This window comes from Cornus florida, unplaced genomic scaffold, assembly GCF_030987335.1.
Source record: "Cornus florida cultivar Cherokee Brave unplaced genomic scaffold, ASM3098733v1 CherokeeBrave_3.0.0_Hap2_Chr06, whole genome shotgun sequence".
Classification (NCBI taxonomy): domain Eukaryota; kingdom Viridiplantae; phylum Streptophyta; class Magnoliopsida; order Cornales; family Cornaceae; genus Cornus; species Cornus florida.
Window position 1 is genome coordinate 18,177,685 of NW_026775576.1, and position 72,089 is coordinate 18,249,773.

The 72,089-nt window shown below is 35.5% G+C and overlaps 1 protein-coding gene across 2 annotated transcripts; it reads right to left on the minus strand.

Moving 5' to 3' along the window:
- Nucleotides 1-1,755: 1,755 nt before the first annotated feature.
- Nucleotides 1,756-20,602, minus strand: LOC132311148 (DEAD-box ATP-dependent RNA helicase 53, mitochondrial-like). 2 transcript variants are annotated; one of them, XM_059808908.1, is made up of 8 exons: nucleotides 19,949-20,602; nucleotides 16,903-17,030; nucleotides 16,330-16,741; nucleotides 15,494-15,592; nucleotides 15,085-15,309; nucleotides 5,518-5,679; nucleotides 4,477-4,902; nucleotides 1,756-2,140 (listed from the first exon to the last, which is right to left on the minus strand). In XM_059808908.1, the coding sequence occupies exons 1-7, from the start codon at nucleotides 20,405-20,407 to the stop codon at nucleotides 4,489-4,491; spliced, it is 1,899 nt and encodes a 632-aa protein (XP_059664891.1). In that variant the 5' UTR covers nucleotides 20,408-20,602; the 3' UTR covers nucleotides 1,756-2,140; nucleotides 4,477-4,488. The 2 variants fall into 2 exon arrangements, with proteins under 2 accessions (XP_059664891.1, XP_059664890.1); XM_059808907.1 differs by having other exon boundaries at nucleotides 1,756-2,143; nucleotides 19,949-20,601.
- Nucleotides 20,603-72,089: the final 51,487 nt, after the last annotated feature.

Sequence of the window (72,089 nt, forward strand, 5' to 3'; positions counted from 1 at the left end):
TCCCCAAGTCCTGCTCTGATACCATTTGTCACGGGCCTAGAGATTTGGCGCAGCGGCACGGCCCGTGCGGCACCAAGGCGTTGCTTCAGCTCGCGCAAGCGCCCTGGTCAGCCACCACGACCTGCCCTGGATACATGCTGACTGGTTTCGGCCTGCCATGGCCTCGTCAGGGAAACGGCTCCAGCTCCCGACCAGTTTGTGCAGGGATGGCCAACTCCCTTCTTCATAGTCAAGTCCAAGACTAGCGACAAGCACCTCGAACTGAACCGAGTCGACCTGCCTGAACTCTGAAGAGGTACCATCCTGTGGTCCTGCACGCCCCTTCCCTGGAACCATTCCCAGTCAATGAATGTTCTTAGCCAACCAGCATGCGTATCTTCTATGCTCATGGCGTCGTTAGGAATCGGATCGTGACATTAGGCTTGAGCTCAACCCCACAAACACCCCCCCCCCCCCCCCCCCCGGGTCCGCCATTGGCTGAAACGGGTTTGGAAAAGGGGTTACCATCCCAAACCCGCCTCGAATATCCCTAGAAACTGCCAATCACAATTTGTAAGAAATTATAAATTGCATGCACAAACAAATTGTATTAGCAAATTGTAATTAAATAATACATGAAAAATAAAAAATGATTTAGGCTTGATTATTGGCATAATTTAATTTATTTATATTTACATTATAAAAAATGTAAATAATTTTTTATTTATAAATATAGTAGTGTTTATGATAGTATTCATTCAAACAGACCGAAATTTCCTATTTACATAGAACTCAAATCAAAGAATTTCTTGTTTTAAGATGTGGTTTAATAATTGGCCTAATGGAAGCCAATTATACTCATTATTTTATTTTATTTTTTTATTATTATTTTTAATTTTAAGATAGGAGAGTACAAGATCATTTATTTATTTATTTATTTTTTTTTGAATTTTAGGAACAGAAGAAGAGTATGAAAAAGGAGAGATGGACATTTCTAAGAATAGGAATGTGGAAGATTTTTTTGATTTTTTTGAATTTTAAAAATAAAAATAGAGTAGAAATAATGTAAGAAAAAGGAGTAGAGACCGGGGGAGTTGAAATGTTTCGACCCTAAACCCCTGAAAAATAGAACTGGACTACAATTACAAGAGTTATTTGTCACACATCGAATCCGGATGAAGAAGTGATTGAGTATTGATGGATGGATATGCGGGCCTACAGTTACAAGAGTCATTTGTTACATATCGAATCCGAATGGAAAAATAATTGGATATAAATGAGCAAGTATGCAGGACTACCCAACAGCTTGAGATTTTAAATAATTGGACAAGTGCCCACCCTATAAGTACTTGTGTTGAGTTATTGTTACAAGAGTCATTTGTCACACATCGAATCCGAATGGAAAAGTGAAGTGAATGGTATAAATGAGCAAATATACAGGACTACCCAACAGCTTGAGATTTTAAATAAATGGACAAATACCCCGCTACAACTACTTGTGTTGAGTTACGATACAAGTTGCACTCCAGTGCACTTGCACAACTAGAAAAATATAATTTAAAATTTTCAGGCAATTTAAAAAGGGAAACAATTTTGATTGAAGTTTAATCTACACATGCAATTATGCAAATACAAAACCTCAATGAATAATAATAAATAGGGTACTGAAATTGATGTCGACCACTAGTTCCTTCCAAAGAGGTATATAGTTGGGCTATTTAGTGAAGTATGCAACATTTTCTACTTGAATCAATTTCCAACTAGGAGGAGGAGGAATTAAACAAAAAATTTATATAATTTAATTAGAGAGTCCGACGAAGAAATGTGAATATAAAAAAGCCCTCCAATGGCCAGAAATAGATTACATAAAGAAGCCCTTCTACTCGGTGCTGCTACCTAAATAAGCAAAGATTTTGCTTATTCTTATGATCTCATTCCAATAACAATAATAAAAATATTATAACTATAATAATAATAATAATAATAATAGTGTAGCACTCTTGCAAAATATATCTGCACTTTGTCACAACAGCTGGAATCAGTAGAGAAGCCAGGAAAACACTGCAAAGCCAGTATTCCATTCCTCCATTCCAATTGCTCATTGTTTCTTTCTTCTGATTCATTCACTTCCTCGTCTCTCCTCTACTCTCTTTACCTGCTACTACTGCAAAATACAATCATATCAACACAGTATCATAAAATAAAAAGGCAAACCCTAACCAGACAAATATAAAAGGTGCAGGCAGTATCAAGTCTGCACGAGTGTTCCATTTATCTGTTTATGAATTCAATATCCATCATCAAGTTGAGATAAATCCAACAAGACAATTTCACTATCATCAATTAAAACAATGCCCAAGAGTCTCACTTACAGTCCAAGTATTTATCAGGATCATACGTTTTGTGTTCTCGACTAGTATCTCTTTAACATCTAAACAGCTTCAAAATGTAAAGTCCGAAGTATAACAAGAAGAAGAAATGTTTCCCTATGAAAGAATAAGTTAAGAGGACCAGTAAAAGTCGAGCAGTTTCAAATATAGCTCCTCTTTAGTCATCCCGTGTAATCAAACATAGAATTCTTTCACTGGATATACTTTTATTATTACTAGATATGCGAAAAACAAAAGCTCCCCAAAGAGTTGTGAACATAGCAGATTTGAACCAGAAAATATGTTTTAAGTTAAAAATAGAAAGGAAAAAAAAAAAAAAAAAGAACGAAGACTATACTTAACTAAAGTGAGATTCAAATGAAATATCTAAGTGGAAAAAACCTATCGATACAAAGACTTACAAAATTGTTGCGCATCTCAAAGCTACTAATAACTTTCTCCTCATCTCTGTTCATGGACACGGAAAAGTTTCTATATTCATTTACTTGCATTCTAAGTTCTCAAAAACCAAGACCTGGCTCATTTGAGGTGACAACATTATCTAGAGCACAAGGGAATAATAAGATATCCCCTGAAATGCATTGTATAAACAGAGGAGAGAGGGAACAAATAGTGTAGAATATAAAAATAAAGAAATAAACAAAAAGCAAAGAAACAAAGACAAAAAGATACTAGAAACATTGATACACGTCTGCAAAGAACATTCCAATTTTAAAGCATCATGTGCTAAAAAATTAACTACCAATTTTATCCATAGACTTGAGCCGGTATTTGTGAACTTCCGGTGCTAAAATAAATGTGGAAGAAGGACTGGACTACTGTTTTATCCATTGTATTTCCTTGACAAAAGTCACCAAGCTGTCCTTCGATTTGAATTGTGTAGTTAAGTATACCTAAAATGCCCAGGAAACTAGCGTTTCATCCCTCACTACAGTAGTATTAACGGGCAGCCAGCTGAAATATTTAAATAGTAGATTAGGATAATACGATCAAGAAATAAACTAAAAACTGATGGGCCACTGATGCCCCAGATAGGCAGTAAAACAAGTCGAGTTCGATGAAGCTATAGCAAGGTCTGAACTTCAAACTAATTACACATATTTACATTGGAGGTCAAGTTCAGTCCCAAATTCAAATATTTGACCTCATTTCAAGTCCCCAAAAAAAAATAATAATAATAAATTATTTTATATTTTTAATATAAAATGTATCAATATTCTAATAATATTTTACAAAAGTTGCATAATGCACCCATAACGGCCGATGAACGATATGATACATATTTATGGCATAAGAATCTTAATCAAGCTGGATCTGCATATATGCAAGTTCGGACTGTATCAAACTGAATCAGCAATTATTCAAGTTCGGACTGTACAATTCAATCTGATGCATCATTTAAAGTTAATGAAAGTCATTTGGTCTTATGATGGTTCTTAATTGTTATGAATTGGGATCATAGTCAGCCCCGTCAACACCCTAAAATTAATTACTTACCGTATGGAAATCCAAATTCATGGTGTTGCATCAATGCACTAAAAATTTCAAATGTTGGAAAGGATCCACACCACTGGATTGGTTGGTAAATTCACTCTTCTAGGTAGGGAAATCGTCATATTGTAGAGAAAATAAATAAAATACAAAACCTAAAAAAAATCAACTTCTTCAGCTCACTGTATTGAAGAATGGTCAAAAATCGATAATTATCCACAAAGTTAGCTTTCATAATTTTGCATTGGCATTAGATTTCGCTTAACTCCAGTAGCAGGTAAGATAGATCAAAAAAGTTATTGGCAGTGTTGAACAAAATTTAGTTGTCAGCTCGGACAAAATAATCTTCCCAATGGTTTTAATAAAGTATGCATAAATAATTCTGAAAGGGAAACAGAATTTTAGGGAAGAGCCGACATCTTTGCTTGAGGATGGAACTCTTCTCAGATCACTAACCAACCAACCCAAAACTGACTGAAACAATCATGCCCAAGTCAAGCTTTCACGTACAAAGGTGGAGCATAGACAATTATGGACAAGTGGAAGCATCAACAACAATAGAAAATGCCAAAGAAAATAAGTTGACCAATCCCTATAAAATAATGAAAAATCTTACCATCAAATGAAGTCAGAAAGCTTTCCTGCCAGTGCTCAGATCACCGAAGTCTCCACTTGTTCGCCTTGAACCACTATTGCCAAATCCATTAGAATGACCAGAACCAAAGTCCCCAAAACCACTCTGACGATTTGAAGCACCAAAACCACCCTGACGGCCAGACCCATAACCACCAAAGTTGCCTTGGTGACTTGGTCTAGATCCTCCAAATCCAACACCAAACCGAGCAGAACCAGATCCACCATTGGACCCAAATCGGCTGGAGCTAGATTCACCAAAACTACCCCCCCGACCAGATGATGGACCACCATATCCACCAGAACGACCAAATTTGGAACCACCGTAGCTGCCAGAACGACCTGAATCACCAAATCGGCCACCTCCCCCCATGTCAACAAGTGGACCCTCAACAGCAATCCTAGGGAGCTGATATTAGGCAAATCATATCATGAGGAAATTAGTCTAAAATGGTTAAACTTATTGGTCTAGTATGACAAATTAAAAAGTGTGTGTGCGCGAGAGAGAGAGAGATGCTCCAATCCTAACAGATTAAATTTGGCGGGTGATGTAAATGTACACACATTAAAGGTATGCTTTTCATGAGTACAATACAGTATACACATTCCTGCAGCACTGAATATTATTCCAACATCTTGTTCTCAGAGAAAAAACTAATTCACATCAATAAAATCCTATCCATGATAGGATTATAAAACATTTTCTGCTAATTTCCTGCCAAGCACCCAACCCCTGTCAACTCAAACCAGAGAGAGAGCAGTTAATATTGCCAAAAAAAAAAAAAAAAAAAGTATCAATAAATGATCAGGATGTGTGCTCTCCTATGAACAGTAGTTTTTTAAAATTGTGAAGCTTTCAAACCAAAATTCAGACCCATGACATCCTAACAAACCAAACCAAAATTCAACAACACTAAGCCACATTTGGCTCCATTTAGTGTTACAGTGTGTCGAAATCCAGAGAAATTTACACGCACAAGGTAATGTACAAGCAAATAAACAAAATAAAGAACTGAAATTTTACCTGATTAAATTTGCATCCTACATCCCGTTCAATACCCTTAACATCCCTCATTTGGTGTGACGAATAAATGAGAATTGCCTTTCCTTTCTTCCCAGCACGTCCTGTTCGGCCAGACCGATGAACAAAACCCTCTGAAGTGCTTGGAAGTTCAAAATGTATCACCTGAGCAAGAAAATAAGGTTCCGATGGGACAAGACGACCACAACATAAATTATATAGAAAACTAAAGTTACATAAAAACAAATAAAAAATTCATATATTAATCCACTAATCAAATGGAAAAACATCTTTAAAGAACAGGTAGCCATTCAGACCACGTTAATGCATGTCTATTAACCATGTACTAGGTCAAATCTACACAATGTACATGAGCTCTTCCAAATACAACCCACACGAGGGAAAGAAAAAAAGAGAAAAAAAAGGAAAACCACACACTTGCACAGACAGAGAGAGAGAGAGAGAGAGAGAGAGCACTGGTTCGCAGAATTAGTATGTAATTGTTAGCCAGTGTCTGCCAATTTGGGTGTTTACATTTATTACTATACACATGGTTGGGCAAAAACAACCAGACTGTGTAAAGAACATGATACGAAAACGCAGGAGGAACAAGATGTGCCTAACATATCACAATTCAAACACATGAGAACTCAAGGCTAAGATGACAAATACTTAACACGATACCCCAATCAAAATCTGCAAGTAGCTCCCACAAAACTCTTTGACATAATTAGGCAAATAAAACATTATCTACACAAGAATAGTGAAAATTGGCTCAGCAAATCACAGAAGTACAGGAGATCATTCTAAAAGCTCAAATGAACAACCTCCAGTTCTGACTTACAAGGAGATCATTCTAAAAGCTCAAATGAACAACCTCCAGTTCTGACTTACCCCCAAAAAAAAAAAAAAAAACACTCCAGTTCTGGTCTTTTCCTTGCATAAATACAGAATGAAGCAGAACAAAATTAAACGGCACCAAGGGAACATTCAAAATCTGTTCACAAGAAACACATCTGGTTACCTGCAACTTAAATATTTCCAATCTAGGTTGAGAAGAAACTTGCCTGAGAGTGCATAAAGATGCGGCGCCATGAAGAAAAATAACCAGCCAAGCAAATTATCAACTTCTATACACATTTGAAAATTATTACGCCAGCATGTATTCAAGTTGCAATCTCAGTTGGAGTAACAGTTACAGCTGCAATGTAACAGAATCCGGAGTATGCACAATTCTTATAAAGAACATGACCAAAACTGTTACCTTATTTTCCCCTTGAAAGCTCCCAAAAACATATTCTGATCATTGTTTTCCACTAAAAAGTTTTTTTTTTTACAGTTTCACCAAATTCCATTCTGTGACATTATGAATTTATTAGCCACATCATTATTAAATCTTACAATTTATTAACCTTCTCATTGTTTTTTAATGACTACAGTTGCAAATAATTAAGAAATAAAAAAGATAACCAAATTCAGTGGGATATGTATTATGGTGCAATAGAATCTATTATGGTGTCCAGTCCTACCTCCAACAAAAAGATGCTTTTCGGACTTCCCAACTCTACAGTTTGACTAGAGCAAAAATCTTGCTACATTTCTCTCAAAGTGTATAAAACAAGAGAACATGAGTGTGAAAGAGAAAATGAAGTCTAGATGTGTTTTTAGATTTCCTACAACACTCATATAACCAAACCTGCCCATGATGGCTGTCAAGGATACAATATATGATAACATTTAGATCATAATGCCGAACATGTGATTGCAACTATTACTGTCCACAATATATGGCCGCATAAAGGTAATTGAGCTGAATGCATTGGGCCGTACACATAACTAGGCCCCATCCACACAATTATTTTTGGCATGGGCTCTAGAACCATGGACAACAGTCAGGAACAACAACGATTGCAACCAATCTGAAGCTCATCCATCAATTTTCGAACTGCTAGAGTTGAACTAAATTAGCCATCTTTTTTTATTAAAGAAAAAAAGTGAGCCCTCTACCTCAGTTCCTGCTTAATCCCATTCACCATGGCTTACAATAACATGTACATCAAGAAAATGGGGGACTGATTGAGAAGATATACAGTTCTATTACGTGTTCACACAAAAAGAAGTGTATGCAACGACTTTGACTAGGTTTTCATTCACCATGCCATGCAATTAATATATACATCAAGAAAATGGGGAACTGATTGAGAAGATACAAAGTTCTATTACATGTTCACACAAAAAGAAGTGTATGCGACTTTGACTAGGTTTTCAAAAACGTTACATCATCCATTGCTCCAGAAAAGGTCTGCTAAATCCAATACCCGAGCAATTAAAAGTGGAAGAAGAAGAAAATGGAGGAGGACTGATTGAGAAGATATAAAGTTCTATTACATGTTCACACAAAAAGAAGTGTATGCAATGACTTTGACTAGGTTTTCAAACCACTACATCATCCATTGCACCAGAAAAGGTCTACTAAAGAAGAAGAAGGAGAAGAAGAGACTAGTTATTAAGTGAGCATGCCACAGTCTTAGAAACTTCAAGAAGAGGCATTCCTGAACTGACCAGAAAAGATATTATCACCAGTCTAAATGAAAAGCTGATACATTATCACCTTTGAGAAGCGACTTCCATGTTCCAATGTAAGAATTTTGGGTTAGGATTGTAGGGGCTAAGTGCTACAAGCAGATGCATTCCTAAACTGAATTGGAAAAGAGCTTGCAACCACTCTAAATGAAAAGTTAATACATTATCTCCTTTAAAAAGTCACTTCCATGCCCCAATGCGAGAAATTTGGTTAGGATTGTAGGTGCTAAGTGTTACCTTCTCCATAAACTTGGTTTTTCTTTTATCTTTTGCAAGGATGAATTTCTGAGGTTTTTCTTTTATCTTTTGCAAGGATGAATTTCTGATCAGTCCTCTGTGTATTAACCTTGTCATTCCATTTTATTATTTTAAATATTTTCTAGTTCTTCTGTAAAAATATGTATAAGTACTTATATAACGACTTACAACCTTCAAAACAATAGTACTCAATTCACAGGTCAGATTTAGGTTAGACTATTGTGAAAAAAATGGTAGCAAATGAAGGCACATTATATCCCATTGATGGAGAGGGATAGGCTGATTACAAGACCTAAGCTCTAGCTACTTGAGTCAGCAGCCCAAGCTTTCACAAGGTCAAACCAATAAAATGCGGGGTCTAGGTAAGTAAGGTTAGATGTACACAGCCATACTTCCACATGGAGAGGTGGTTTCTGGTTAGGAACACATGACCTTAAGGTCACAATGGTGCAACCTAATTAGTGGAAATGGAGCTGGAATTATCCAACCCTCCCAACACCTCAGCTCAGTTAGACCAACATTGGATATGTCCTTCTAATTAGCAATTTACCAAAAATTTTTGAGATTATAAAATAAACATAAAACTATAGATAATGCATGGGTATTAAAATCACCTAACTGTATCATAAATTGTTTTAAAAAGTTATCCATTTAATTACCTCAATCACAGTTTTCAGCCAGCTAACCTGACTCAATTTGTCATATTCTTTCAATCTACTACAATATTTTTGGTATGCTGTCCAGCTACTATTACATATTATCATGATATTGAGCAGAACCAAACATATATGGATGAGAAGAAAAACTCCTCTCCATCTTGATATTGCTTGGCATTGTCTTCTTAAATTTAGAAAAAAAAAAAAAAAAAAGTCGCTCAACAGAATCATAGATATAACTTCTCAAAAAAATACAGAATCATAGATATAAAAAAATAAAAAATAATAAAATAATAAAAAAAAAAAGATTAGCACATCATGCTAATCTAACCGAAATTTAGATAAAAAACTATGTTACATGGAGTCTTCATAAGTAGTGAAGTACCCGTGTCGGGGACAAATTGCTCGGACACGGGTATGAGATATGTGTCCGACACTTTTGGCTGGATATGTAATTAAAAAGCATATCCAATCATTCAATTATATTAAATGGATCATTCTAACGTTGATTTAATGGAACCTTTGGCAGTTGTGCACCCTGATTGCTTAGAAACGACTGATGATTGGGCATGAAATGGGTGAATGACAATATTGGTATGGTTAGCACTGCTTTGGGTGTTTCTTCGGAGGGTGATGTTGATCGTACTCAGTCCATTCTTCATGTATTGTGACAGGTAATGAAATTACAGAGACTTATCAAAGTACTAAAGTTGGCAAAAATAAATCACAACGGAAAGGGGAACAGGAGATGAAGAACCTTATTTCCAATGTCAATTATGAGGGGAAGGATGGAATTTCCAAAGAAAGGGGAAGGACTAGAAGTGGGAAATGGGGGGGGGGGGGGGGGGGGGGGGGGGGGGGGGGGGTGTAAGGAGGTGATCATCTTTAGTTCTTAATGAAGCTACGAATTATTATATGTAACGTCTGTGGTCTAAATGACCCGGATAAAACAAGGGTGGTTAAGGTTGCTTTGCGGCAGTGGAACGCTCATGTTATATGCTTGCAAGAAACTAAGATGGCTGCTATGTCTGACGAAGTGGTAAGGCGTATTTGGGGAGGAAGGTTTGTTGAATGGGAAGCTTTAAATGCTTCCGGCACATCACGCGGAATTCTTATTTTGTGGGATCGAAGATGGTTGTCCAGAACGGATATCTGGAAAGGGCACCATTCCTTGTCATGTGTGTTTCAGATGGAGGATGATAATTTCAAATGGGTCTTTTCTGGAGTTTATGGACCTGTTATTGATTGTGATAAACCAGCCTTTTGAGAAGAGCTCATCTTTGTCAAGGAATTGTGGTCGTTGCCTTGGTGTTTAGGCAGAGACTTTACTTCTGTTAGGTCTCCGTTTGAGAGATCTACCGGGGGTAGATGGTCTTCGAAGATGACCCAATTTTCTGACTTAATCGGTGGCCATTTCCTTGTTGATTTGCCAATGGAAGGGGCAACTTTTTCTTGGTCCAATGGTACTACTTTCTCACGGTTGGATCGGTTCCTGATTTCTGGGGATTGGGAAAAAAAGTTCCCAGATGTTACTCAGGCGGCTTTGGTTAGGGACGTCCGATCATGAACCCTTAGTTCTTGATTGTGGAGGGATGAGATCCAGACGTACGCCTTTCTGCTTTGAAAATATGTTGTTAAGATCTGAGGATTTTCAAAGGAAAGTTCAGTCTTGGTGGGAGGAAGCATCTTTTACAGGTTCTCCTAGTTACGTTTTAGCTAGGAAGTTTCAGGTTCTCAAATCTGAACTTAAGAAATGGAACAAAGAGGTGTTTGGAAATCTTGAATGGAAGAAGAACAGAGTTTTGGCTGATATTGCTGAACTTGACCATCTTGATGAGCTGGGGCAAGACGTGGAGTCTTTATGTTCTAGAAGAGCGTCTTGTCAAGCGATTTTTGCAGAGATTGCTGTTATGGAGGAGATTTCGTGACGTCAAAAATCTCGGGCACTGTGGGTCAAAGAAGGTAACCGTAATACAAAATTCTGTCACAGACTTGCTAACGCCCATAGAAGATGTAATCACATCGGGTGTATCCGGGTGAATGGTACAGAGTTGTGGAGAGAAGATGAGGTGCGTGGGGGAATTGTTTCATTTTATCAGCAGCTTTATACTGAGTCTTTGGAATGGAGACCTAAACTTAATGGGTTGTATTTCAAATCTATTTCTTCGCTGGATAGTGATGGGCTTGAGGTTCCTTTTACTGAAGAGGAAGTTCTTAAGGCGTTATCTAGTTGTAACAGGGATAAAGCTCCAGGGGCTTTACTATGCGCTTTCTCAAGGAGAGCTGGGAGGTGGTGCGCAGTGAGGTGATGAACACTTTTCAGGTTTTTCATTCTAATGGCACTTTTGAGAAATCTTTGAACGCTTCTTTTATTGCCCTTATTCCTGAGAAGGGTAATGCCTCTGATATTAAGAATTTTAGACCAATCAGTTTAGTGGGCTGCATGTATAAGCTTATCGCCAAAGTTCTCGTTCTTAGAATGCGGAATGCATTTGGACGAAATTATTTCAGAATCACAAAACGCTTTTGTTGGGGGACGACAGATTTTGGATTCTGTCCTCATTGCTAGGGAATGTGTTGACTCTAAGTTGAAGAGTGGTGTTCCTGGTATTTTATGTACACTTGATATTGAGAAAGCCTATAATCACGTGAACTGGAAGTTTCTTCTTTATTTGGTTCGGAGGATGGCGTTCGGAGATAGGTGGATTAAATGGATAGAAACTTGTATCTCGTCCGTTATGTTCTCGGTGCTTGTGAACGGATCTCCCGCTGGTTTTTTTGCGAGTTCGTGTGGCTTGAGACAAGGTAACCCCCTATCGTCCTTCTTATTTCTCATTGTCATGGAGGGGTTGAGTAGATTAATGAAAAAAGCTGAGGGCTTGGGTTTTATCAGAGGTTTCAGAGTCGGTAGAGAAGCTGCCAATCAGATAGAGATTTCCCATTTGTTGTTCGCGGACGATACATTGGTTTTTTGTGATGCTGACGTCTCTCAGTTGAGATACTTGAGGTGCATTCTTACTTGTTTCCAAGCGGTGTCCGGTCTTAAAATCAATGTAGGAAAGAGAGTGATTGTTCCAGTGGGGGATGTTCCAAATATCTCCTCTTTAGCTGCTGTTCTTAGATGTGGAGTGGGCGCTTTTCCACTTCCTTATTTGGGATTGCCTTTGGGGGTTTCCTCTAGGATAGTGGGGAGTTGGGATCCGGTGATCAATAGGTATGAAAAGAGATTAGCAGGATGGAAAAAACAGTATCTCTCAAAAGGGGGGAAGGTCACTCTTATTAAGAGTACCCTCTCGTTCCTTCCCACTTATTTTTTTATCTTTGTTTCAGATTCCATGCTCTGTCGCTGAACGGATTGAAAAAATTCAGCGTGACTTTCTCTAGGGTGGAAGAGGAGAGGAATTCAAGTATCATCTTGTTAATTGGGATCAAGTTTGCGAACCTTTGAAATTTGGTGGATTAGGCATTCGAAAGTTGGTCTCTTTCAATAGAGCTTTATTGGGTAAATGGTTATGGAGATTTGGCAAAGAGCGTCATCATCAGTGGAGAAGAGTTGTCTCGTGTCGATTTGGGGAGGAGAGTGGGGGCTGGTCCTCTCGTCCTGTTTCTGTCACAGGCGGCGTTGGTGTGTGGAAATTCATTCGGACGGGTTGGGATGTGTTTTCCACCCACATCAGATTCAAAGTTCGCAATGGTAGGCAATTTCGCTTTTGGGAAGATTTGTGGCGTGGTGGTCAGCTGCTGTCTCTTTCTTTTCCTCGCCTCTTTAGTCTTGCTGAAAACAAGCATTCTTACGTAGTTGATTGTTATCATCTTGATAATTGTGGGGTAACGTGGGATGTGCGTTTTAGGCGCTCTTTTCAGGATTGGGATTTGACAGAAGTTTGCGCTTTTTTGGACTTACTATATAGATAGAAGGATGTTGGCAGAGATTGTGATGATATTGTGTGGGTGCCTTCCCCTCATGGTAGATATGGAGTACGATCCATGTTCATGTGTTTGTCCAACTTTACTGGCCATGAATTCCCTTGGAAGTTTATTTGGTGCTCTAAAGCTCCTCTTTGAGTTGCATTTTTTGTTTGAACTGCCACCTGGGGAAAGATTTTGACATTAAATAATATGAGAAAGGGGTAAAACCATCGTGAATTGGTGTTGTTTATGCAAAACAGATGGAAAGTATGTGGATCATATTCTCATGCATTGTCCTGTCGCGTTTGATTGTTGGAATTTAATTTTCAGCATTTTCGATGTTCAGTGGGTGATGCATGAACACTCTCTTCAATTAATCAATGCATGGAGAAGATGTCCTGTTAAAGGTCATGCGCGTGCTTTTTGGAGGATTGTCCCGCATTGTGTTTGGTGGTGTATTTGGCGAGAGAGAAACAACAGAAATTTTGAAGGGAAAGAATCAACTATTGCTCACTTAAAATCTCATATTCTCCGTTCTCTTTTCTATTATGTTAGAGGAAGCACTTGCTCCTCGATTGCTGATCTTTTTGACCTTTTGGATTCTATTGGTCCTTAGGGTTTTCGTTTTTTTGTATTAGGGACACGTTCCCCTCTTGAACGTTTTTCTAATATATTTTACTTAAAAAATAAAAAAATAAAAAATAAAAAAATGAGTTAAATGTCTATAGGGTTGGCAAAATGATTCCTAACCCGCCCATATCCGCCCAATTTTTAATGGACGTGGGTGAACCGTATTAAGATATGGGTTGAAGTATCTTCAACCCATATTTATAAAGGAATAAATAGGTTGAATAAGGGTACCCATATTCAACCCATATTTCACCCATTATATTAGAGACCCAAATTGACCACCTCTCTTTGACTCAAATTCACTTCCTCTATAATTTTGTATCTTGATCTCCTCTCTCTCTAAGATTCACTCCCTAGCTCACCCCCCTCCAAAAAAATCTCTCTAAGATTCTCTCTGCCTCATATCTATCAAACTATATATAGACACATATAATTAGTATGTAATCTGTATATATAACATACTATGTTTTTTGTTTTTGATAGGTTATAACATACTATGTTATAACAACTCCAACAATGCATGTTTGACTATGCACATGTAAGGCCGTCTCTGTATATACGTGTGTGTGCGTGTGTGTGCGCACTTCGTATGCATGTTTGAATAGGCATACTCAATCATCTCAACATGGTATTTAAGAGTTTACTATTGGTACTTCTCAATCTCATTAACTATGGTATCATTGACCTCCACCAAGTAAAAAAGAATATGAAATTTTTTGAAAAACATGATTATTAATTTTCGATACTATCCTTTTTTTTCCCTGTTAAGTATGCCTATTTAATGTTATCTTGATGATGCAGGAATAAGTTATTATGCTGGACTCTCTCTAATTTTTTTATTTTTATTTACACAGTGATTCGTCAATACATTAATCTATGGTCATGTTTTCTAGACTCTTTCGTAGCATTAGAAGTATTTAATTAGAGAGAAAAAAAAAATGACTATCATTTATGAAAAACGAGTTGGGCTTATAAACGTGTCAGGTTGTGAAAAATGGGTCGAGTCTTATAAACAAGTCATTTTATAACTTAATAAAAAATTAAAAAATCCCTAAAATGGGTTGTTGGGTCATTTGGGTTGACCGGGCCCATTTTGACCCATTACAACACATATTTGACCCGTCCACATTTGACAAGGCCCAAATCCAACACAACCCGCCCATTTTCCACCCCAAATGCCTATTAAGAACATTATATTAGATAAAAACACTACTCTAGAAAATAAATAAAATAATTAAATAAAATGAATATTTAGACGTGTCCATGTATCCTGTTTGGAGATTTGACATGTCCAACGCATTGATACATACCCGTATTCAGCACACATACCCGAGTCCATGTAACACAGATAAAGATATATATATATATATATATAAAACCAATATAAGATTATATATATTATTTTGGCAGCATAGAAGGGGAGGAGGCGAAGAGAATCTTGTAGGAATGGGAAAATACAAGCAAGAGTCACCTCATCTGTTCATAAATGTAACACAATACCCGTTAGAGAAAGAAAGTATATCAAATAACTCACCAGATCAACATTTGGTACGTCGAGGCCACGAGCAGCAACATCAGTGGCCACTAAAACATTGAAGTGGCCATCTCGGAAACCAGAAAGAGTTCTTTCCCTCAGATTTTGTGAAATGTCCCCATGCAAAGGTTCACACTTATATTTTCTATTCATAGCTTTAGATAAATTATCAGCATCACGTTTTGTCTGAGTGAAAACAATACATTTTCCTCCTTTTGCATGTTCCTAAATAACACATACACAACACTGTAAAGGGAAGGAAAATTAACAAAGCTAAAAGCAATTCTATGTTCAGCAATTATTCTAGATTTTTTTAACGATGAAAATAGATTGAAGAATCAAAGAAATCAGAAGGTAACCATAAAATCAAGCTGGAAATAGCAGCGAAGATACAGATCAGGATTCATACATCTATTAGAGGTCCAATAATTGATGGTTTCTCATATACTCCCGATTCAATTGCATAGAGCGAAATTCCATCTGCCAACTTCTTATCAGAATCTCCAACCTGCAGTATGCATTTTTGATGTTAATAAGCTAGCAAAGGTGATCATCAAGTCTTTCTAGACATGTATTTTACATCCTCCCGATCAACACTCAAGACACACCGAACATTAATACCACCCAGTAACACAAGAAATCATGTGCAAAGAAGACCACTAAGTGCATAAATTAGGAAGAGTGACGTGATCCACGTTGAGGGTAGTGCTAGGGAAGGGGAAAATAAAAAATAACGTAGTTAGAGTTAGCGAGGAAAGATATGATAACATGTAATTGGACTGAGGCTATGGCCTTACATAGAGCAGAATGGAACAATATGATTCACATTGCCAGCCGCAACTAGTTAGAAGAAAGGCCTTGTTGAGTTGAGTAACACAAAAAAGAAAAACATAGAACGGAAAAAAATTACTCATCTCTACAGAAGAATAAAAATTATATACGGTAGATGTAAGCATTTCTAATAACGAAATAGCCCCTCAACTTGCTGCTGCAAGTATTAATAACAGTCTTCAAAAAATATTCTCCTTCCAGCACCTGCTTTTGACCCTAATCGGAATTGCAAAAAATGTAATGGTACATGAATGGCTACTGCTATACCAACATTCAACAATACAGTGAGAATCTTTTAATGTGATGGTGTTTCAAGAAAGAAATTATGGCAATAACAAGTGAAGGAATTTCATAATGAGAAGAGACGGTTAATAAAATAAATAAGAAATTAACAAAGCAAATCAGCACACTCACAAGATCGATAGTTAATGGATCAATGAGGTATTTCCTGGTAAGCTTCACTATCCAGCTCGGCATTGTTGCTGAGAACATCATGCTCTGACGCCTTACTGGCAACCTTTCTAATATCGTCTCAACATCTTCCGCAAAGCCCACATTAAGCATCTGATCAGCTTCATCCAGAACGACAAACTTCACTTCAGATAAATTCAAATTTCCTTTCTTAAGCAGATCGATAAGCCGTCCAGGTGTGCCAACAACAATATCAACACCACGTCTAAGAATATCTACTTGCCGACCAATGGGTGAACCCCCATAAACACAGAGTGTATCCAAGGTGGGGGCAGACTCATAGAATTCCTTCTCAACTTGGCGAGCAAGTTCTCTAGTTGGAGCCAAAATTAAGGCCAGAGGGTATTTTAGACGTCTGCATGTTTTCACATGTATTATACTTCTATAAATTTGGAAAAATGAGCATAGAGTGTAGCATCAACAATCCATAACCCATAGCCTATTGTAAACAAACTTAAATAAATCTTAAAGCAGCAAAATGTAAATATAGAAGCCAATTAAAAAGGGCAAACAAACCCATTCTGTTCAATCGACTGGATTATTTTATCCATGATGGGAATCCCAAAAGCAAGTGTCTTCCCCGTTCCTGTTCTCGCACGACCTATCATGTCACGCCCCTGCATTGCTGGTTCTAGCACAGCTCTCTGTATAAAGCAAGTACAAAATGGTAAAGAATAATAAAGATGAACTCAACCGAATGGTTTTTTGAAGTTTTGAACAACAGAGAGACATGAACATTCAAGGGAGAAAAACAACAAGAACTAGAAATAATAATGATAATAATTAATAAAGGACAGAACCTCCATCATACGTTTACACGCTTTGACCAATCTCATGCCAACAGCAGCAAAAAGGAATTAAGAGAAGAACATGCTCACTCATTAAATACACAAAGAACATTCTCCCAACATTAATTCCAATCAAGACAACAACATAAAGACATCTCAATATAATTATAAATTATTTTTTGACTCTTGTTGGGTTTGTGCCTCAAATTCTTGAAGGTTGATGCAGTTCGAAGAAGTCTGACCCGTCCAACTTGTTCCTGTCGTAGCACTTCGCTCAGTCTGACTTTAAGTCTGACCGGTTGCGCTTGCGCGATGAGTTGCGGATTTGCTTCCTTAAATAGAAGATGTTATTTCCTAAAGGCTTAGACTTGTGGAGCAAGGCTGTAGGCTAGTGGAGGAAGTTGTTTCTATTTCTAATTTTTAGAGTAGTGATAGATTCGGTAACTTCTTGTTTGACAAGTTTTGGGAACCCTTGTCCAACAAGGAAGGGGTTGAAGACTATATAAATAGAGGTGGAGAAGGCAGAGAGAAGAAAAAGGGTTCAAGTGGGTGAGGAGGAGAGAGCGGGTACACGTGTAGAGAGATGTAGTCTTGTGAGTTTGCTCTTAACCCGAAATCAAGAATGGGTTTGCTCTGAGCCCAAAAAGAGCCGGTGAGGTTGGTTGATAGACTACCGGTGGGTGAATGAAGCGGGTGAATGAATGGATGCGTGAATGAGTAGTGAATGATTGTTTGAGTGAGCGGACATTCTCTACAATTGTATATCTCTTCTTGATTCATTATAGTGGAATTTGTTCTCTCTGTGGACGTAGTGCTAGAGGAAGGGTGAACCACTTAACATATTGTGTTGTGTGTTGTGTGATCTAATCTCCATGCACGATTGTTGTTGATGTGATTTGCTTCCATGGTGTGGAACAAAGAAGGGGATTTAATTCCCAACAATCCTCATGTGTCATTTTAATTTCTATTACGATTCCACTAACAATGAGAAGATTGTCAGACTTTCACGAATTATATTCTTTTCTGTAAGTGACTTCCATAAATTATCATTTCATTATTTATTAGACTTTTCTTATCTGTCACAAGTTACAACCTGCAAGATTTCAAACTGCACACACAAGATCTTCAAAAATTTGTGGATGCTGTACAAGAGCTTTTGACAAGATCGGATGCAGTCACAGGGCATTAAGCATTTACAAGAGCTTTTACCTCAAAGAAAAGATACAATAGAGGAGGGTATGCAGCTCTAAACATAGGCCAGGCGGTTTATAATCTAACACATGGAAAATAAGAGAAGATGAGGTGCAGTTGTAAATATGGGGAAAAGGAGTAGTTGTATAATCTAGCACATGGAAGATGAGAAAGGACGAGCTGCAACATGAGAAATGTAAAAAAGCTATTAACGACACTCTGCAGAAAAAATTCCAATGAAAAAAACACATCATCAACACTCAAACCTGAAGAATTCAGTCTGGAGTGCGGAAAAAAAATCAGTCCAACAGTACCAGTTGCAGTTACAGAACAGTTACAAAAGCTTTTAACATGTGGAGACAAAGCAAGAAACGAGAATAGCAACTTGAAACATATAACACATGGAAATTGTAGGAAGGCAATTAGCATGATGAGACGTGATGCGATTAAGGACACTTGACAGAAGAAGTAATAGGCAGCTCTACATGCAAACACAGCCACCCTAGCATGAGTATCAAAAGAGAAGGACCCCCTCAAATAACAATTTGGATCAATACTCTTAACCCAAGTTCTTTAATTTTGATTCCTGATATATTTTATCTCATTGCAATGTACATCAATTTCAAATAGTTCAATCAATTACTTACAGCAACCAGTTCAATTCAATGGTTTAGCTTGTCCAACTAATTAGTGCACCACCGAAGATTGGTCTGTATCTATTGTCTATAATTTATAAATAAAAAAAAATCCTTCATTCAGGGAAAAAAAAAAAAAGATTGGTCTGCATCCCGTTAAGACTCCATTTGTTTCAAAGTAAAATATTTTACATCAGAAATGTCTTTCATTTAAAATATTTTAAGTGGAAAATAACTTTTTTTGTTCTTATTTTCAGGAGTTTGGTTGAAGTCTTAAGAATATGATACAAAAACTTAGGAAATTCATAAATGTTAAAATTAAGTATATGTATTATAACGTGAATAGAAAAAAATTTATATTGTTTATATATTGGTTAATACATAAGCATGTACTTGAGTACGTCCAAGAAATTACATAAACAAATATGTGCATATATACACATATATACATAAATAAAATATGTATGTCCAAGAAATTACATAAACAAATATGTGCATATATACACATCTGTACATAAATAAAATTTGTATATATGTATGTCCAAGAAATTACATAAACAAATATGTACATATATACACATCTATACATAAATAAAATTTGTATATGTGTATGGGTGTGTAGAGGGATATTATATGTGAATGTATGTGTGACGTTGTAGCCCATTCTACAGTCAACAAAACATAGGAAAATGTTTACAGTCTGAAAATATAAAACAAACAAAGCGCAAATCCGAATACATGAAATGAAATGTTTTTATTTTTTTTTATTTTTTTGTGTGATGGGGTACCCGTTTGTTTATACCATATCTTCCTGAAATACAATTTCATTCATAACTGGTTAGGTATTTAACAAGAGAAATGAAATTCCTCATCATGAACCCATTGGCAATCTCATCCAATCACCCATAAACCTAAAAGAACAATAAGAGCGACAAATCAAATGTATACCTGAATAGGGAAGAGCTTAGTGATACCCTTCTTGGCCAAAGCGGAAACAATCTCATCAGAAATGCCAAGCCTGGCAATCTCAAGACCATCATCGGTGGCGGCTTTCGACGGCGACGATGATTTGTCGTCGTCAGAGAAATCAGCGATGGCGTACTCGGGCTGCGACGATACTGAAGAAGCCCTGAAATTCAAGTGGTTTCCAGATCCATCCACATGAAAGCCCCTTCTCGCCAAACCAAAACCAAAATCACTGAAGCACCCAGAAGAAGAAGCAGTTTTAGCAGTATACGTAGAGAAGTTTGGAGCATTTCTAGCGATAACAGGTGGTTCGGTGATGGTCGAAGAAGAGATTCGACGGTTGTGATGTAGAAATGATTGGACGGAGGTAGTGAAGGCCGCGAGTGTGGCTCGCTTTGACGATGATGAAGCTGACTGCTTCAATATCACGAGGCTACTCATCTTCTTCTTCCTTGTTCTGGTTTGTTTTAGGGGTTTTAGAGAGAGAGAGGGGAAAAACAGTAGAAAGAGAAGGAGAGGGGTAGAGATTGGTTGAGAGGAAAAACCCTAGTTATGATGGGTAGGGTTTAAGAAAGAAATGGAGGGACGGACGAAGGGAAGTGGCAACTGCTAACTTAAAAACCAAAGTCGGTCCACGAAGCGTTAAGGAGTCCCTTTTTAAGGAGACATTTTGTGATTCAGTAAATATAACAGTCAAATCACATTTTTTTTATCCGAAGTTCTTTGGAAACGTACAGAGAAGAAAGACATCCACTGGAGTAGTGTGTGATCTATGTGAACATACACGTGTCGTTTATTTACCTAGCAAATAAAAAACTGCAACATTTCCTGTAAGTGTGAGAAATGAACCAAACGAACCTCGAATTTTTATTTTTTTTTATTTTTTTGTTTTAGCATAACGTACCTCCAATCAAAGAAAGAAAATATAAAATAGCTAGATCAATTTTGTGGAAGTAGGTTGGGTACGATTGAAAGCAGGTCCCGAGGCCTAGCTCACGGACTTGAAGCGGGCCTTAAATGTTCAGCAAAATTAATTGGACTATGTTTTTTTTTTTTTTTTTTTTTTTTGGAGTAAATTTGGTCAATTTTAAAGCTACATTGAAATTAGGGAAAACACTGTACTCCACGTGGCACTTTTACTTTCTATTTAAAAAAGTGTACAAAAAATACACCTAATCTTTTTACATTGTGCAAAAATACCCCTCTTGACATAAATTAATGATGTAATACATGTTTTGCCCTTTTACTCTTCCGAATATACCCAATGGATTATATATGCTACTAATCTCATAATAGGAGTGTTATGTGCACATTACCTTCTTCTTTTTTAAAACTTTATTCTCAATGTATATCTCTAATTTTTTTTATTTTTTATTTATTGAAACATTGAGAATTTGTAGAACAACGATTTGAATTTGTTGAGACTTCAGTTTATTGTTTTCTACTCAAATTTTTTTTCTTTATTTTATTTTTTTTCAAAAAAAAAAAAAGAAAATAAATCCCAATATCAGTGTACACTGGTTTTTGGAGTTTGGAGCATATTTGTTTTCTTTAGTTTGCACTTTATTTTCGTTTTTTTATCTTTTTCTTTATTTTTATACTTTTATTTTCTATTTTTATCTTTACTTGTCCATTATTCGCATCCTATAATAGTGTGTTTTTCGTCATTTTGCAAAATTATTTATTTTTATATATTTTATAAAATAGTTCAATAAGGGTAATTTAGTCAAGAGGGGCCTATTTTCACCAAATTGAAACTTTAGGAGTATTTTTTGCATGTGATAGGCTTCCTCCAATAGTGTCATTTTCGGTCATTTTACAAAATTATTTATTTTTTTATATTTTATAAAATGGTTCAGTAAGGGTAATTTAGTCAACTTAGAGTTTAAATTTGTCAGAGGGATCTATTTACACCAAATTGAAACTTTAGGGGTATTTTTTGCACATAAGAGTTGTAATATGCACTGTAAGCATACTTTAGGGATATTTTCTTCACTTGACCCTTGAAATTAGGACTGATCTTATTGCATATAATCAAATTTATTTTAAAACATATACATTGTTGGTCCAAAGGTATTCCAAATGGTGTTTGCCTATTTAATGTAAAGAAATAGTTATTATAGAGCTTACAAGGGCTTATACCACCTGCATTATGGTGCATAGAGGTTTAAATCATCACAAAGGGGTAGTATTATCTTTTACCATCTTGTGACACAATTACACAAGTGTTTGAGATAGAACATTGCAAATGTTTCACCTGTGCGAGCTATTTTCTGTGTAAACTAAGGTTCAACACGTGAAAATTAGCTACAAGGTTTTGTAAGGGCATTATGGTCTTTTCACAGGTGTATTACATGTGTCTACATATGTTCAGACAACTGCATTGCATTGAACATCCTTGATTTAGATTGCATTATGAATTATATAGTCTCAGGATATATACTGTGCTGTGATTGACAAGTGGTTGTTACAAGGGCCCATTAGTCTTTTTATTTGAAGTTCAGGTGTGTGACATGTAGCTGTGGTCCTAGAGTGATAGTATATACACTACAAATGCATTTCTTAGGGACTACGTTCGGATAAAAATGTTATTACAGCCTTATTACTGTGAGGTGTAATTTCTGGTATACTAGAGGACAAAATAGCTGAGGTGGCAAGGGTACATTGGTCTATTCACAAGAAAAATGCCAGACCATTCTCTGGCCAATGATTGGATGAAGGTGTCATGTGTATATCCTTCTTGGAGTAGGATTTGTATAGTAAGCTCAAGTATATATATGTTGTTACAAAAACTTTTAGGGTTTTAAGCTTTGTTAAAAACCCTAATAGTGACCAGCATTTTTAATATACTCGAGAGATTCAAATGAACAATGATTTTTGAGGTTTATCTTCACTAAATTTTTCCTTATTGCTATACTTATCATGGAGGTTGTTTTGCTGTCAAAGTTGCTGGTGTAAGGGCTGGTTTGAAGGTTGAGTTGAGCTTGAGGTTATTGTCGTGCCAAGTGAAGGTTAAGACAGGTATATTTGAGCTATTTATATTTGCTGAGCACTTTTTCTTGAATTATACTATGTTACAAATGATTTTTGATAAGCGCTGAAATATGCACATTTCAGCCCTAATCTTGGATATTTTAGACCTTTCATCTATCCTTACTTTCTCGTTTTAGTCCCAATTTGTGTTTTCAGGTCAATAAGGTTCAAAAGGGCTAAATTCGGTTCATTAAAGTCATTTTGAAGTCAAGCAAATGCGGGAAAAAAGTTTTAAAAATTGCCAAAAAGGGGCCTACGATCGATCGCAACTTCATCACGATCGATCGCAAGTACACGTCAGCAAATACAACAGCCACGTCATCATCACGATCGATCACAGTGGCCACGTCATTATCACAATCGATTGCAATGCCACATCACCGGATAAGGTCGAATATGCTAGCCAATCACGATTAATCGTACCAATATTGTGATCGATAGCAAAACTGTGCGATCGATCACAACTTACACTGAGAAGATATTTTAAGCTCAGTTTTGGCCCGAACTTCACCTACCAAGGGGCTACGGGATTGCATCATTTTTTGGCATATTTCTGGCTTGTTTTGGCTCTAAGGGTCACATATAAAAGGTGTAATACCCCTAATTTCAAAAGGGATAAAAATGAAATTTAAATTTTATTTTTGTGCATTTTAAATTGATTTTGTATCTATATGCTTATGTGTCCAATTGTTTGTTTATTTTAATTCATTGTGTTATTTTTTTTTAATTGTTTGTTTATTTTAATTAAGGGTGTAATTCTTTATTTGTTTGTCTATTTTAATTAATTGTTTTATTTATTTTATGTGTTTTAAGTGATTCGTTGCTTGCTTATTTGATTTAATTAATGGGTTTTATTAAATTAATTATTTATTAAATATTTAATTTTTGAACAGGGTAATTATGTAATTCCCATTAACTGGGGTTTTAGATACGTTTTAGTTAGGGTTTTTGGAGCCGTCTCATAAGCATCTGATATGTAACTAAACTGGGTTACTTTGTGGGCCGACGAAGTTAGGGCTCTGTGGATTAGGGTTTTAATCTTGCAATTATAAATACCTCAGTATATGTTAAACCTAGGGTTACATATTGTCGTAGCTTTTACACGGAAAAGTCTGCCAAATAGAGAGAGTTACAGAGGGAGTTTTGGTGAGAACAGAGCAGTTTGTGAGAATTTCGATTGGGGTTCCAAGGTTTAACCAAGGAGAAGGAAGGAGCAGAGGTTCTAAGAGGTTAGACAAGTTTCAGTGGATGTCGGAAAAAAACTGAGACCAACGGCAACAAGGGTTTGTTTGCAAACCTATTCAGGTAAGTTCTATCTTCCTCTTTCCCTTTGGGCCGTGTTCTGTGCACCTAGATAATCTCTAGGGTTTAATCAAGCAGAAACTGGAATTGATATGTTTATTATGTGTTATATTGTTGGTCTGTATGTGTTGAAATCAATATCTGTTACAGTGTATGTAAGTGTTGTTTCAGTTTTCTGTACTTTAAGCATATGGTTTCTATCGTAGCCTTAGTTTCTGCATTTGATTGCAACTCTTGTAGACACAATATAGGAACTCTACTGGGGTTATACAAAACTCATAGGGATGTTATTATTCTATTTTAAATACGTGTGCAATCTGTTCCGTTTCTATTTCTGCATATAGTTTCAGTTTTGATACTAAAAGCTTGGTAAGTTCAATAGCAACCTTAAGCTTTGTAATTGATTTAACCTTGGAGATGTTAATAGAGTGATAATAAACCCTTAAGATCGGTTTAAGAAATAAACAGAAGGGTAGGGACTGATCAGAGAACGAGCAGATAGGTAAAAACGGAGCAGAGATGAACTGGAGGCTCTCAAGAGGGAGAGAGCCGGCTCTAGGAAGTCAAGAGCCGGCTCCCCTTCAGCAAGAGCCGGCTCCTAGGGAATTGGAGCCGGCTCCAATAGGAGAAGAGCCGGCTCTTCCATTCCAAGAGCCGGCTCCAATTTGTTTTACGTCCAGAAAGTGTTTTCTAGGGCTCTGTTTGGTGTTTTGAGCACTGTTTGAGCTTCTAAGTGATGCTAATGAACTGTAGGGACTTAACAGAGGATCTACGTAGTTAATTTTAAGTGTTATTAAACTTATTGTTGTATGGTTTAAGTCTCTAAGATAAAGGATGAAGCAGTGTAAAAATATACAACGGTGTATGCTACTAACAGAAGAAAGGAACTAAATGGCTTGATTAAATTTTAGAAATTTAATGAGACTTCACGGAGGGATTAAATAGTTAATTTTTGGGTGTTATTAAGACCCTAAATTGATTTAAGGTTAATTCTAAATTAACGGATCAAACTGTATAACACTTATGTACATTGTATACGGTTAGTGGATAGAAGAAGTTTTAAATACTTAAGCTTATTTTTAGGCATTCCAGTGGGATTTAATATATTTATAAAATGGTTTTAAATATATTATAGGGTCATTGATGTGTTAGATGTGATCTATGCAGGCTCTGGATGTTAGTTATTGATTTATTAAATCATCTCCTGCAACTATATGGTTAATTGTTTGGATTTAAATTGCTGAAACACTTAAAAATCTTCTGTAATTATTTGGATATTGGTTTTGGATTTTAAATTATTGTACTATTATTTATAGCCTGTAATTTACATGGTTTTGGATTTAAGTTATTGGAATACTAAATACTATTCTGCAATGATATGGATGGTTGGTTTTGGACTATAAGTTACGTGCTTATTATTTATGCCTTGTAATTTACCTGGAATTATGTATTGGAACATAATTGCTGAATTCTTATACTTAATTCGGTCAATTATTTGGAATCATATATTGGATTATAATTGCTGAATTCTTATATTAAATTTGACCAATTATTTGGAATTATGTATTGGATTTTAATTGCTGAATTCTCACATTAAAATTCTGTCAATTATCTGGGTTTGGTTTTGCATTGTAAATTACTTGCTTATCATTTGAATGTTGTAATTTACATGGATATGGAGGATGGTATGCACCGGTATGGGACGGTGGCATACTAGGTATGGTTTAGCTCAAAATGTTAATTCCTACCTTATGGATTTTAATTGGTGAACAGCTTTGCCTGTTCTATCAATTATATGAATTTTGTGGATTGTATGTACCGGTATGGGACGGTGACATACTAGGGACAGACTGATTCAAAATACTCAGTCCTACCTATTTTGGGAAGAAGGGTACGAATTATAAAAACATAATTCTCCTTATATTTAAGTTTGTGCAGTTGAATAAACTGAACGACTTACTGGATCTCTTATATAAGTCTGTGCAGCTGAATAAGCTGAACGATTTATTGGAGTTCCTATGGATGGATTTGAATGGACTTTAAATATATGGTTATGGTACCACGAGATGAGCTTGAGTCTCAGACTCGTTGGTTAGGACGCGTATATGCAGTGGATGCGTAGCTAGCTATAGTAGGTTGAGGTGTACCCTGTTAGGTCTAGGTACTCATGCCCATCTTTGGGTGCGTTTTCGCATGTTACCTTCTATTCAGGTTGAGACCCCTATTATAGTTCAGTGAATGTCCCATAGTGTGGATATATATATGTATGGACTAGATAGATATTGTGAGGTATCTATGGTGTATCTGCGTATCGGGTCACTGTATGGATTGCAGTTAGATTAGAACTTGCTCGTGGGCCTGACCCACTCTTCTATTATTCTTTACAGGTGTTCGTTAGTTCCAGGCTACAGAGCTTGATCGTGCTGAGCAGATACAGTTGTTCACTCCACCGATGACATAGGAGTATATTTTGTGTGTAGACTTGGGTTTTGTTTTCCGTCTTTTGAGTTCAGTGGGTTATTTTAGGGGTCCACTAGATGGATTCCCGAGTTGTATTGGAGAACGATATGTGTTCGTGGTGAATCAGTTGTATCTGAAATATCTTATTTATCAATGGAGTTATTTTTATGAGGTTTTCAAATATTGGATTACTCTTTTAGTTTTCATTTCAGCAAATTTTATTTATCTCTTTTGATATAATTATTCTGTGTTCGTTAATTGCTAATTTGTTTGATATCCTCGGGTAATCGGGCGTGGGCCTGGCCAACCCGCATCCGGAAATCCGGAGGTATCACAAAAGGGGAATTGAACCATTTGTAAAAAAGAGCTTTTATTTTGTTACCTAGTTTTATCATTTTGGAAGTTAGAAATCTTTAGATATAAATTAGGGTTTTAAAGTGGAGGCAAAAAATATCTCTAGATACACTCTTTCTAGGGTTTCAAGCAAGAAGAAGAAGAAGAGGAAGATGAAGTAAAACATGGGGATGGATTTTGAAGACTCTTTGATGACGTCTACACCCTCCATGAGTGGCTAGTCTTCTCCTTAGGGCTTGGATGAGCCATAAGCTTGTGTAATCTAAACCCTTGTTCTTCATCATTTTAGGGATTTATATCTTGTAATTTGTGCTATAGTCTTGTGTATATTGAAACTTGGTTGTACCAAGGATTTTTATGGTTAATTCTTCCTATTAATTCTCTATGTTGTTTGCATGTTCTCTTATGTGTAATTAATTGAGAATTGATCTCTATACTAAATACTTTTTGTAATTGGATTTAGTGATGGCTATGCATGGTTTTTATTGGATACAGTTGCTAATTAATTTGTTGGATTATGCTTATGCTTGATGGATTGCATTACACCTTTAGTTTAATTGTAGTTTTAATTGTAGTTAGGTAGACAATTCATGCTTGAATTATTATAGTCCTTGCTTATTATTGCAAATTGTATTATTCTCTAGATTGATGTGTGCTTGTAGCTACATTTTGATTACAACATGATTTTTCCCCAATTAGTTAAAGGCATGTGGTTTAATGCATGAGCCTAATGGTGATTCCTATACCCTAAGACTCCTCCTATTTCTAAATCTCTAGATTATTTTAGCATTTAATTCCATTGCATGTTTTAAATTGAATTTTAAATTAATTACCAAACCAAACCTCTTTTTAATCTCAAGATCACTAAGTCAAATTAGATTCTAGCATGTGTTCAATCCCTGAGGACTATCCCTTCTCACTATACTTAATGTATACATGTTGAGTGACTTTTATAAATTGTAAAAGTTGATGTCCATTTGACATTGCAAATATTACACATTTTTGTGGTACACACCAAAGTTCGCATCAATTTTCCACTCTCAGACATGTGATTTGGCCTATTTGTTGGTTTAGCTTTGAGATTCATATATATTGATTATATCTTGCTATACAATAAATTATCTACATGCTAGCACGTTTGTAATGATGAATCCAAGCTGTTGAAGTTGGCTTTTGGACAGAACTTTGGTTATCTCAGGTTTTGACCTACTAAAACCCTAAGTTCTTGAGTGAACAGTTGATATCAAGGCCTATCTATGATTATAGTGATATATACATACTGTACTTTATCATGTTTATCATCTGAGCATGTTTGTAATTGTGATATAAAGCTGTGGGAGTGATCTAAGAAATTTTAGGACACGAATTCCCAGATTTACCCCTTAAACCCTAGTTTTTACAGAAAGGGTTTTAGAGGCTATATATTGATGTTTTGAGTTGTACAACCAGTCTTATTTTTTGCGTATGCTTGAATATTATTGATATACATACTTTTATATGTATTTAGTGAGCTGTGAGAGCTTGCAAGATCTAAGCAAGGGTGCTTAGGACAGGGGGAGTACAGTGAGCATTTTGTTGAGCTAATGTGTGATACCCCCGGATTTCCAAATGCAGGTTGCCCAGGCCCACACCCGAATACCCAGAGATATCAAAAATGAATCGGCAATAAACGAACATAGAATACAAAAGGATAAATAAGAAAAGATAAAATGCTTAAAAGAAAACTAAAATGATAATCAAATATTTAAAAACTTTAGAATATATTTCCATTAAATAATAAATCTTCTGATACATCCAATCCTCCAAAATACAACTCGGGAATTCATATTGTGTGGACCCCTAGAAAATCCTAAAAATGATAATCAACAGTAATAACTGTTTACATCAAAAAACTGAAACATAAGGTAATATCTAATGTAGAAGATCCGAAAGAATGATGATGACTGGTCTCTGCTCTACACAATCAAAATCTATATAGACCTGAAAAAATAAATAATGGATCAGACCCACAAATAAGTTCTTTCTACTACATCTAACAGAGACCTAAGGAACGAACACATCTTAGTCAACTCATGCAATAGCTACATAGTCTATACATATATAAATACACACTAAAGGACTCTCATTAGACTATAGGGCATGTTCATCCTGATACTAGGTATCACACAAAACACATAAATAGTCATGAATACCGTCATCTATCAAGGTACATCACATACTCTATATCCAACTATGCATCATAGGCAATATATGCACCCTAACCATGATCCTGAGACTCAAGCTCATATCATGACATATAATTATATATATAAAATCCATCATATTCAACTATAATTAATCCCCTATAAGTCATTCAACTTGTTCAGTTAACTTGACTTAAATGTAGGTAGGACTTAACATTCTTTTGGTTAATCCATCGCTTTATACAAAAATAGGTAGGACTTAACTGATAAGTTAATCCGTCCCTAGAATGCCACCATCCTATACTGGTGCATTACATCACACAATCCACAATTGATGCTATAGTTATAATATCACATCAAATAACTCCATACGTAGCATGTTATAAATCATACAGATATTCATTTACATTTAAATGAGCAAAATGTAACAATTCTAAGTAGCATGCATTTAATTTACATTATAAGAAATTAACATGCATCTCAATTAAATTATACACTTTCACATTCTAACTAACTTAATTTAAATCTAAACAATTGATTAAAACAATTTAATTCAACCATGTTTAATTAATATATTATCAATGAGCGTAGCTTATTAATTACCTCCATGATCACGTCCCATATAAATATTTAATCTCATCCACAATATTATTTCAGAGATAGATTAAATACCACAGCCATAGACCATTTTTATAGACATCCGTTTATATAATTAAATCATAAAATAATATAAATTAATTAAATACATATAACATTATCCCAAAAATGATTTACAATTTAATAATTAATAAAATCATTTATTAATCCAATTACGTGTATTAAAATAAATACCACATTATTACCAATTTAAACATTATCTTTAATTTCTACTAAAGTGATTAAACCAACCAAGCACTAACTGGGATCCAAAAGTGGTTATATTAATTAAGCACATAATACGTTTCACGTTGATATTTATACTATTATCCTATTGGTCCACTAACTAGTGTCCAAAAGTGGTTATATTAATTCACCACATAACACGTTACACGTTATTATCATATTAATTATAATAGTTTTAGGATAAAATATGTATCAACAAAATTAATATAATGTACATATATTTGACTACGTAACAATATAACGTTACCCAAATATCCAATTTACCACTTAACCACCACTTAACCAAAAAACCAATTACCACTTATACTATTTAAAACAATTCCAAAAACCATATTAAACTCAGACAACAAAAGATGTTGCCTAAATAGGTTATTTTGATTGACTAATTCCTTAATTCCGTCAGCCGAAACACCTATATCGGTCAACTGATACACCTTCATCGGTAGGCCGAAGCACCCACATCGGTCGACTAAAACACCTACATCGGTCAACCGAAACAGGTCGTCTTCTTCCTTGTGACACTATTCCAGACCTGTAACCCATTGTTCGGGTCCTAAGTTGTTGTATCTAAGTCTAATATGATTATCAATGTTATATAATACATACAATTCCCAACAATTAAAACAACGAATTACACATTAAATTTCATCAAAATCACATAAAATCAAGAACATATATAAACACATAATAGTTCATGTTTTGATCCGATTAAAGTATGCAAATAGATTAATTAATCTTATATAATCATCCTAAAGCAGTCATAGATATGCATTGAACCCCAGATCAAAGAAGAGGAGTATAACATAAAACTTGCATTTAAGAGTTTTGAATTAAAAACCCTATTTCCTTCTTCTCCGATCAACTCTCTGTTTTCCGGCGACCTTTGGTTGCCTTTACAGACCTCTGCTGCTCGAGTCCTAGCTCACGAACAGCCTCCCTTTTCCTCTACTTGGTTTAGCCTTCTTCTTTCTTGGCCGGCTCCTCCTTCCCTCTCTAAACTCTAGGTTATTTCTCTCTTCTTTTTTTTTTTATCTCTTTGTTACTCTCTATATTATGCACCAAATAACCAAGCCTCCATACAGAACATAATACTAGTATATATATATATATATATATATATATATATATATATATGCAATTATATAACCCAACTTCTATTCCTATTCCAACTCCAACCTTTAGAATTAATAAAAAAGAAAAGAATCCGAAGAGGAAAATAAAATTAAAAAGGGTAATGATAATGCTATTATACACGTAAAAACATATATATATATATATATTAATATATATAAATATATATATCTAACAACCCATATTACTATTAATACTAAAAATAATAATAATGGCAAACTACAAATCCTTCCATAAATTATTAATAATAATAATTATTATTACAAATCAAAAAATATATATATAATATTAAATATATATATATATATATATATATATATATATATATAACTGATTATTCATCTATATTATTAATAATAATACTTTCCTTTTATATATGTATATATATATGAATATAACCATACATACATATATAACTATCCATGGGTAATTATCCATACCCATTAAGCCTCCTATCCAAATAGTCCATGTGACCTATTGAATTGGTCCATTACTACTATCCAAATTCATTACTTTTCAACTTAAAATAAAATAAAATAAACAACCAAAATATTTAAATAATACATAATTATAAATAAATACACAGTTAAGCCATATAGATCACATCACACAAATAAAACACATAATACACATTAAACAATTCAAATCAATTAAGCACATAATACAAAAACACATAGCCACATAAGCACATAGTCACATAATTAAATAAAATGTAATAAAATAAATAATTAAATTTCATTTATATCATGTTGAAAATTAGGGATATTACATTCTTCCCACCTAACAAAAGGAATTCCGTCATCGAAATTCACAAAAACTTTGAATTATTTTCTTTTTAAATTCATTTCTGTTCGTATTTGGACTCAGCCTCTTTGTATGAGCTCCACTGAATTCTAATGCATCAAATATTATTTATTATCCATATATTTAAGAAACACAATAAATGATTACACATAGGTTGTATCTACCAACAACTTACTCTACCCAATATTTATATAAGGTTACTCTCCACATTTCTATAAGTTTCATAACATATAGGTGCAAAACTTTTACGTATCCAACACTAACGATTTAGTAACGCAAATCCATAGGTTACTACCTCAAGTGATAATCCACATTCGTGAGAAGTCAAGAAGTAAAAAATTGACTTTCCTCCACAAATCACATTGCTTCCTATATCGAAGACATTCCAAACAACTATTTTATGATAGAAAACTCTAATATACGAGTTCAACTATTTACGAAAATCTGTTATCGCCTCCAAACCGTGCATAAACCAATCCAAAGGAGAGTATTTCTCTCTGATGTGTCGTTAATGAAGTCAAGGTCTTATTGGATAACTCTTGCTTCAATTTTGACGAGCCCCTTTCTAAGTGTTTAGAAAATGAACATTGTAATGCGAGAGATCGCTTTGCAAGGTCAAAGTATGAATGTGGTTTCGGAAACCTTTCTAGTCAAATTTATATTTATAAAAACCACTACTACTACTAATGAAGTATAGCGAGTAGGGAGCGTCCGCAGGGATTATACGTGTTAGAATTTAATTTTGTAATGACCCAGTCATTTTCCCTCTTTTCCTTTTTCTCAAATTTTACAGATAAATTTTTTTCGTTTAATTTTCTTTTTTGAGTTCTGTTTTTTGTCACTAGATGTCGTCTCGAGTGCTTGGAAATGGTTTCTGAGGCTCTTTCGTTTGGATTGACAACTTCTTTTAAGGACCGAGTCATTTCCACATTTTCACTTTTTGGGCACTATTCACTTCTCGTTTTTTTTCCCGTCTGTCACTTTTTAGCACAACCTCACTTTTTGTACTCATAGTTGATTTCTGACTTCACGTACCTTCATCTTAAGTGGTTTCCATGAAATACGTATCTTTACTTTTGTAGAAAAGTACTCTGTTTGCTCTCGGTGTCCATAGGGATATGGATGCATAATTCTTCAGAAATATTTTCTTTTCTTGGGATATTTTTTATAAATATCTTTTGAAGATATTTTCTTTCAGGGGTTTTAAGATATTTTCATTCTGGGCCAGTTATGCAATTAATCCTTTTTGTAGGGGTCATTGTGCAATTAACGAAAATTATTGTAAAATACCTCGTTTCGAGTCTGGATTCTCGAATGGGATTCATTGTCACTTTTCATCGTCGTGTATTCTTACAATTTCCTCCCGGATGTTTTCCCCAATTTTAAGGATTTCTGACCTCGGTTGCCGGTGAACTTGTTCGAGGCATATCTCTCTGCTCAGGACTCAATTTTTGATGCCGTTTCTTCCATTATTCATATTTTCTCATTTTGGTTCTTTTTCATTCATAGAGTTTTCCATTTGAGCCTGTCTGCTTAAATTTCACTTTTTCGGACCCGGCGGGGCCCTTTCGAGGCACTTTTTGGGATTTCTATAAATAGGTTGCCCTAATTTTTAAAGACAACTTTTCAGCCCTTTTTCCTCCTCTTGGCCGGTAGCCATGGCTACCCAAGGGGCTGCCACCACTCTTTCTTCTTCTCCACTTGATTTCCTTTGTATTTTGTCTTCCACCTTAACGTTTATCGTAAGCCTTGACGACGCGCACTTTCCCCCTTATTAGAATTCATTTCTGACCAATTTTGAGTTCGGGTTTCAAGTTTGGGTTTGGATTTTCATGGTACCTCAAAGGTTAAAGTTGTTCCTCTTATTGTCCCCAACATAACCCCGCGGTATCATCGGATTCGGAGCACTTTTCTTTCAGTGGGGAATTGAGATTTTCACCTCAAATTGAGGTAGGGGATGTCTTAGGTTTATATCTTGGTTATATTGAGTGTATTCCATGCCTATACAACTTAATCACATGCCTTTGTATTAAATCTAGAAACTTTATTTATTTATTTTCTTGTATGAGATTTAATTCTCCCAGTTGGTTATAACTTAGTTTAAACTTGTGGCATGCTATTAAATTACACCTTGATATGTTCATTGACATATATTAAATTGAGAGCATTTGGACAAGTATTGAAGTTTTTATTTAATATTTTTCTTGAATGAAAATTTAATTCATGTGGCCTTATCTAGCTTGAAATCAATATGTGATGTCATATTATATTAGGCCCTAGCATACTCTTCAACATATGTGAATTTGAGAGTATTCGAAGATATTTTAAAATCTAGAAATAATTAATTAGTTTGATTAATTAATTTATTCGAAGTGTACTATTTACTCTATTGGATTTCAGACTTGATATTGTTGATGTGTATGCCATATACTTTCACATATATTAAATTGGGAATATTCGGTTAGGTTTTGAAACTTTTCATTTTATTATTTTCTTGTATGAAGATTTAATTATCATGGTTGTAGCTTGCATGAAAATTTCTTGTAATATGCTATTAAATAAAGTCATGACATGTTTCATAACATACTTTAATTTGAGAGCATTTGGATGAGTTTTAAAATCTAAAGATTTTAATTAAAAGAATTAATTAAAACCTATTCAATGGTTCCATGAGCTTGATTAAGTTTCTAACTTGGTATTCATGATTTCTATGACAAGTTCCTTCACGTGTATCAAATTGAGAATAATCGGATAAGTTTTGAAACTTATATTTAATTATTTTCTTTGTATGGAACATAATTCACATGGTTGTAACTTGTATGTATGCCATGCATAAATAGGTTAAAATCAAATGCATGTTTATAAACTGAATGGTGACCATAATGCTCCTAAAGCCCGAGTGGCACACACACAACATAATTTATACATAAACATTACATATCTACAAGGCATAGTGTAAATCTCTAAGTTACAATACAAGTCAACTTATGAAATACATTAATCTAATTATGAAGCATGTTTTAAGTCCTCATTACAAAATATATGATTAAATCATTAGTACAATAAAATGAAAATTAATTAAATAAAATAATTAATTTTTCTAGATTTCAAATCTCATCCAAATAATCCATAATTAATATATGTCAAAGATCATAGCATGGTCATTACATATTCAAGTCAAATATTTATTTAAATGAATGTAAAACTTAAATAAAAATTAATTAAACTAATTAATTAATTTCTCTATAATTTAAATCAACTTCAAATGACTTCAAATAATTATATGTCAAAGATTGTATCATGATTACTACATTTATCAACTCAAAAACTTAATTACATTATTGGAACAATTAAATAGAATTTAATTAAATGAAAATAATTAAATCTCTAGATCTTAAAATAACTCTAAATGATTCCAAATTAATATATACTAAAGAACAAGTCAAGGTCGTTACATATATCAAGTTAAATACATAATCAAATTAATGGAACCATTAAATAGATTTTAATTAATTCATTTAATTAAAATCTCTAGATTCTAAAACTAATCCAAATATTCTCAAATTAATATATGTTAAAGAATAAGTCAAGGCCTAATTTAATATCATGTCAAAACTTGATTTAAATCAAAGGAACATATAAATAAAAATTAATTAAAACAACTCAAAATGACCTCAAATTAACACAAGTTATAGATCAAGTCATGGCCTTTAACAATATCATGCTTTAGCTTAATTTCATACAAGGTACTACTACCAACAATTTTTATAATTAAGTTAAAGACATGCATACAAATTATATTAAGCTACAAAAGCATTTAAAACACTAAGATTATAAACATATATTATCCCCTACCTCGCAAGAGGATTGTTCCTCTTGAATCCAAAAGAAGCAAAGGAATTCCAAGGAATCCTTCAGGGGTTTTGTAGAGGAGAGTGAGGGGAACCTTTTGTATTCTAAGCTTTTAGGTCTAAGGTGAATAAAAGGGGACCAAAACCAAGGTTTAAAGCCTAGGTTAAGCTTTCCTTCAATGGTGGCTAAGAGGTTTTGTGAGGAAAAAGCAAATTTAGTGGAGAAATGTGTATTTCTCCACTAACCAAAGGTTGTTGGTCAAACACACACACACATACACTACCTCTCTTACTTTCTGAAAATTGCAAAAAGGTCCTTTCCCAAAATATCTTCCAACTTAAATTATAAAATAGTCCCCAAGACAAAAAATAATTACTTTATATAATTGCACTAAAACCCCAAAAATTAAGAATGTTTCTGAAGAAACTATGCATTCATGCCCTTTATGAAAAAGTAAGCAACTGACATGATTTTTTACAAAAGTAAAAATACACATATCATGCAAATTAAATATCATGGATGCATGCAAAGCTGAACACAAAAAGTGAGGTTACGCGAAGGGAAACGACAAATAAATAAATAATAATAAAATTTCACGGAAAAAAAAAATAGCCGAAAAATGAGAAAATGACCGAGTCATTATAGCATCCCCATGCACAAATAAAATAACAAGAAAAATGGCCAAAAAATCTGGGTCGTCACAAGAATAAAATTTGATTGTGCTGGGAAAAGGTTCCATAAGGAGTATTTGACTTCGAAGTGCTGCATATTGATCATGAAGGCCCTATAGAAACTCCATCGCCTTATCTTGTAAGAGTAGTTCCGCAACAGCTTTTTCATTCCCACAAGTGCATGGCTGGATGGTGACAAGGGAATTAAGCTCATTCCATAATGATTCGAGCTTTGTGAAATAAGGGGAAATGGACAGTGCTCTTGTTTGAGAGAGTAAATTGACTGTTTCAACTGATAAATTTGTGAAGCGTTGGATTGAGAAAAACGCTTCGAAAGATCCAACCAAATCTCCCTCCCAGTGTCAGCATTTAAGATATTACTGTGAATCTCACATAAAATAAAGTTGAGAATCCACGAACTAACTAAATCATTACATTTATCCCATTGAGAGAGTTCATTGGGTGTAATCAATTTTTTTAAGGTGTCATCCACAAAACAGAGCTTGTTTTTGGCACGTAAAGCCATGGTAATGGCACGAATCCAAGTGTTATAATTATCTCCAGACAAAGGAGGCGCAACAAGCATCATGGTCGAACTATCGGAATGACGAACATGATGAGGACCATCCTTGTAATTCATTTTCAGATGAAGCGCTTAAATCAAATTATGTTTTAGACATGGAAGAAGTGCTGAAGAAAAGAAAGAATAAAAGAGGAACGAATTAAGTAAGATGTTTTGAGGAATTATGCTCTGATACCATGTGAAAGAATATGAACATTTTTAGTGCTTTCTTCCTCAATTGAGGAGTAAATCAATAATCATTGTATCCATTTTTCCTTCCCTCTTTCTTGCCCAATCCGATGCATGGATGTAGCATGTACTTCAATACCATAACAATACATGATTTTTCTATGATTTTCATTCAACCACAACAATATCAATATAGCATGCTTTGGGAAATAAATCACACAATAATTTCACATACTTCATATCATGGTTATAGCACATAAACAACACAAACATGTGACACTTTGACTTTAGCAAGCTCATGCCACTCAATTAAGCATGTATATAAACTCATATTTTCACTATCACATCTAATACATAAAACCTCATAACCATAAACAATTTTATGAAAATTAAAGCATGTTAGGCCTTATTATAGAGAATTAATTCACCAAGCTCAAAGAATGTATGCATTAGAAACCCCTACCTCACTTAGATGCAAAAACCCCCAATTTGAGCCCTCAAATTCTTAATCCCTAGGTTGGCCAAAATGAAGAATTACTTACATCAATGTGTAGATCTCGTCGAGCTCTTACATGACTTATAGAAATTGTAAGCATCCCTAAACAAAGAAGGCCAATAGAATCCGCTTTGAAGGACTTTGTCAGCGGTTTTCTTGGCATTGAAGTGGCCTCCACATGCAAGCGTGTGGTAGAAATTCAGGACACTGGAGAATTCAATTTTGGGAATGCACCGCCGGATAATTTGATCCAGGCAATACTTGAATAGCTCTGGATCTTCCCAAAAGAAATTTTTGACTTGGGAGAAGAACCAGTATTTCTCTTGTTTTGACCATTTGGACAGAATTTTGCCTACCGAAAGGTAGTTGACAATATCCGCAAACCAAGGAAGATTGGAATGAGAAATCTAAAACAGTTACTCATCTGGGAAGGAATCACGAACTGCTGTAAATTCAAAAGATTTCTCAATGAGTAAACAAGAGAGATGGTCAGCGACAACATTGTCTATCCCTTTTTGTCCCGGATTTCAATGTCAAACTCTTGGAGTAAGAGTATCCATTGAATTAGATGGGGTTTGGTCTCTTTTTTAGTGAGCAAATGCCATAGAGCGGCATAGTCTGAAAAGACAATGACCTTGGATCCAAGAAGGTAAGAACGGAATTTATCCAAGGCATACACCACGGCTAGTAACACTTTTTCGATGGTGGTGTAATTTAATTGAGCAACAAATAGAGTTTTGCTAGCATAATAAATAGCATGTGGTAACTTGTCTACACGCTGGCCCAAAACTGTACCCAATGCATAATCGGATGCATCACACATGATCTCAAATGGAAGAGACCAGTTAGGCGGTTTCATGATTGGGGCTGAAGAGAGAAGAGTACGGAACTTCTTGAAAGCTTCCAAACAAGCTTCATCAAAATTGAAGGGAATATCCTTGGCAAGAAGATTACACAAGGGCCGAGATATTTTACTAAAATCTTTGATGAAACGGCGATAAAAGCCAGCATGTCTAAGGAAGGAACGGATTTGACGAACAGAATTTGGAGGAGGAAGATTAGAGATCAATTCGACTTTGGCCTTGTCGACCTCAATTCCCTTTTTGAAATAACATGTCCAAAGACAATGCCCACTTGGACCATAAAATGACTTTTTTCCCAACTTAGAATAAGATTTGTCTCCTTGCATCTTTAAAGCACAATGGATAGATTTTAGAGACATGAGTCAAAGGAAGATCCAAAGACGGAAATCATCCATGAATACTACTAAAAACTTTTCAACTATATCGAAAAATATAGACATCATGAACCTTTGGAAAGTTGCCGGTGCATTACATAGCCTAAAGGGCATGCGTCTATAGGCAAATGTTCCAAAGGGACATGCGAATATAGTCTTCTCTTGATCTTAAGGATCAATTGCCACTTGGTTATAGCCGGAATAACCATCAAGGAAATAGTAATAGCTTTAGCCGGCTAGCCTCTCTAGGATTTGATCAAGGAATGGAAGTGGGAAATGATCCTTCCTAGTGGTAGAGTTGAGTTTCCGTTAGTCAATTAACACACGCCACCCGGCGGTGGTGCGTTATGGCACGAGCTCTCTCGCTGAATTTTCAACAACGGTGAGGTCAGATTTCTTAGGAACCACTTGAGTAGGGCTTACCCACTTGCTATCAGAGATGGGGTAGATGATTCTCGCATCTAGTAGCTTGATCACTTCTTTTATGACCACTTCCTTTATATTAGGATTCAACTAGCGCTGTACCTCTCTAGAAGGTTTTGCGTTATCCTCCATATGAATGCTGTGCGTACAAATAGAAGGGTTGATTCCTTTCAAATCAGCCACTGCCCGGACAATAGCTTCTTTGTACTCTTGTAGTACCGCTAAAAGGCTATTTTCTTGGTCCTTTAAAAGGTTCGATGCAATGATGACTGGAAGAGTTTTATTTGTACCAAAAAATACATACAGGTGGACCGAGAGTGTCTTTAACTCAAGTCGTGGTGGAGATTTTAAGAAAGGGACCAGAGGAGTAGTTGAAAGTTGAGGAAGTGGTTCTCTTGGCATTTTCCAAGGAGGATAATCCATGATAGCACGAATGTCAAGCTAAGAATTTACTTCTTGGATGGATTGATTGACATCAAAGTTTGCAAAATCAAAGTGTGACATGCAAGTTTCAAGAGGATATTTGCTTAAAATGAAGGGGAGAGATTCTTCAACCACTTCATCTACCACATCAATGAGAAAACAATCATCCTCTTCGGAAGGATGTTGAGTTGCATGGAAAATGTAGAGTTTGACTTGCATATTTCCAAAGGCAATATCCATCACCCCGGTTCGGCAATTTAATGAAGCATTAGCCGTAGCTAAGAAAGGCATACCGAGGATCACGGGGATATGTTTCTTTGGATCATGGACCGGTTCCGTGTCAAGAACCACAAAGTCTACCGGGAAGTAGAATTTGTCCACTTTGATGATGATATCTTCAAGAATGCCCCGTGGGTGCTTGACCGATCTATCGCTAAGCTGCAAGACCACGGAGGTTGGCTTATGATCCCCCAACCTAAGTTGTAAGTAAACTGAATATGGAATCAAGTTCATACTCGCTCCTAAGTCAAGGAGAGACCTTTCGATCTTGTTGTCACCAATGACACATGAGATTGTTGGGGTGCCCAGATCCTTATACTTTGGAGGAGTGCTGTGCTGAATGATCGCACTCACATTTTTAGTTAGTCTTACTTTCTTTGGTAAACGATTCTTGGAAGTGCTCTTTTGAGTGCACAAATCCTTGAGAAATTTGGCATATGGAGGAATTTGCTTGATAGCATCCAAGAGAGGTAGGTTGATCTTTACTTGCCTAAAGACCTCCTATATGTCTTGAATTTTACAACTATTATTCCCAAAGTGTATCGACTCTTGGAGACGTTGAGAAAACAGAGCCTTAGGCTCATAAAAAGTCTCCACATTTGGGGTGACAAGCTTGGAATTTTCAGTGCTAGACTTTGGATTTTCAGGAGTGAAATTTGGATTAGATGAGATAGATTTAGATTTTTGGGAGGAAGAACTTTTTCCTCTTTTCCTACATCAACCTCGTTGTCCACAATTCGACCACTTCGAAGGGTGGTGATTACTTGGACTTGTTCATGAGTAGGCCCACTCGGAGGAGGGGCTTCGTCAATCACATGCATCCCTCTAGGATTCTTAAATGGTTGAGCGTGAAGTTTTCCCTTATCTCTTTGAAGAAGTTGGTTCATTGAATTAGCTATTTGTCCCACTTGATTCTCAAGTTTAGCTATTGACTGAGTATGGGAATGAACCATTTGGAGAGTGGGCTGCAATGATGTCAACAGTTGCTTGTTAGATTATAATATTTGCTTGTTAAGGGATTCCATCATTTGCTTATTTACAGCAAGAATTTTATCAGTTGGAAACACAGGAGATGGAGTAGAGACTTTTGGATTGTAGGGTGGACGGTAACTTGAAGAGGCCTGAAATTGCCTATTTGGAAATTGAGAAGAGGGCTGATTTTGATGCCCTTGATTTTGAAAATTCAAATTTTGTGGGGCGGATTGTCTCCACGAAAAATTCAGATGATCTCTCCATCCCGGATTGTAGGTATTGGAGTAAGGATTATTTCCGGGCCTGGAAAACATAGCATTTGCTTGATCTTGATTGCTACTAGGAAATTGCTCCGGTGTGGGGCAATCTTTCGAGAGATGGAATGGGCTAGTGCATGATGTACACACCGCACTTGCCGAATTTTAAGACAAGGAAAGAGAGAGATGTGGTGCCATTAATGGATATAATTTGTGAGATATGGCATCCAATTGAGAGAATTCTTCCCTCAGTATCTTTGGTTGACGTAGATTGGTGTTCTTTGCATTGGTTGAGGTTGGAGCACTACGAGAATTATGTTGCAATGAGTTTTCACTCAAATTCTCGAGTCAGGTCCAAGCCTCATCCGCATTTTTAAACATGAACATCCCTCCACATGATGAGTCAACCATAAGTCTATGTAGGTCGGTTAAACCAATATAGAAAGCTTGCACCAATTGCCATTTTGGAATTAGATGGTGCGGACATTTCCTAAGGAGGTCTTTAAATCTTTCCCAAGTCTCATGGAGTTATTCCCCATCGATTTGTGCAAAGCTAAGAATAGAATGCCTCATTTGGTTGGTCTTACTCACAGGATAATATACTTTTAAGAATTCTTGTTGCAATTGAGCCCATGAAGTGATGGAATTTGCAGCAAGGAAGTTCAACCAATAGTTTGCCCTATCTTTTAAGGCGAATGGGAAGGGATGCAAATGGAGAGCATTTTCAAGGAAGCCCCTCAGCTTGATGGTAGAACATATTTCAAGGAACTCATCAAGATGCTTATAGGGGTCTTCATTTTCAAATCCATAAAAGAATGGAAGCATTTGAATTGTGCTAGATTTGATCTCATATTGGGCTACCTCGATGTTTGGCATCACTATACAAGAAGGAGAGGCATAAGTGGTAGGGATGAAATGGTCCCTAAGAGTTATAGGCACCACATTTGGAATTTCAGCCCTATCATTATTAATTCCCTCATTCCTGACATTTTCTTCATTACCGGCCATTGTATTAAATTCAAGTTCAATTCCTCTTATGCTTGCAGATTCCGTAAGGATTATTCTAAGAGTCCTTCTAAGCGAATTTATGTCAATGGGAGATTAAAGAGTTGGTAAAGATAATCACCTACGGCCAAACATTTACTACATAATTCACAACAAACACTACACTTCTTCATCATAACCTCCACATATGATGTTCCCTTTCTCCTCAATTATCAACAAGACATATAATAAATGGCCACAACAAGGACCGATGCTTTGTAAAACAATAAATAAAAATAGCCTCGACTAGGGCTCCACAATCAAATATCTCTAATTTAACCACATGCAAGGTATTCACAATTTTGAAACTAGAACTTCGAAAGACTTACCTTAAGTCCTTCAGACTTACGATATTCACAATTTTGAGTCCGTAGAATCTCATAAGAAAGCTTAGAATACAATGTCACCAAAACCAACAAGAAAATATTCACAAGACACAATATTCACAATCAAACCAAAGTTAATCTTTGAACCTCGGTTACAAAACCGTTTGCAATCCCCGACAACGGCGCCAAAAAAATTGATACGTTCGGTCAATGATCTCAATAATAATCAACCATTTGCAATAGCACAAATCATTGTAAAATAGGGTTATTGTTCGGGTAAGTCGAACCACTGGGATTGCTATTTTATGGCAACTAAGGTTGTAAAATCACTTTTAGTTTGATGAAAGAGGTGTAAGGTTTTTGTTTGGTTTGTCACTAGGTGACTTGGAAATAAAAATGTGCATTAAGCAATTAAGTGAAGGAAATTAAGAGGAAAGAAACTTAGGTAGAGAAGACTAGGGAAGTGAATCCACTACCAACCTTATAAACATGCTAGATTATGATTACTTGAGAAAACAACATATATAAGTGGCCATGATATGTAGCAACACAAGATTACTACACTATCTTCAAGAATTTCATGAAATCAAAAGGCAAGAATAACCTACCAAAGTTTCACATGCTTGAACTACCTAAACTAGGGTGTAGTCTTAGACATGCTCACTAAGCTAGAGACTATCAAGCCCTCAATCAAACGATAAAAGCACATGAAGTCAAGAATCAAGATAAATCCATCAAAGGGAGGCCCGAAGTTATGGACTAACAAGTTTATCATAAAACATGCCATTAAAACCATTCCACAATCTCATTTTCATTGTCACTATGAAAATACAAGCCATACAACCACGAGAACATATAATCTAAGACAAGGTAATAGATTCAATATGATTGTTTATATCAATTTAGGTTCATTACATCAAGTGCAAGCTCTAGATTATGAAACAACCACATATATACATCATTCCCCAAATTAAAATCAAAACTAAGGCATGCTTACAAGGTAGGGCTTCATTACCTCCCTATAAAGGGAGTTAGTTACCCATAGAAGCAATGGAGGAAGGAGTTGAGGTGATCTTCCCTTCCATTTTCACAACTAGGAGCCAAAACACACACAACCCTCAAGAACCAAATATTTCTCTCTCTAGAATTATCCTTACAATTTTGAGATATCTTCTTTTTCCATACAAGCCTTCCATATATCCAAGATATCCTCCCAACCACCCTAATTTTCTGACTCACCATTCTTAGGAGATTACAAAACCACACAATAGGTCAAAGGGGACAACTTGAGCAAAATCATGGAGTTGGTGAGCAGCCTTCTGCAGATTGACGGGCGCCCGCAGCGGAGGGCGGACGCCTGCGCTTTGTCAAAAGAAGATGTCGCGGGGCTCGGCGGGGGCCAACAGCTCATGGCGAGGCCCCGCCAAATTTCAATTTCTCTGCCTCGATTGGCGGGCGCCCGTAATGCTCCTGAGCTCTTCACCATTTTGCTTTATGAATTGAACTTAGCTCGGCCCGATGACGCGAACTTTCTTTTTAGCACTTTTTGCAAAGAAAACCATGAGTTCAATGGGACACTGGCTTGGGCAAAACGAAGGTTCTCGAAAACGGCATGCTTTGATTCTTCACAAACTCAACAAAACTTCACTTTTAGCCATCTTTGGGGAAACAACTTGAAAGTAAACAAAAACACACAAATAAAGCTAATATGTACAATATGATCAACTAATGGACTTAACTAATGCAAATACAGACGCTTGAATATGCAATATTCGGCATTTATCAAGCTGGTGCGAGCATTCTACCGCTTCTTACAATTTCATGTAGGAGTTGACGACCAGCATGAGGAGGACTTACTGTCGAAGGCGTACAGCTGACAGTGAGCTGTGACACTATTGCACAGGCTATGGGGTGCTATCATAGATGCCCAGCTACACTACAGGACTAGTTTCCACCTTTTCCCCCTATCCTTTCGAGGGAGGCGATGGTTCGCGCACTCGGCCAAAGAAGATACTCCACTACCCGGGAGACGATCCAGAAGTCTTAGCTTCCGAGACATTTTTGGTTTCTAGATATGGTCTTTGTGGCCAATGCTCGCCCTATTGGACATAAGATAAGGTGATGCACAGAGATGGTGGATGCATATTACGCATTCCACGCTGGCTACTGGGTGTCCATTCCCCAGTTAGTGTTTGTGCAGCTGTGCCAGCTATACGATGAGATGGGAAAGGCCCGATGCCTTCCTACCCACCATATGCATTTTCCCAGGCTTGTTACCCTCCTGATGGAGATCTCGGGAGTTCCCCTACTCCCAAATGAGGCTTCAGTTACTGTCTTCACTCAGTACCATTTCACGCAGTGGAACAATGTGTTTGGCCATATGCTAAAAGCACAGAGGAGTGAGTGGGGGGTTGATGATGAGATCCGAAAAGATCACCGGTGCTTGGATGCTAAGGTGCGGCATGTGCTTTATGAGATGTGTGTACCCCCGTATTCGCCTCCACCTACTATTCTTCCAGCTGACCCTGCTGACGCCGAGATAGTGGGGGACAATGATGATGAGGGCAATGGTGATGAGGCTACGAAATATGAGATGGATCTCTCCGATAGCTAGGCCCCACAGAGGAGGAGGCTCGCTCCTACAATGTAACCTGAGAGTTCTTCTCAGGCTGAGGTTAGAGTGCTACAGGCACAGGTTACAGAGCTGCAAGATGGTTAGGCAGTGCTGCGGCAGATGTTGACTGTGTAGCAGAGTATATTAGAGGAGTTACTACGCTGCACTTCGTTTGCTCCATCCACTTCTACAAAGCCTCCCCCATAGATAGATTAGCTGACTAGGGCTTTTCTATAGTTTCTTTTGTTAGATAGGCACTTTTGTAGACTAGGACAGTCTTTTGGATGTATTTATTTCTTTATGCTGTATATCAGCCCTAAGTCTATTATTTTGAAATCATTGTACTGACCATTATCATTTGTATATATGTTTTTTGCCTATACTATCTTTGTGTTCCTATTCACACTTCATGTGATATTTTTTTATTATTACTCCATATGCTTGATACTCTGATATGTTCTAGAGTTTTGTTGATTTTGCCAGACATTGCAGATTAAGTTTGGGGGTGATTTCTCAATTTACCCTTCTGAATTTCATTTTGGTCTATCTTTGTTAGTTTGCTTATTTGGTAATATCTTTCTAACTCTATTTTGTTATCACACATTGAGGACAATATGCATAATATGTTTAAGGGTAACGGAATTTGGGATTTGAGAAAATATTGAAATATTGAAATTTGTTTGTTAACATAAGGATCAGATATGATATTTGATGTGATTAGCATGAGTTTGAGTCTGTTGATTGCTATATACTCCGTTTGCAGTCTAATTTTGGTTAAATATGGTTTGTATGCTAAAATATTGTGAAAAGGGATTCTTGAAAAAAATTTAAATCAGTTAGTGGCCTGTGGTCCACTCGGTTAGGATAATTCTTGTTTAATGAAATTAATCTCCGAGATGCTACACTTTGCACATATTCACACTTGTATAAGTTCTGTGTGGTATATATTATAAGTCTTGTTTTGTTTTGAGTTAAACTGAGATGTGATGGTAGATTTAATAATTTTGATAACCAAGGCATAAAAATAAAAAATAAAAATAAAAAAAACAAAAGAGAAGAAAAAATATATATAAAAGATTGGTATGTATATAATGCAATAAAAAAAAAAAAAAAAAGTGAAGAAAAGAAGTAGAAATTGGTCAAGTTCAGGTTTGTACCCAGATTGTTTGAGCAATTAAGTCCTTAGGGGCGTGCTCTGATACCTAATGACCTAAGATCGTCTGGTCTGGGAGTCATTAGCTGAAAGCTTGTTACATAAAGGGTTTAGGTTGCCTAGATTACTTGAACAATTACATAAAGGGTTTAGGTTGCCTAGATTACTTGAACAATTACATAAAGGGTTTAGGTTGCCTAGATTACTTGAACAATTAGGTTCGGAGGGATGCTTTATCACTTAATACCCTAAGACCATCTGGTCTTGGAGTCATTGCCTGAAAGTTCATTACATGGGTGATTTAGAAAGCTTAATAGACCTGAACATTATACAATATCCTTTTTGAAAATATGCATACCTTGAAAAAGAAAAAATAATAATAATAAATGCCTTGAGAGTTAGAATTGAAAAGTTTGCCTGTGAATTGAGGAATAGCTAGGAATGAATGCAAGTATGGATAGTAAGCCACACGTTGAATTGTAGGATCACTTTTAAAAAGTGTTTTGGAGATTGAGATTGTTGAATGAATGATTAAACTTGCATGTGGGGACCATGGTTGCTAAATTGAAATTGGATATTTAAAAGTTTTTATGATTGCATAATTGGCTTTATGTGCTATATTTGACTGATTAATGAACTACAGGGATAATATGACTTGAAAACAAGTTTGAATGAGCTTACAGTGCAATTAAGGCACTAGTTTGAGAAGTTTGTGGGTATCTTTACTGGAATCCCTCACGAGACTACAAATTGTCTACTAGGGGTAACCTAGGGGTTTCAAAGCTTGTTGCATAGGCTAAATGCAACCGTGATTCCCACGAAAGTGGCTTTTTAGTTCTGTATTGCTAAGGGACTAACAATATGTATGTTTGGGGGTGTGATTAGTGCTGAATATTACATGTTCGAGTCCCTAAATATACGTATGTTAAGGCCTAAAGTGATACTTCTATCCATTGTTAGACTGATTTATGTTTGGACTGGATGAGTTTTTCACACATTGCAGTAGTTGCTTTTTGCTGCTGTCTGCTCCATCGGTCGGCTGATGAGGACCACCAGCTGGCTGACACATGCTCGAGGAGTCATTCCAGTAGCCTTTTAAGGAAATTCATCGTTTCGGCCGACTAATGATTGGGGTTAGGCTGACTGACGGTTGAGTTTTTGCCGGTTGATGGTTGCATTTCAGTCGACCAACCCGCCCTGGGACCATCTCACTTCATTTTCCTTAGACAGTTTCCTTACATCGACTTCAGAGGATCATAACTCTTTCATTCCTTATCCAAATTGAGTCGTTCTTAAGTTTAAATTCAAGAGCTTGAAGTTAGGTTTCCAATAGTACCAACCACACATCAAAACTCCAATTGTAGTGAGAGTTATTCCAGTTTAAGTGAGTTAGGTACGTGGTATCTCCAAAACAGAGAATGCCACTTTGTTCCTTTTCATATCTTTTTCGTCTGGACTCTGGATCAGGCAATTCTTGATTCTAACTTTGTCCATTTTTTTGTTGTCTTACCAATGGTATGCATAGTGGTATCCATTTCAGCTTGAAATGACCATTTTACCCTTGGTTTATTTCTTATCGGGTTTGGCATTCTTGCTTCATTGCTTGGTTTATTTGAGTTCCATGGCTTCATGGGGAGTCATCTTGGTACCTTAGGGATGACGTACATCTCTACAGATCATTTTTCACATTTCACTTCCATATTTTGGATCCTTTATCGGGTCATCTTTAGGTCATCACTGACGCACCGGGTGATATCCATTACACAGATTAATATCATGAAGAATTTGTTATTTTATAGTATGGACAAAATCATACTAGTGGAGGCATGGATGAGTTGCCAATGTATATATAAATTATTATTTAAATTGTATTGACATAAACATACTCTTGGAGGCATGGTAGAGTTACCAATGATAATTTAATTATAATTATGAGAAATATATTCCATTATAAAAGTGATTGATTTATTATGGTTCATAAGTCATTTTAATTAAATTGATGTTTAGAGGATAAACTTCTAAAAGAGGGTAATTTATCCAATGTTAATTATACATATATTGTTATTTATGATTTGGGACTTGGGGAATTTATTAATTTATATATTATGTTTAATGTTGTATATTGTAAGTAAGGATAAAACTTTATTATGATTAGTTTTGGTTAGAGATGATCTATTTATCGATTTTCAGAGGCTTACTAGAGGGAGCTTGCTTGTGGGTTTTGACCCACCATTATTTATATCTTTCAGGTTCTTTGAGGTTCAAGTCTCGAGGTTGAGGAGCCGCAACTTGGAGGCTTATCTATTATCTACTATTGTTTATTTCAAAGTATGATATTATTATTTCATTTGATTTTAGTATTTATTTGTGAATTTTTGAATAGTGGATTTTGGTTAAGTGGTCTTTGAGTTACGGGATTCCTGAGTTGTAACTTTTGGAGAATTATTAATTAATGAAATTATTATTTATTAGTTTACTTCAGTGTATTATTTATTTATTTTATTTCATTTTGTAATCTGTGCTTATTTAAATACTTAATTTTTTTTTTATATTTCCTGATTTTTTAGTGTGAACTTGATCAACCAATGTCTCTGAAATTAAGAGGTATCACATACAACTCGGGAATCCTGTAAGTTAACGACCCCTAAACCAAAACTACTAATCAATCAGTTTATATATAAATAAATTATCAGCTAACTATTAAATGTCAACACTACTTAGAAGTAGATGAGATTAGTAGATGAATGATAAGTCTCCAAATTGCGGATTCACAACTTCGAGATTGGAACTTCTAATAATCTGAAAATAAAGTGTGGGTTAGACCCACAAACAAGTTCCCTTTACCAAGCCTCTGAAAAATGATAAACAAAACATCTATATAAAAAAGCATCCTAATTAATGTTTTAACCTTTAATATAAGATGATACATATATATATAAATAAATATATAATATAAAAGTCAAGTCCATTTAATACATTCCCTGAAATCCAAGATTATGAATAATGATAAAAATCACATCCATATCTAAACTAACCATCAAGTAAATTCCTTTTTAAGACAAACTCCTTTAAACCCAAATTCTATGTTAAAACAGTTAATTAACTATTAAATAATAAATAAAAATTTAAGGAATATTTTCCTTTAATCCTAATTCCAATATCCTACAATGATTTTATTTATAAAAATCACATAACAACATTTATACTTTGGCAACTCATCCATGTCTCCACAAGTATGCTTTTATTCATACTATAAAACACCATAATATCCTTTAATCATTAGTTTATTCTAATATAAGAATATTTATTTCCTCCAAATTGCAAACATAATATATATAGATGTATATTTATCCATCTAACTCATGTAGCATTTTATTTATGCTTTGGCAAATCGTTCATGCTTCCATAAGTATGTTCTTGTCCATACAAATTTAATAGCATATGAACCATGCTTCCTATGTAGGTATTTTGTTCGCACAAGTCATACGGTAAATTATTCATGCCTTGGCAAATCGTTCATGCCTCCGAATCAACCACATAGCACAATACAATAAATATACAAAATATCATTCAATAAATAAATGCATGCATTAATTAAACATTAATAAAATCATATAAATCTTCCTACCAAGATTTCCATTCACATATAACATGTATACACATGATAAATAATAATGAACAACTTATTAATATATATAGTTATATTTATTTATTTATTTGTTAATGTCATACGTTATACAATTAACCACTTGTTCAAATCCCACAATTTTTCATAAAGTGGTAAAAGTGAACAACCACTACCATTTGCCCAAAGTGGTAATAACCAAAATATCATACGTTATATAATTATTTCGTCAATATATTATATAATTATTTAGCCAGTATAATATGACATTCATTACCAACCATTTTCACATTGTCCCAAAGTGGTTATAACATATACCCCAATTAGATGTACACGTTATATAAATATTCAGAATTAGTTGGCCAACACCCAACTAATATAATATTATCCAAATTGGTTAAAAATAATTATGAAATATATATATATATATATATATATATATATATAAGGGTAAAACGCCTAAAAAAAAAAAAAAAAAAAACCCTTAAACTATTGGCATGTTGTGTAACGACCCTGGTTTTCAAGCCAGTGCATCCTGTGATGACCCAAACGTTGACCTGATAATGGTAACGACCTTAGTTTTCAAGCCAGTGCGTCCTGTGATGACCCAAACGTTGACCTGATAATGGATCCGAAATGCAGACGTAAAAGATAAACCAATGTCTCTAGGGATGTACATTATCCTTAAGACACCCAGGTGACCTCCCCAAAAGTCATGGAATTCAAGGAGAACTAAAGAAGGAACAAGGATCAAAACAGGCGAATCCTTAAACCAAGGGTAAAATGGTCAAGTCATAATTGAAAATGGAGATTTGACTCTAAGTAAGTCAAATGAGGTTTGCTCAACCTGATCTAATCATATCACAACGTTCCAAGGCGGTTCTAAGAACTTTAGTAAAAAATCCCTATAAAACCCCCATTCCCGGTTCAAGTGAAATCTGACCCTATCTCACTAAAACATGAATAACCTTCATTATGGTTTGGATCTGTGAATGGCATTGGTACCGTTGGAAAGCTGACTCAAAATCTTTGAGTTGGATTCAAGAATCACCCCATTTGGATTAGAAACGAAGGAGATATACTCGTTTGAAGTTGGAGAAATAATGTTGTTAAATAAGTTACCAGGCATCTGTGATTGTGTTGTTTCGGTCGGCCGAAATGGGCCCTAAATTAAAGAAAAATTGGAAGTTGCTTCAGTCGATCGAAGTAGAGAACCAGTTGACCGGTTATACCTCAAACAGTGAATTTGGCTACCAGAATTGGACTTTACTGTTCAATTAAAATTCAAAAATATATGCCGGGCGACTGAAATGGCATTTCGGTAGGCCAAAATGCCTCGAAAACCTGCTGATACTCTGTTAAACATGAAAATCATACTACGGAACCTGTAGGATCCATTTCACCCTCACACATGAGTCAAAATCTAATTTCTAAGGATAAATGAACATGTGAGCATATCAACAAGCCTAAATATCACATAGAATCATGTTATAATGGCTCTAAGCCTCATTACATATCATTTATCCAAAAACATAATTCATAAGTCCATAGGTACTAACAATACTACAAAGCACATGCTAAACACTTTGCATGACAACCAAAAGTGTGTGTCCACAACACATCATCCAAAATAAGCTAAACACATCAACCATCCAAGAAAAGTGCTTCTTTATCTGAAAAATAACCCAAACAACTAGGGTAAGTAATCAAGTTACTAGTAGGATGTGGTGCATGCGCATACCCTATAGTTTCAAGTATAATGCAAACTAAACATAGATCGTCACAAGGGTGCATTCCACCAAACGTCTATGTTCTCAAGGTATTCTAAGGGATCATCTCAAGCTATACAAATATTTGAAATAATAAACGCATGGCATCCAAGTGTGCATATATATACAAGTACACTAACCATTTAAAAACTTATGCATAAATTCCCGATGTCAACAAATCCATGGTTTGCAAATTGAAATTTAATACGAAATCAAATAATGGAATGACTAGGATATGTGGCCCCGAGGCCGTACAAGTTATTCCGGGCAATTACAACCCGCAAGGTACTAACTAGTGCACACTTATAACTTAGAAGGCTCTTGTCTCCACACTAGAGCCAAACCCTAGCCGTCACCCTTTTTATATTCTTACAAGTTTCCAAAATCAACAAGTCCATGACATTTATATACTCACAATGCATGAAGCTATCTACCAAGCACAAGTAGGGTGAGACCACACAAACCATGCTCATATGGTTACATGTCTAAAGTGGCAAGTCAATGATACTACACATTATGCTATATCAATTTACTTTCAATGTAGACCGTAATTACTAATCATGCAATATAGTAATTTACCTACAAGTAAATACAAGTGCCACATATAAGATTTTCATACTAAACTTACAATGAAACCTCTATTACTTAATAACATAAGTGTAATTACAATATATTCATCATAAACCCTCAATGAAATCACAAGTATTAGGCAGATTATCAAACAATAATCTACTTACTTAATTTAATAGTCATATACATGTCTTATTTCACAAATCCTAAGTCAAGTATATCAAATTTCTATTTATATGCAAATACAAGAATCAAAAAGCATGTAATCAATATATATCAAGCTCCAATATATATAAAACCCAAAGAGGATAAACATACAACCACCCCTACCTCAATAGAGAATTGAATCTCTATAATCCAAAGCAACCAAGCTTAAAATGGGAAAACTAATCTAGGGTTTTATAGAGGAAAGTGAGAGGAAACTTTTACTTCACAAGGTCAAGGGTCTAAGGTGAGTGGAAGAAGACCAAAATGAAGCTTAAAACTCTAAGCCAAGCTTTACTTCAATGGTGGCTAGGTTAGGGTTTGAGAGTAAAGGAAGTGAGAAAGAAAAAATGAAATGAGGTGAGTGGAGGATTTAATATTCCTCCACTCACTATGTGTTCTTACACCATGGTCTTCACACACACTAAGTGTAAGACCAAGTTTTTGTCACTAATCCATGGCTCCTTCCTAGGCTTAATCCTAAGCCTACACTTGTCAATTATCCAAGCCAACAAGTGCACCTATCCTAGGCCAACAAGTAGGTGAATCTCCACCCTCCATGTGTCATCATATCAAGCCTCCAAGTGGTTCCATCCCAATGTCAACAAGTGGCTCAATGGGAATGTGACACTAGTCACATTTTTCACAAATTGCAAAAAGGTCATTTTCCCAAAATATCTTCCAAATTAGTTTGTAAAATGGTCCTTAAGATGAAAAATAATTACTTTACTTAATTATACTAAAACTTCAAAAGTCAAGAATGTTTCCGAAGAAACTATGCATCCATACCCTTTACAAGAAAAGTAAACATCTTGCATGTTTTTCTACAAAAGTGAAAATATACATATCATAGAAATTAATTATCATGGATGTATACAAAGCTGGAACCAAATCCGAGCACAAAAAGTGAGGTTATGCAACGAAATTGGAAACCGGGAAAAGATGAAATAGGGAAAAGACGAAAAAATGAAAAATGCCGAACAATTAAGAGAGGAGGGAAATGACCGGGTCATTACATGTTGCAACTAACCCCCCGAGTTACAAAAAAACCCCCTGAACTATTGATTTATTGCACTCCGGCAGCTGAGTTGATCGGAAAAACAAAAAGACTCATTTGCCCTTATTAATACGACGTAGTTTTTGGAGTGTTTGAGGTGGGTGGTTGACATGGAAAGGTCAAATATCTTTGACCAATAAAACTTTGACATATAATCTTTTTTCACTATGTTATCTCTAACCTTTTATCACTCGGTTATCTCATTTAACATCAAACAAACCAAAGTAAACCCAATTGGTAAATAACTTATCAATCCTCCAGTAATTTTGGAATTACCTATACATTTTTCTTTTGTTTGGGAATTACCCATTTCTGCATCAGCTATGAATATATTGATTCAGTTAATGAAAGGCCTAAATCATATTTTTTCATCAATCACCAATTCTCTCTCTCTCTCTCACACACACACGCACACACACACACACACACACACACACACACACACATATATATATAATATCAATCAACCCTTCAATAAAAAGAACCCATGTGCTTTCATCAATCACCACCTTCAAAATTAAGAACCCAGATACTTTCTTCAATCACCAATTCTTTCTCTCTCTCTTTTTCTATATATATATATATATATATATATATATATATATATATATAGATATTCAATCATTCCTTCTTCACCTCCAAGCTTAACCACAACCCCCATTCAATCATGCGGACCATAAAATCATCACCTGAATGCCATAAAATGACCCTCTCTTGCCACCATCACTCTCTCTCCTCACTACTCCTTCGCACCCACCAACCCCAACCCTCGTCATCAAGGATTTTGCTCACTGTGGCGATTAGTTGCGATTTGTTTGTCTCTTCAAGTACATGGAGTGTGAGTCTAGTGCAAGCCTAACAAGCACATATACGACATCATGATATCAGTGCATTGGGTCACAAAGGTCATGAGGGCTTGCTCGATAAGTGCCGTAAGGTGTCGATGAAATAATAAGCTAAGGTGTCGCCTGCAACATCTTCATCCACTGTTGTCATCAATTCCTATGGCTGAAATTCCCAGTACCAGGCATCCTTCAAAGATACATACCCTTCAAGTTTGAAATTGAAACAGAGAATGAGAAAGTGTTATTGCAAGAAAAACCGAGTATGAGTGGAATTGAGAGGTATGAGGTTAATTTGGGAAAGAAACTTGAGTTCACCATATGAATTTAAGGATTTTCAGAAATTAGGCTAGGGTTGACTACAGTTTCTAAGGTAATGGTGATAGAGGGGCATTGTAATACCCCCAATATTCAAAAGGATATAGTTGGAATTTAAATTTAATTTTATTTGAATTATGTGCTTATTTGCTTAATTGGTTAAATGTGTATTTATTTAAATTCATTATTTATTGTAATTGTTTGTTTATTTTAAATTAATTGTTTAATTGTTTATTTAAATTTATTATCTGATTAATTGGTGGTTGAATTGACGTGTTTTATTTGATAGCTTATATGATTTATTTGTATCTTTACATATGTGCTTAGGTGGACTATGTTGTTTAGTCTTCTGTTTATAAATTGTATACGTCATAAATAGTTTAGGGTTTCATATTATTCACATGGGTAACCAACTTATAATGAGTTGGAAATTAGAATTAGGTTTTAGTAAATGCCTATATATATTGAATGGTATACGTGGGCTAGGGTTGAAAAATAAACCTTATTCATGTAAGGGTTCATGAGAGGAAAAACAGAGGGGTTCTTGAGAGGAAAAAAATAGAGGGAAACTGAGAGAACCAATTAGGAGTTCAGTCGTGGACTGAAGGACGTACCAGGGCGGAAGGAAGGGATGGTTTGTGGGATTGAAACCGAGCAGTAAGAGGTTTGCCGGTAGGCGGCAGTCGTCGGAGAATTGAGAGATGACGTTGAAAGGTTTCAAACCGAAACCTAAAGGCAAGTTTCATTCTATCTCCTTCTTATAAACTTGTGTTCTGTGCATTCTTTATAGTCTCCAGGGATTAATTCAACTTTTAAAATTGATAGTCGGATTGCATGCTATTTTTAAAACTGATCCAGATTTAATGTCAATTTTAAATTACAACAGTTTTATGTAAATTCATTGTAATCTTGAATTGTGATACATAATTAAATGTTTTCAATTGAAATTTATGATGCATACTGTGTAGTATACATGTTGGGAATGTGTTGGGATCTTGTTTAGACACTTAGGAACCCTAGCAATGGAAGAAAGAGGATCTGAAACACGCCGGAGAAGGAAAAAAATGGAGGCTGGGAGAGTGGAGACGGCTCCACCCTTTAATGGAGATGGCTCCATTGAAGTGGAGCCGGCTCCACATGATGTAGAGGCGGCTCCAAGAGGAGTGGAGCCTCTTCAACTTAAATTGGAGCCTCCTCAACCTAAAATTGGAGCCTCCTCTACCTTTTATAAATGCCCAGTAAGTGGTTTTGGTGGTTTTTCGGACTGCAGGGGCTAAAATGCAATACTGAAATTTAATTGGGGGTTTTTAAAATAATATATATAACATATTTAAAGACCCAGGAATATTGGTTTATGATCTGGAAAGGGGTATTATGATTTTTAAAGAAAACTAAGCATGCTACCAAGTAAGGAGGAAGACTTAGTTTCTAGTTTGTTGAGCAAACTAAATGGACTGGTATGAGAGTTATGTTTTAGATTTTATATAAATGATATTTATGTATAATTTAATGAAGATCATGAATGTTGATTTATACTGTGTTAATGGACTCCATAAAATTTAACCATAATTTACATATTGTCACCAAATATGGAAGTTTGATTACTAGTGGTTGTTCTAGCAAAAAAACCAAAAAAAATACGATGTAAAGTCCCTAAAATGCCCTTTAAACAACATAGGTCAAGATGGACCCAAAAAGCTGCTACATGAATTTTTCCAGAATCTGCCCACAACTGAGAGCAAAAACGGGCTATTAAATGATTTTTTCTGAAAAAACACGAAAAAGAAACCCCCCCTAAAATCGAGTTTTCTACCCGACATTACAAGAGAAAATAAAAAAACTCACTGTAAGATGCCCAAAATGCCCCTCCAAGAAATTTGATCATGAGGGTCCAAAAAGTTGCTAAATGAAAACTAGAAGCTGAACTTTGCGATGGATTTCCGGTACCAAGATGACATTTCTTGGAAAAATACGAAGAAGAAAGCCCCCCCCCTAAAATCACGTTTTCTAAGCAACCATGTGAAGACTGAAATTTATTTCCCGAAGAAAGACCCCAGGATGCCCTAAAATCAGATTATGCAACAAAGTTATAAAATGAGTCCACAAGAGGCTCAAATCACCAAGGATGAGGTTTTTCTTGAAAAAGACCATGCACACAAATGTAACTTACCTATTTGGATGCGCTACAATGGTCCATGGCTTAAAAATACCTCTGATGCAAAATCCGACCCCCCAACGGCCAAAAAGGCAAAAATGGACTTGAAATGGGAAAAATGAAAACCAAAATTGACAAATGATTTCAAATTACCATTTGGCCCTTGGCCACACTTCAAATATGATTTATGAGACCCTATGAAAGAATGAAAATGGAATTCCCACACCCGATGCAACCATGGTGAGACAATGACTTGGCATTTTTCAATGTTTTCATAATATTACATGAAGTTAAAACATATATAGAATTCAATATACATGTCAATGGCCTCCGGCCTCATCTCATACATATCAAATACATTGTAAAGAGTGTACTTAGGTACACATTACATACATGGAATCAAAAGATACAAGCTTTGTCAAAATAAACAAAAGCAAACATGATATGATAACATGTGCATATTCAATGTCATCAAAAATACTTCAAGACTTCTAGCATGTCTAAAAGTGTTGTGTATCCCACAACAAAGCTTTTTTACCTGCAAAACACCCAGTAACTTCGGGGTGAATAAACAAGACTAACAAGTTTATTCGTAGTGGATGAGCATGCATCGACTCGATTTCTTTAGAGAGTTTTAGGACTAACAAGATATAGTTCAAAAGGGATCATGCTACCTAACGTCTATGTCAAAGATTAGACTCAGGGATCATCCTAAGCTACCATGGAGTATAAGCAATAAGAATCATGATATATATACATATATAAAACAAGTCAAAGTTGGGATAATCCAAGAATATGATAAGAAGGATGCTAGAATACAAGGATCACATTATCAAATGCAATCAACATGATTGGGAGTGACACATGAAATCAAGAACAAGGCATAATATCTATGCAATTAACAAGATTAGAGCATTCCAATTAACACGATAGAAGTAATACAAGAAATCAATGACAAGGCATAGTATCTATACAACTAAACAAGGATGGAACATTCTATGAAACATGAAAAGAGTTATATCAAGAGCAAGGCATAATATCTATGCATTTAAATAAGGATAGAATCTTCCATACAACACGAAAAGAGTTTTAAATCTTCAAGGAATACAACACTTGAAATTTAAGGAGTTAAATCATGAATGAAGCATAAAATCTATGCAATGAGACAAGATTGGAGCATTTCACATACACGACAAGTTTAAATCTTCAAGGAATAGCAACTTGAAATTTAAAGAGTGAAATCAACCAATGTGGAAACTCGGATATCGCCCGGATTAAAACCGTACTCTTGAGATCACTTTAGGGCTACTAACCCATGGGTACCTTTCCCCTAGTACGCACTATAGTGTAGAGGGACATTCCCCCGTACTAGAACTCAGTCCTAGCCATGTCAATTCTTGATTGATATCCCAAGTCTCAAAATCAACAAGTTGTGCAAGTCAAGAATGTATCAAAATACAAGAAATGCATTAACCACATATCACGCACAACCAAGATTTTAGAACACACAAGTCATGCCCTAATTCTCAACTATAATGGCTTGTAAAATGTCAAGAAATCAATGTGTGCATTTATATAGACCACAACCAAGATAAATAGCACATGGAATCCATCGAAGCAAATATACCACAAGTATAAGGTATATGATATCAGTTGCATACTAAACAACACGTGTACATAAACCATTCCAAGACAAATGAACATGTTCATTAAACACATTAATGAAACCAAGATACAAAAAGTCTAGATACGTAATATCAAGGCATGATTAACTCGAGGGAGACATAAAAAGAAATTTAATCTACTTAAGGGATTAAATTATCAAGGTTACATGGCATGTCCAAATGTTCTACGAACAAGGCATGTCAAGGATCATGTCAAGGCCAAGTTCAATGTCAAGTTTCAAGTTCATTTCATACATGACATAACCATGTGAGTTAAGTTCCATACAAAGGAAATGAATAAATATAAGTTTCGAAACTTATCCGATTATGCTCAATGTAATACACGTGAAGGAACTTATCAAGGAAATCATTAATACTAGGTTAGAAACTTAATCAAGTGCATAGAACCATTGAATGGATTTTAATTATTTCATTTAATTAAAATCTCTAGATTTTGAAAGTCCTCCAAATGACCTCAATTTAATATACGTTATACAATATGTCATAACTTGATTTAAGAATACATTACAAGTACATTTCATGCAAGGTACAACCACGAGTATTAAACTTTAATACTAGAAAAATAATAATTGAAAGGTTTCAAAACCTAATCAAATATTCTAGATTTAATATATGTGAAACTATATGACATGTATATCAAGAATTTCAAGTCGAAAATTTAATGGGATGAATAGCAAACTTGGAGCAATTTAATTAATCTAATTAATTAAATATTACTAGATTTCAAAACTTCTCCGATTACTCTCAAATTAATCTATGTTGAAGAGCATGCTAAAGCCTAATATAATATGCTATCACATGTTGATTTAAAGCTAGATAAGGCCACATGATTTAATATTTTATTCAAGATAAATATTAAATAAAATCTTCATTACTTGTCCAAATAATCTAGATTTAATATATCTTAATCTACATATCAAGGGGTAATATTCTATCATGCCACATGATTAAATAATGCTATGGACAACCGGGAAAATTAAATCCTTCACAAGAAAAATAAATAATAAAATCTCTAGATTTTGTGATTCAAGCATGTAATCAAGTTGTATAAGCATCACAAACATGTAATATAGCAAGAAAGTAAATTATAACACCCCCTACCTCAATTTGAGATGAAAACCCCAAATCCCCACCGGAAGAAAAGTGTTCCGAATCCGCCGAAATCGAAGGGTTTTGACGGGGACAACACGATCTACATGAATCCGAAGGAAGCCCCATGAAAATCACAACTTGACTTCAAATGCAAACTCAAGAAGTGGTCGGAAATGAATTCTAGTAAGGGGGAATGATAGAACACGTCGAGGGGAACAAAACCGTGAAGGCCGAAGACTTTTCACTTAGGAAAAGTAAATCAAAGGAGGAGAGAGAAGGTGGCAGCTCCATGGGCATCCATGGCTGCTTCAGGTTGTGCAAGGAGAGTGGGGAAGATGAAAAATAAAAATATTTCACCCCCCTTCTAAAGAAATCTCAAAAAGTGCCCCGAACGAGCCCCGCCGGGTCCGGAAAAGTGAAATTTGAGCAAACGCTCTCAAATGGCAAAACTTCATGAATGAAAAAGATTCAAAATGAGAAAATATGAACAATGGAAGAAATGGCATAAAAAACCGAGTCCCGAGCAGAAAGTTATGTCCCAAACAAGTTCGGCGGCAATCGGGTCCAAAAACTCTGAAACTGGAGAAATATGACCAGAAGGAAATTCCAAGAGTCCACGACTCAATGAAATGTGAAAATGAATCCCGTATAAGGATCCAGGCTCCAGACGAGACATTTTGTAATAACTTTAGTTAATTGCACAATGGCCCTACAAAAAGGTTAACTGCGAAACTGCCCTAGAATGAAAATATCTTCCAAAAGATATTTTCTTAGATAACCCTGAAATAAAATATCTTCAAAAGATATTTATGAAAAATACCCTAAGAAATGAAAAAGATTCTGAAGAATTGTGCATCCATGCCCCTATGGATACTGGGAGTAACCAGAATACTTTCTTGCAAAAGTTAAGATACGTGTTTCAAGGAAACCACTCAAGATGAAGACACGTGAAGTCAAAAACCAACTCTGAGCATGAGAAGTGAGGTTGTGCCAATAATTTGACAAATGGGGAAAAGACAGAATAGGGAAAAAGACGAAACAGGGAAAATGATGAAAGACGCATAGTGTCCGAAAAGTGAAAATGCGAAAATGACTCGGTTCTCAAAGGAAGTTGTCAATTCACATGAAAGAGTCTTAGAAACCAATTCTGAGCACTCAAGATGACACTAAGTGACACGAAACAGAGCACAGAAAAGAAAATTAAATGAAAAAAATTCATTCGTAAAATTTCAAGAAAAAGGAAAGGGAGGCAAATGACCGGGTCGTCACACGTTTCGGGGAGTATGGGGATTAGGTTGTGACAGTCTAGGTGGCTTTGTTAAGCTACATTAGGCGGTATGCATTCCGCATATAAGGAGGATGAAGGTTAAGCCTTTGGTATTTGCTGAGGCAAATGGATTTTTGTTTTGAGCTATGGTTTGAGCTTATGTTTCGAGGTTGGGTGATTACCTTCGAAACTGTAAAAGGAAATTGTGAACCAATCAAGTAAAGTTGATTTTCGAAAGAAACTTTCTTTCTGGGAGGAACGATGTTTTACGTAGGATTATATTGTGTTTTATTGTGTGTGCATTATGTATTTTATTTTCGTTAATTATTCAGGATCGGGAATGTGGCTTAGTTGGGGACACAAGTGTGTGATTAGCCAACTACCGTTTTGGAGGAATATCGTTAGTTACACTAGGATTTTGAGCTTGTGGTTATAGGGTTTGGTAAGTATACCTACCTTTAGCCAATCTAATGAACCTAGACATGCTTGGTTATAGTATGTTTTTAGGATGGGATAAGTAAATCAGTAGTTTGAGTCAAATGATATAGATTCGTTTGATATACTGTAACGCTACGATGATTTATCGAAGGAACTGACTTTGCTGAATACCTTCTCGGAAATTTTAAAAGGTGTTCCCAAGTCGACAGGAGGATTTTGTACTGGTTGAAGTACTTATTAGAATGGCACCGACTGAGGATAGTAGACGGCCTTATTAGTCAGCAGTAAATCCTTAATCAAGAATTTTATTCATTAGGGGGTGTCATTAGGAGAAGTTGCCGGAGTTACATATCAAAGAGGAAACAAGTCTCTTCATTGGCACAAATAATATAGAAATTTTTTTTTTTTTTAGGTCACAGTTCGCAACAAACAGTTGTTGCTAGGAAATTGTTGACTATTTGGAGGATGGAAAGATTCCATATGCTTTTGCAGTTAGACAGGAAGTCTAATAGACACTTACTTGTGTTTAAATAAAAAAAAAAAAAAATAGAATGTCAAAGACTTGAAGGTGAGACTGAACATCTAATTATGGAAGCTGGTGTTACAAAACTAACGATACATTCATTTGACAAATTGGAAGGAGGATGTAAGGGCTGAGGTTCACAACTCTTAGTTCTTTAGTTATCCTGGAGGAAACATGATGCTCCACAGAAGGAAGCATAAGTTAGGAGAACAGGCAGGCGGAGGGACACATTGATTCTGTCTTTAAGTCTAATATCTAGTAGATAATCCAATAGATCGTCAGAGATCATTAGATCCTTGCAGCCACTCTTCATACTAGAGCGGGAATGACAGAGTAGTTCCACGTATCTAGATGAGAGATTGCTGATTCTACACAAGGGTCAGGATTCTAGTTGGGATATTGTTTGACTAATAAAAAAAAAAAAATTAAATTAGCTTCATTTTTATTTTGGACTTGGTAAGGTTTCAGTTCCTACGAATAGCACGGATCACGAGACGGCTTAGATGGATAGATGTGGTGATTCACATTTTGCATTAAGTTTTGTCTGGTGGAGATAGTAGGGAGGAGGATGATCTTATCAATCGATGTGGTAATTGAACCTTCGGTAGTTATTGCGTAATCTGTTGCATTTTGGCATGTGGAAATAATAACACTTGCTGTTACTAGGGAAATGGAGGCAGTCAACTTGGAATATTTGAGCTGACCCCACAGGAGGGCATACTTTACTCAGATAAGTTTAGGGTACTGAAGGAGGATTGGTAGTTGTCTTATTGGTTCTAGGATGGTCGGAGTGACTGAGATGTAAAATTCATAAATTTTACGGTGCAGTCAAATGGATAGGAGTTACAGCACGACTTACCAGGTTCGTTTTGGTGAGCCGGTACGGATAGAGACATGTATATCACTATCACCAGGTGTATCACCTGCTTACAAGGTGGAAAATTGAGGCTTGGGTATCATTGGAGGTTTTAGCCACATCCTGTATCAACAGGGAAGTAGGACTAATCAGGAGGTGGATAGTTAGTAGAAAGTACCGACATTGGTTGGGATTTTAATTCCATATGAATTAAGAGTCATGGATCAAGCAAGTTCGATTGTGGACATCATTGTTAGTCGAGTTTGTTTTGACGGGTCGTGTCAGTTCTACATTGCACTGATAACGAAATTATAGTATGTGGTTATCTCTTATGGGAGCTAAAGACTGCTATGTCAACGGAGTTTTCGAAGGTGTTGGGAACCAACTATGCTTCGCATCTCTAGATGGGAAATTTGATCACAATATAATATTGGATCATGGCAAATATGCTTAGGATATATGTCCTAGGTTGGCATGGGTAATTGAAAGCGTTACTTAGCTTTTCAGTTATTATTTGTGCTATTGTTGGCACAAGGAGGTTAGTGCGACAATGTTTGGAATTTTGGATAGTATGTTGTACCGATCTCTCACTTGTTGGTTTGGCATGGAAGCGAGGTTATATAATAAGACCTTGACTTTATTTAAGGATACATCGGAGAGAAATACTCTCTTTTGTAGAGGATTGCACGTGATTGGAAGGCGGCAATCGGATTTTGTAAACAGTTGAACTCGTGTATTCGAGTTTGCTTTCCGGAAATGGTTAGGCGGGATGTCTTCCATATAAGAAGCAATGTATTTTTTTGGAGGAAGGTTAGTTTTACGTATTACACTGACTTTTCACGAATTTTGTTCATCAATTTAGGCCATAGCCTATAGTGCAGCGTTACCAACTTGTTAAACGCTGCATGCATAGGAATTTTGTGCGTATATTCTATGGCACTTGGAGGACTATGGATTTGTACTATGGAATGGATTTTGGGTAAGGATGAATTGTTGTGTCATACAACCTATGTGTAGTTTTTGATATTTTTTAAATAACAGTACCATAAAATTTTTTATAAGGATTTGGAATTCAGTGGAGCCTATACATAGAGGCAGAATCCACAACGGAATGGAAATGAATTTAAAATAAAAGAATTCAGAGATTCGTGAATTCCAAGGACGAAATTCCTTTTGTTAGGGGGGAAGAATGTAATACCCCTAATATTCAAAAGGATATAGTTGAAATTTAAATTCAATTTTCTTTAAATTATGTGTTTATTTGCTTAATTGGTTAAATGTGTATTTATTTAAATTCATTATTTATTGTAATTGTTTGTTTATTTTAAATTAATTGTTTAATTGTTTATTTAAATTTATTATCTGATTAATTGGTGATTGAATTGACATGTTTTTTTTGATAGCTTATATGATTTATTTGTATTTTTACATATGTGCTTAGGTGGACTATGTTGTTTAGTCTTCTGTTTATAAATTGTATACGTCATAAATAGTTTAGGGTTTCATATTATTCACATGGGTAACCGACTTATAATGAGTTAGGAAGTAGAATTAGGTTTTAGTAAATGTCTATATATATTGAATGGTATACGTCAGCTAGGGTTGAAAAATAAACCCTATTCACGTAAGGGTTCATGAGAGGAAAAACAGAGGGGGAGAGGAAAAAAATAGAGGGAAACTGAGAGAACCAATTAGGAGTTCAGTCATGGACTGAAGGACATACCAAGGAGGAAGGAAGGGATGGTTTGTGGGATTGAAACTGAGCAGGAGGTTTGCCGGTAGGCGGCAGTCGTCAGAAAATTAAGAGATGATATTGAAAGGTTTTAAACCGAAACCTAAAGGCAAGTTTCATTCTATCTCCTTCCTGTAAACTTGTGTTCTGTGCATTCTTTATAGTCTCCAGGGATTAATTCAACTTTTAAAACTGATAGTTGGATTGCATGCTATTTTTAAAACTGATCCAGATTCCATGTCAATTTTAAATTACAACAGTTTTATGTAAATTGTGTAATCTTGAATTGTGATACATAATTAGATGTTTTCAATTGAAATTTATGATGCATATTGTGTAGTATACATGTTGGGAATGTGTTGGGATCTTGTTTAGACACTTAGGAACTCTAGCAATGGAAGACAGAGGATCTAGAACATGCCGGAAAAGGAAAAAATGGAGGCTGGGAGAGTGGAGACGGCTCCACCCTTTAATGGAGATGGCTCCATTGAAGTGGAGCCTGCTCAACTTAAATTGGAGCCTCCTCAACTTAAATTGGAGCCTCCTCAACCTAAAATTGGAGCCTCCTCTACCTTTTATAAATGCCCAGTAAGTGGTTTTGGTGATTTTGCTCACTGTGGCGATTAGTTGCGATCTGTTTGTCTCTTCAAGTACATGGAGTGTGAGTCTAGTGCAAGCCTAACAAGCACACATATGACATCATAATATCAGTGCATTGGGTCACAAAGGTCATGAGGGCTTGCTCGATAAGTGCCGTAAGGTGTCGATGAAATAATAAGCTAACGTGTCGCCTGCAACATCTTCATCCACTGTTGTCATCAATTCCTATGGCTGAAATTCCCAGTACCAGGCATCCTTTAAAGATACATACCCTTCAAGTTTGAAATTGAAACAGAGAATGAGAAAGTGTTATTGCAAGAAAAACCGAGTATGAGTGGAATTGAGAGGTATGAGGTTAATTTGGGAAAGAAACTTGAGTTCACCATTTGAATTTAAGGATTTTCAGAAATTAGGCTAGGGTTGACTACAGTTTCTAAGGTAATGGTGATAGAGGGTTGAGTACAATTTTTGAGGTAATAGTGATAGAGGGGCATTGTAATACCCCCAATATTCAAAAGGATATAGTTGGAATTTAAATTTAATTTTATTTGAATTATGTGTTTATTTGCTTAATTGGTTAAATGTGTATTTATTTAAATTCATTATTTATTGTAATTGTTTGTTTATTTTAAATTAATTGTTTAATTGTTTATTTAAATTTATTATCTGATTAATTGGTGGTTGAATTGACGTGTTTTATTTGATAGCTTATATGATTTATTTGTATCTTTACATATGTGCTTAGGTGGACTATGTTGTTTAGTCTTCTATTTATAAATTGTATACGTCATAAATAGTTTAGGGTTTCATATTATTCACATGGGTAACCGACTTATAATGAGTTGGGAATTAGAATTAGGTTTTAGTAAATGCCTATATATATTGAATGGTATACGTCGGCTAGGGTTGAAAAATAAACCCTATTGACGTAAGGGTTCATGAGAGGAAAAACTGAGGGGTTCTTGAGAGGAAAAAAATAGAGGGAAACTGAGAGAACCAATTAGGAGTTTAGTCGTGGACTGAAGGACGTACCAGGGAGGAAGGAAGGGATGGTTTGTGGGATTGAAATCGAGCAGTAAGTGGTTTGCCGGTAGGCGGCAGTCGTCAGAGAATTGAGAGATGACGTTGAAAGGTTTCAAACCGAAACCTGCAAGTTTCATTCTATCTCCTTCTTGTAAACTTGTGTTCTGTGCATTCTTTATAGTCTCTAGGGATTAATTCAACTTTTAAAACTGATAGTTGGATTGCATGCTATTTTTAAAACTGATCCAGATTTAATGTCAATTTTAAATTACAACAGTTTTATGTAAATTCATTGTAATCTTGAATTGTGATACATAATTAAATGTTTTTAATTGAAATTTATAATGCATACTGTGTAGTATACATGTTGGGAATGTGTTGGGATCTTGTTTAGACACTTAGGAACCCTAGCAATGGAAGACAAAGGATCTGGAACATGCCGGAGTAGGGAAAAAATGGAGGCTGGGAGAGTGGAGACGGCTCCACCCTTTAATGAAGACGGCTCCATTGAAGTGGAGCCGGCTCCACATGATGTAGAGGCGGCTCCAAGAGGAGTGGAGCCTGCTCAACTTAAATTGGAGCCTCCTCAACCTAAAATTGGAGCCTTCTCTACCTTTTATAAATGCCCAGTTAGTGGTTTTGGTGATTTTTCGCACTGTAGGGGCTAAAATTCAATACTGAAATTTAATTGGGGGTTTTTAAAATAATATGTATAACATATTTAAAGACCCATGAATATTAGTTTATGATCTGGAAAGGGGTATTATGATTTTTAAAGAAAACTATGCATGCTACCAAGTAAGGAGGAAAATTTAGTTTCTAGTTTGTTGAGCAAACTAAATGGACTGGTATGAGAGTTATGTTTTAGATTTTATATAAATGATATTTATATATAATTTAATGAAGATCATGAATGTTGGTTTATACTGTGTTAATGGACTCCATGAAATTTAACAATAATTTACATGTTGTCACCAAATATGGAAGTTTGATTACTAGTGGTTGTTCTAACAACTTAAACGAATTAGTATTAAAATACTATTGGGACTTCATGTAATGTACTCCGTCTAGATTTCTGAGTGCCATTATACTAGGTGTAGGAATTATGATTGAGGATTAAATGGACGTCATGAGATTTAAATATTAATTTGCATTCCGTCAAGGATTGAGGAGAATTTAAATGATAGTGTTCGTTTTAGCAATGTAAATGAACTAGTATGGAAGCATTGGTTGAGAATTCTAGTATAATGTGCAGTTTATAGTTCTGATAATCATTATACCATGCTATGGATGTTAATTGATGAACTGTTTTAGTTTCTGTTTTTTCAATTGGATGGATATGGATAATTTAAATTGTTTATCAGTACTCTAACAGTTTAAAAGGAGTTTTTATGATTTTAATCATATACTGGATGCATGATAGGATCTTATTAATATCTGATTTCTATTATGTTGATTTCTAGATTTACTTGATGTTCATTTGAGTGTGCATCATTTATGGATCATATGCATTATATGCACCGATATAGGACAGTGGCATATCAGAGATGGATTAGATCAAAAAGCTAAGTTCTACCTCTTCTTACATACGGAATGGATTAACTAAAACAATTAAATCCTACATGGATGCATGTCTTGTCAACTAAAACAGTTGAACGACATAACGGATGGTTGTTTTTATATTCTGCACTAGGAAGGATAGGGATTTAATTAAAACATTTAAATCCTAATTATATATCGTGTCTTGCCGATTATAGTTGATCGGCACAACATTGGTTTTGGATGGAATATATATATATATACTTATGGTACTGTGATATGAGCTTGAGTCTCAGGATCATGGTTAGGGTGTGTATATCGCAAAGGTTGGGTAACTAGATATAGCTGATGTTCCCTGACCGGAGATGTACGTGGCCACTGGAAAGTGTGGTTTACATGTTTCCTTCTATGTAGGCTGAACTACACAATAGGTGTAATGACCCGGTCTTTTTCCTCTTTTTCCATTTTCGGCGATTTTCTTTTTTTGTCCTTTTCCTTTTTTGTCCTTTCCCTATTTCGTCTTTTAGTCGTTTTTTATTTTTACTTACTTAACCTCACTTGTTGTGCTCGGATTTGATTCCGATTTTGCATGCATTCATGATATTTGATTTTCATGACATTGGTATTTTTACTTTTCTTGAAAAGTATGCTAGATTAGTACTTTTCTTATAAAGGGCTTGAATGCATACTTTAGTATAATTATTTATAACTTTTGGGGTTTTAGTGTAATTATGTAAAATAATTATTTTTCGTTTTGGGGACCTTTTTGCAATTTATTTTGGAAGATATTTTGAAAAAGGATCATTTTGTAATTTTTGAAAAATGTGACAAGTGTCACACTCTTATGGAGCCATTTATTGGCATTTAGGTGAAGAGACTTGGCACAATGACTTCTTGACATTTGGTGGGTGGAGATTCATCCATGTGTTGTCCTTAGATTGGTGCACATGTAACCATTGATTGTTGACAAGTGTGGGTCTAGGATTAAGTCTTGGAAGGGGCATTGAATTAGTGATAAGTGTAGGTTCACCATTTAGTCTTGCATTGTGTGTATGAGAGAGGTAGTGCAAGAACAAATAGTGAGTGGAGGATTTCTAGCCCTTCCACTCACCATTTTTACACTTTACCTTCTTCATTTCATTATCTCTCATAACCCTAGCAAAGACTTCATTAGAGGAAAGCTTAGTGTAGAGCTTTGACTTCACATTTGACACTCTTCCACTCACTCTAGATCTTTGACCTTAGGAGAGAAAATATTCCTTTCACTCTCCTCTTCAAGAATCCTAACCTTGTTTTCCATTTTGTGCTTGGTAGCATGGATTATAGAGATTCAATTCTCTATTGAGGTAAGGGTGGTAATATGTTTATATTCTAAGTGTTTTATAGTCCTTGTGATTTAATATATATTGTGTACATGCTTTTGATATGATAGTATTGCATATTATAGGAAACCCTCACTTCTTGACTTAGGGTTTATTGATTTAAGCATGTATGATATGTGTAGCATGCTAAATTCTAGAAATTTCACATGTGTTGGTGATGTGGGACACTTGTAGAATTATTGATGTTATATGTAATCTCTATTGATATGAATTGCTATATTTGTTGTTACAATAATTCTATGCCCTTGTGAATTACTAATTGTAATTATTTAGGAGCTTATTGCTATGATGTTGATAATTAGTATATAGAGCTTGTTATTGAGGCATGACTTGAATTGATAAATTTGTGATATTGTATTGTGCATCATATCATGAGGTGAATTTGTCATTTGGCATGCCATTTTAGATTTGGAACCCTAAGACATGGTTTGTATGGTTTCAAAATACTTGTGCATGGAAGGTGGTTTGTATACCTTATTATATATATATAAGTTTTGAACTTGATATATATTTTGGAATCTCTTGGGACATTGTTACATATGACATGGCTAAAGTTTGGCTTTAGTGCGAGAGGTATGAGTTCTCCCCAATTGAGATAGTGCGCATTAGGGTGGTCTTCCTAGCGGGTTAATGCCTGGAATAACCGCATTGATCTTGGTTAAGTCCGAGACGTGATGTCCAAGTCTTCCATTACTTGTTTTCGCATTAAATTTCAAGTTGACAACCAATGCTTAATTATAGCTTGAAGTTTTTGTTATTGGCAAATTAATGTTATTGAGAACATTGATATTGATTTGTATTGCTAAAGAATCATTCAAGTTAGCTTAAGATGATCCTTTAGCACACCTTGAACATAGACGTTAAGTGGAATGCTCCCTTGTATTCGTCTATATTGATCTTGCAATGATATTGAAACTTTAGGGTATACGCATATGCTTTTCCTACGAGTAACTTGATTACTCACCCTAGTGGTTTGGGTTATTTTTCAGGTAAGGAGACCATGTTCATGGATGCTCATCATCCTTAGAAGCTTTTGAGCTATTTGAAGCATTTTTGTATGTTAACATGCAAGTGTTTAGCATGACTTAACTTTTGAAGTTATAATTTTGTATACCATGTATGTATGGTACTTTTGAAGATTATGTAACCTCTTTGATGTGTAAAGATGCTTAATTAATCACTCTTGACATTAAAAGGATGTATGTAATGAGGCCAAGGGCCAAACATGTATGCTTTTGTACTTAGACACCTTTGGTAACAAAGTTTTGCTTCAAATATCTCTTAATCAAATTTTGAGGTTTGAGATGTGAAAATCTTGTAAATGTTGTGTATGAGGCCATGGGCCATTAATTTGCATTCAAGGATCCATATCAAAGATGTTAGTATGTTTACACATTCAAACTTCATGAAAAAATTAGTTTTACACATGCATTTTGAACCAATTCATGAAGGGATTCAAAGTAGAGTTTAGACCTAAGCATTTTGGACTCATAGCAGGTTCAGCAGCAGGTTTTCAAAGTGTTTCGGTCGACCAATGGTCAAATGGTTTTGTGTTTGCACAGTAATCTCACATTCCAGTAGCCAAAAACATTATTCAAGGGTCATTTCGGTCGACCGAACCTTTATTTCGGTCTACCGAAGCAATTGGAACCTTTTTTTTTCATGATTTCAAGTCTCATCAATTTCATTTTGGTTGTCCGAAAGTCCATTTCGGTCTACCAAAATAGCTAGAACCCGAGCCTTGCCTCTGTTGAGTTTCAGCATTGATCATCCGACTTCAATGGGTCATAACTTGTTCGTTTCTAATCCAAATGGGGTGATTCTTGAGCCTAAACTCAAGGATTTTGAGTCATATATCAAATGGTACCAATCCCATTCTCAAATTCCAAACACAGTGGGAGTTATATATGTTTTAGTGAAGTAGTGTCGGTTTTCACTTCAACCGGGACGGGGCATTTTGTGGGATTCTTAGCCAATGTGTATGGAACCTCTTGGAATGTTTCAAAATGATTAGAATATGTTGTATTAACATTTTTTGACTTGTTTAGAGTCAACTTTCTCCTTTTAATAGTGAATTGACCTTTTTGCCCCTTGGATAACAAATTTTATCTTTTTTGACCTTTATTTCTGTTTTTGTCCTCTTTAAGTTCTGTGACTTAATGGAGGGTCACATTTATGTCTTAGGAGTGACTCCTATCTCTAGAGACCTTGGTTTACCTTTAGCTTCCGCAATTCGGATTCGTTATCGGATCACTTTCGGTTCATCACTGATGCACCGGGTTGAAAAACTTGGGCCGTCACAAGTGGTATCAGAGCTCTTAGGTTTGAACACCTTAGGATGACGGGTTTTGTGTGCATATCATGCTTTTGTTGATGTACCTTGATGCATTTACATGCTTTTGATAACATGTTTTGACCTTATAACATGTTTAGATGTTTCGTGATAACATGCTTAGTAGCATGACATGTCTTTATGATTATATGCGTATGTGGTTAAGAGCACCTTTGTTTGACATGTATGCTTATCTGCTTAAGTGCTTAATTATTTTAAGAGTTTTTTTTTTAATTGTTTTAGCATGACAGTATGTTGCATATCTCGTCTTGCTTTATGTTTTGCGCATTCATAGTGTGAAGTGCACTTGGTCATAATAACTTATGTTATTGTTGACCTCATTTCTTTCATGCGTTTAGTGTCATGGTTGTCACGTGTGGAGAGTCTTCGCGTTAAGGCACTGAGGAGCAGGTGGCTAACACCGAGTTCACACGAGGTCCAGGGAGGCCCAGGATTCCAGTTTGTGG

What these genes read in the sequence shown, in the direction of transcription:
- LOC132311148 (XM_059808908.1), bottom strand. Translation starts at nt 20,407, where the DNA reads ATGAGTAGCCTCGTGATATTGAAGCAGTCAGCTTCATCATCGTCAAAG. An exon ending in CTAAGCTCTTCCCTATTCAG is followed by an intron (nt 17,031 to 19,948) that starts GTATACATTTGA and finishes TGCTTTATACAG; the next exon opens with AGAGCTGTGCTAGAACCAGC. An exon ending in ATCCATTAACTATCGATCTT is followed by an intron (nt 15,593 to 16,329) that starts GTGAGTGTGCTG and finishes TGCATACTGCAG; the next exon opens with GTTGGAGATTCTGATAAGAA.